The sequence below is a fragment of the Malania oleifera genome, chromosome 10, assembly GCF_029873635.1.
Source record: "Malania oleifera isolate guangnan ecotype guangnan chromosome 10, ASM2987363v1, whole genome shotgun sequence".
Lineage (NCBI taxonomy): Eukaryota > Viridiplantae > Streptophyta > Magnoliopsida > Santalales > Ximeniaceae > Malania > Malania oleifera.
In genome coordinates this window covers 4253633-4324409 of record NC_080426.1, presented here as the reverse complement: position 1 = coordinate 4324409, position 70777 = coordinate 4253633, and the positions used below count along the sequence as shown (strand labels likewise).

Genomic DNA, 70777 nt, shown 5'->3' with positions numbered 1-70777 from the left:
CATTGGGGTTTTCCCCAAGTTATTATTTGTGAGCAAGATTTAATGTTCACTGACAACTTCTTAACAGAGTTTTTCAGGATATTCAGGTCACACCTTGACATCTCTTCTAGTTATCTTCGACAGACAAACGAACAGATGAAGAGATTCAGAGAGCTACTAGATAAGTACTTGCGCCATTGTGTCAATAACAACCAGAAGAATGGCGTGCAACTATTTGATGTGGCTCCATTCTGTGGCAAAGCCCAAAGGTGCTCAACTACCAACAAGAGCTCTATTGAGCTTGTTACAGACCAGCTGCCGCTGTTACCTCACACGGTGGGCGAGCCGTACAGACGAAAGAGTCGCAGGGCGTACATCTTCACCAGCGAATGGAGACAGAATGCAAAGTTTGCCCAAGCCTATCTGGAGAAAGCTTTTGAGCAGATGAAGAAGTGGGCAGATCAAGAGAGAAGACCGCAGTCTCATGTCAACTGCCTCAAGCCATTCAACGCCAACACCAACAACCTGAGCAGAAGTCAGTCAAACAGCGCAGAGTTCAAGACAGTGCAACCTGACAGACAGAATGTTAAAGAGATCCTTGCAGACAGAAAGCTCATATCCTCAAGGAAGAAGCGGCAGAAGTTCCTAGTGAAGTGGAAGTGCCTTGATGACAAAGAAATCAGCTGGATTTCTGCGGAAGATTTGAAGCCATTCGTGGACAAAGTTGAAGTGTACCTATCGCCAAAAGTCCACGAGGACGTCGACCGCATAAGTGGGGGAGAATGTCACGGGCTAAGCTTGTTCAGGGCATTATGCTTGCCTATGACCGCTTATCTCGTGTGTTTGGGATGAGTTTCCATCATGTAAATACTAGTGTAGGGTTATTTTCTAGTATTTATTTCATTGTAAGCCAAATAAGGCAGTATGACTCCTCGGTCACTTTGATGTTTCCTAGTGCTAGAGTGAGAATGGCCTAGAAAGCTCTTTAGGGGAGGGTGAGTGTTCATCAATCATTGTAAAACTCACTAGCAATTGTCAACGTGCTTAGCCTACTTGCCTCCCTCGCTAAGTACAACATGTCAACGGAGGATTTGTTAATGAATTACGTTTGCTTCAATATTTACTGCTTGGTTGCCACGGCTTTCATGAATTGATTATTATTTCCGCTGCTATCTGATTGAATGTTAATAAAAGTGCTTCGTGGATGAATGTTAGTAAACAATAGGCTGGCTAGTTAAGCAAGAGTGCTTTAGCTAGCGCCGCACGGCCCTTCACAACGGTGTGAAAAAGGCGGACCGTGAGACCCGTGGACGTACCTCAACATTTGAGGGAACCACGTTAAATTTCTTGTGTCTCAATTTTTTTATTGTTTACATTACTCCATTGATTTACTTGTGGGAATTAGTTCATATATAATATTTTCCCAACAAGTGGTATCAGAGCCGTGTTATTTGTACACATTAAATTTGTGTAAATCATGGATGGTAATGTTGGCCGTATGATTAGCTTCAATGGAAGCAATTGGGTAACTTGGAAAGCAAAAATGCAAGATCTTTTATTTTGCAAAGATTTGGATGGGCATATTGAGGGTGATAACCAAAAGCCTAAAGACATGAGTGATGATGAGTGGAATAGGCTTAATAGGAAAACCGTTGGTGTTATCCGACAATGGATTGATGATAGTGTTTTTCATCACGTTTCTACCGAAACTTCGGCACATGAATTGTGGAAAAAACTAGAGGATCTTTATGATAGAAAGTCGGCTACAAATAAAGCCTTTCTTTTCCGAAAATTGGTGAATTTGAAATATAAAGATGGTGGTCTTATTACTGAGCATTTGATAGAGATGAAAAATATTATCAATCAGCTTGCTACTATGAAAATAGTTTTTGATGATGAATTGCAGGCCTTAATGCTTCTTAACTCTTTGCCGGAAAGTTGGGAGACTTTGGTTGTGACTGTTAGTAATTCGGCTCCCGATGGAATTGTTACTATGAACCAAGTAACTAGCAACTTGTTGAATGAAGAAATTAGAAGAAAATTAGTTGACTCTTCTCATTCAGAGGCACTTGTGACAGAAAATCGGGGGAGAGGTAGAAGTAAAAGCAGATATTCTCGCCGCAATGATAAATCAAGAGGTCAGTCCAGCTCAGTTTTGAAAAAAAATATTGAGTGCCACTATTGTCATAAAAAGGGACTTATGAAGCAGGAATGTAAAAAATTGAAATTCAAGAAGCAAAACAAAGAGAAAATTTTTGAGAAAAAGTATGAAGACACAACTTCAGTTGCATCTGATGGTGATCTCATGGTTGTTTGTGATGAAAGCTGCACTAATTTGACAAGAGACTGATTAGGTTATTGATTTCGGTGCGTCATTCCATGTCACTTCTCGGGGAGATTTCTTCACTTCTTATTCCAAAGGAAATTATGGAGTTGTTCAGACGGGAAATGAAGGTCTATCAAAAATTGTTGGCATTAGAAATATTTGTTTGGAAAATTTGGGATGCAAGTTGGTGCTCAAAGATGTGAGACATGTACCTGATATTTGACTAAATTTGATATCTACCGGAAAGCTTAATGATGAAAGGTTTGACAACCATGATGGAAAATGGAAGCTCACAAAGGGTAATTTGGTGGTGGCTAAAGGCAAGAAAACTGGTACACTTTATATGATGCAAAGTAAAATTGGTAATAGTGTTGTGAATGCAATTGAAAGTCACTTTTCCACTGATTTGTGGCATAAGCGGCTTGGGCACATGAGTGAAAAAGGAATGCAGTTTTTGTTCAAAAAGAAGCTCCTAACCGGGATGAAAGGTACCTCTCTTAAAGCTTGTGTTCATTGTTTGGCCGGTAAGCAACATAGAGCTCCTTTTCATGCAAAGTTTGTTACTAAAAATTCTAATATTTTAGATTTGATACATTCAGATGTATATGGTCCTTTGAAAGTTAAATCTCATGGTGGTGTGCTTTATTTTGTTACCTTTATTGATGATTGTTCAAGAAAAGTTTGGGCTTACACTTTGAAGACTAAAGATCAAGTCTTAGATGTGTTTAAGCATTTTCAGGTTAAAGTTGAAAAGGAGACTGGAAAGAAAGTAAAATGTGTGCGCTTGGATAATGGTGGAGAGTACATTGGCCCATTTGATGCATATTGTTTGCTGAAAGGATGAACCGCACTATACTGGAGAGAATGAGATGTATGGTCTCTCATGCGAAGTTGCTAAAATCATTTTGGGGTGAAGCAATGAGGACGGCGGTGGACTTGATTAATTTGTCCCCTTTAACTCCTTTACTTGGTGAAGTTCCTGAAAAAATTGGAAAGATAAGGATGTTACTTATGATCGCTTGAAAGTGTTTGGTTGTCGTGCATTTGTTCACATTCCAAAAGATAAAAGATCCAAACTTGATGACAAGACAATGCAATGTATTTTTCTTGGCTATGGACATGATGAATTTGGATACAGATTGTGGGATCCGGTTGACAAGCAAATTGTTAGAAGCCGAGATGTTGTATTTTTTGAAGATCAAACAAATGAAGATTTTGACACGGCTGAGCAACCACAATCTAATGGGAATGATTTTGTTGAATTAGACTTACCTTCTCCACCTTTGGCACATGATGAAAATATGGAAGATGTTCTTCCACCTCTTGAAGATGTTGGAAATGATGAAATTCCTAATGATGTTGAAGATGAAAATGAGGGGAAGCAACAAGTTCAAGAGCAAGCTCAATTGAGAAGGTCTTCAAGAGAGCCAAGACCTTCATCTAAATATCCATCAAGTGACTATGTTACTCTAACGGATCAAGGGGAACCTGAAAGCTATCAAGAAGTCATGAATCATGAAAATAAAGTTAAATGGATGGAGGCTATGCAAGACGAAATGAATTCCATAGTTGACAATCACACTTATGATTTGGTTAAACTTCCTCCTGGAAAGAAAGTTTTGAAAAATAAATGGGTGTTTAGGCTGAAAAATGATGGAAAGAATCTTCGGTACAAGTCTAGGCTTGTGGTAAAAGGCTTTGGTCAGAAAAAGGAATTGACTTTAACGAAATATTCTCATCGGTTGTAAAGATGTCATCTATTCGGGTTGTTCTTGGCATGGCAGCATACTTGAATTTAGAAGTTGAGTAACTAGATGTGAAAACCGCTTTCTTACATGGTGACTTGCAAAATGAACTTTACATGGAACAACCGGAAGGCTTCAAACAAAAGGGGAAAGAGAATTTAGTGTGCAAATTAAAGAAAAGTTTGTATGGGTTGAAGCAAGCGCCACGAAGATGGTACAAGAAATTTGATTCTTTCATGATTGATCATGGTTACTCAAAAACCTCTTCGGATGATTGTGTGTTTGTGAAAAAAAATTTGGATGGTACTTGTATTATTCTCTTACTCTATGTTGATGATATGCTCATTGTAGGATAGGACTTCTCCAAGATTGACAAATTGAAGTTGGAGTTGAGCAAGTCTTTTGCTATGAAAGACTTGGGACCAGCAAAACAAATTCTTGGCATGAGAATTGTTCGTGATCGTGAAAAAGGGCAAATTTGGTTGTCTCAAGAAAGCTACATTGGAAAAGTGCTTGAGAAGTTCAATATGGATAAAGCAAAACCCGTTGGTTGCCCACTTGCTAATCACTTCAAGTTTAGTTCAAAACAAAGTCCTATAAGTGAGAAAGATAAGGAAGAGATGAAGAAAATTCCTTATGCTTCGGCCGTTGGTTCCTTAATGTATGTAATGGTTTGCACAAGACCGGATTTAACTTATGCTATTGGAGTTGTTAGTCGGTTTCTCTCTAATCCAGGAAAGGAGCATTGGTTAGCTGTAAAATGGATTCTCCGATACCTTAGAGACACTTCAAAGGCGTCCTTGTGCTTTGGAAATGGTAAATCTACGCTCCATGGATTCACGGATGCTGACATGGCCGATGATCTTGATTCTAGAAAATCGACTTCGGGTTATTTGATGACTTTTGCAGGGGGAGCTGTCATGGCAATCTAAATTACAGAAATATGTTGCTTTATCTACTATGGAAGCGGAGTTTATTGCCATTACGGAAGCTTGCAAAGAATTGCTTTTGTTGAAGAGATTCTTGAAAGAGTTGGGATGGAACAGGAAAGGTATGTTCTTTATTGTGATAGCCAAAGTGCAATTCATTTGAATAAGAATTCTATCTTCCATTCAAAGTCAAAACATATTGATGTTAGATATCATTGGATTCGGGATGTGTTGGATAAGAAATTGTTGCAGCTTGACAAAATTCACACTGATGATAATGGTTCGGATATGATGACAAAAGCATTGTCTAGAGACAAGCATGTGAAGTGTCGAGTTTTGGCCGGATTGGTGGAGTCGCCCCCATAAGTCGAGAGGGGGAGATTTGTTGGGTTTCCATCCTTGTAGGGCCCAAAAATTGGAAAGAGTTATTTTTTAATGGTTGTTGGCTTCTCAAGGAAGCAGTTCTCACCTTCAGCAAAAGGTCTCACGCGTAGTTACAACAGCCCCTTTATCTCCTTTTTACTTTTTGGCTCCATTTTTCCAGCAAGCTGCTGTCTCTCCCATTTTTCATTCATTATGTTTCCACTCACAAAAAACCTTACCCAGCTCCCAGCACTTTCAGCCACCAGCGCCCGCAGCCAACACCTGCAGCACGCCCACACACCAGCGCTGGTCATCTTCTTCATTGCAACAAGCTACTGCTGCTTCTTCTTCGTGTGTCTCCAGCTGCATATTATTTACAGCATATTGGGATTTCTTTTATTGTGGTCTTTTGGTTGGTTCTTTGGAGGTTTGTTCAGAATATTTGGTGAGGCATTTCCATCTTACCACATTTATTTATACACTTGTGTATTTGTAAGGCTTATGCCTTTTGTATCCACTTTGTACAACATATTTGGTGATAGTGGATTTGAACCACCGTGCCCCGTGGACGTACCTCAACATTTGAGGGAACCACGTTAAATTTCTTGTGTCTTAATTTTTTTATTGTTTGCATAACTCTGTTGATTTACTTGTGGGAATTAGTTCATATATAATATTTTTCCAACACTTGACACAATTACAATCACAATTACAATAATTCTCCTTCGATCTCTCTGCCCATTTCATCATCTTGCATGATGGATAACCCTTTTGCTGGCTCCGCCGGCAAGTCTCCATCCGGCCAAGACCCCAACCAACAGCCTGAGAACACCAGCGGCAGAGACGGCGAATCCCCTTCAAATGTTAACGTTGGAACTGGTGGTGGAGGGTCGTCGGGACAGTGAAAGAGGCTGCCACTCGTGGATCAACAGGAGCAGTCCACGAGGAGGAAGAGGGGCCGTACAAACTCGGAGGCTGTGGCCAGAGGGCCCAACAGTTTGTCGACGAAGCCAAAGTTCGATGTGTCAAACGTGGCGAGCCCCTGCAGCGTGTGCGGGAAGCGGTTCGCGTCGTGGAAGGCGCTGTTCGGGCACATGCAAAGCCACCCAGATCGGAAATGGAGGGGGGTGCACCCGCCGCCCACTTTCAATCAAGAAGGGTCGCCGGAGAATGTTGGGCAGGCGGCACCACACAGCGATCAAGAGGTGGCGGGTTATCTATTGAAGTTGGCGACACAAGTGAAGGGCACAATGGAGAAACAACAACATATGTCTGAGTCTGGTGGTGCAGGGCCGTCAAGCGCAGCTGCTGCTCCGAGGAGTGGCTTGGACTTTGATTTGAACCTGCAGCCTCATGATGACTATTTGGGCCAACGCCTCCCTTCCGATGATCCTGCTTCTTCTTCTGTGGCGCTGCTTTTGCCATTGATCTTAACATGCCTGCGCCTCCAAACAGCGATGAGGATGGTGACGATGAGTGATTCACATGCATGGATGGATGGATGGATGGATGCAGGCATGCATGCATGACTCCGTGGATTGTTCTTGGTTTAACTGCCTTCATCGTCTGTTTTTAATTTTTTTTTTTCCTAATCAGTAGATCAAATTTCTGGAAGTACAGTACATAAGTGGACGTGCATGGTGGGGGGAAGTATTGTGATATATATATACATATTTTGAAATCCCTTGGTGAGCATACTCACCCGAAGTACTTGGATTATATTGCAGCAGTCTTTAATGTCAACCAAACATTGACATCAACATTTTACATACATGATTACAAATGAAATTATATAATTTCATATTTGTAGAGATGTAGAATTTAGAGATATACTAGATTTGAATACGATGATGTATAAAATTATATTAAAATTTATCATAACCTACCCAAAATCAAATCTAACATCCAAAATTTATACATCCAAATATTACCTAAAAAAACTTTTAAATTCATTAACCAAACATGTCAAGAATAATTAATGTCGGTACCAAGACACCAAGTATGACTAAATTTGTGGGGTGGAAAATGGGAAATGTTGCGTTTCAGATTAATTAGTCTAAGTCAAGCCCAAAGCACTCAAAATTTCGAAGCACAAATGTAGAAACAAGTGACTACATTTCAAATTACTTCTTGTTAGGACCCATTTCAGTTTCATTATCCATTGCTTTCAAACTTGAGTGAATTTAGTTAGATTTTAACAACTTTTCTAGACAAGCGCTGGTTAATTTTTGGGGCATGCAAAATTTCCATTTGTTGTATTTGCATCATAGTAGTTTGGGGTTGGAGGAGATGATGACTTGAGTTTTCTCAATTCTCAACTCAACTCCAAGCCCTAGAAATATCGTTTATTGAAATATCTTGAGTCATCCCTTATATAATCTTGCTAAATTGATTTTTTTTTAAAATCTATAGTCAATAACCAATTAATCGACACCATTCATGTTGATATTTGTAAGATTCAAAGATTGCAAGTGATGCATCTTTTTATCAACAAACTATCAGGAAAATTTCCATCTTGTCAAAGAAACCTATCATTATTGATTGAGCTTAGTTTAGACGATAACAAATTGCAAGGAGCCAACCCTTTGTCTTAGGAAATGTCAAAATTGCTATTGCTACATGTTTTCCAAAATCACCTCAATGGAACCATGCCCAACCAAATTCTCAAAATTTCCCCGAAGGCCATTTCATCAAATTGGCCTAAAGCTATTTGGATGGATCCATACTTTTGGAGGTTGGAAACCTAAAAAATTTAGCAGGCACTAGATGTATCACATTCCAAATAGCCTTGGTGAATGTACGTACCAGCCTCAAGGACTTGTCAATGGGAGGTAACCTTGTAGAATGATCCATTCTCCCGTCATTGAACTCTTTGAAAGGCATTCAAAACATTGATCTTTCTCAAAACAACTTGGTTGTTCAAATCCACAATTTTTAGGCACTTTGACATTAGAGAATTCGAATTATCTTTCAATGACTTACAGGGTGATGTTCTGACTAAGGGAATTTTTGCAAATATAAGTATGATATCATTTGTTGAAAATAACAAAATCTATGGAGGAATCTATGAATGTAGTTGCACTATAATGAAATTAAACAAGGAAAAGAAAAATCATATACGCTTACTTTGCATGCACACCTGTGGGAGTCATCATACTTTCACATTTATTCCATTTTTTACTGTAAAAAATAAAAAATTACCAATCTTCAACATCGTTTTTTATAAAATTACTTCTAGAAGTAACTTATAAAAGGCTCCACAAAGCAACTAATGGGTTTTCTAGCACAAATTTGACCCAAGGAGAAATGGTCAACCTTCACCCACCTCAGAGCGTATCTCCATGAGTGTAGTCCCTAAAATCCATCCACACCAATGTCAAAACCATCCAACATCCTCTTAGACGATGACTTCCACCCCTACATCTACGATTTCGCCTTCAATTATTTTATCATTTTGATGCCTAAATTAGGAAAATGAAAGGGTGTGTATTAAATAATAAAAACAAAGACTCAAATTATGAAATGATCTTACCTCTTTTCGGAGTGTCACTTTTATACTTGTCCATGCCTTCCCCTTATTAATTCTCCCATTAAGGGGAATTATTAAAGATTTATGGCCTCACTTTTGGTGGAAGAATAACGTGGTTACATGACAAGCATTGAGAGAATACAGATAAAAAAGATATTAAAAGCCTCCCAAAAACAGCACCAACAACCAACCAAAACAGGATTACAAATTCAAACAAAGTTAAATAAGAAATAAATCTAAACAGACCTAGTAAAAATAAAAATAATAAAATAAACTAAAATAAAAAAATCTAAACCAATCAAACAAAAATCGAGAAGATGAACTAATGACGAAGGGAAGTGAAACCCAACATATCCATCTAAAGGATACCTTTCAGAGAGCGTGGTAAAAGATGTTTTTCATAAATGACATTGTTTTCCATTTCTTCTTCTCTAGCGAGAAAATTGTCTTCCCTATGTTGGGGTTTATATATATATAATTTATGAGCCTTTATTGAGGAGTTATAAGAGTTTATTATCCCCTTTCATTATCCTTAATGCTCATTGACCTTATTCGAATTTAGGCCAACATTCTGTACCTTATCAAAAGAAGAATAACTAGGAGTTTGATTTGAAAAATTATAGAAATTTTAATCATGTCAACCTTAAGGTATGATAATAGGAGCTTAATTGGAACAATTTCATATCGTAACATACATGGGATGTATACATTGGAAACAACATGATTTGACTATGTTAACAGTGCAGATTTTCTAAGATGAGGACATCCTTAATTTTCTTGAATGTTAAATTCTAACATGATTTCACTATGTTATACCCCTAACATTACATGCATGGAACTACAAACAAACCCCTAATGCATAAAATAATGCATAGTCCATCCACATGGCCTTCATCAAAATGAAAATTAGAGACAAAATATAGCTCACCATCAATACCTAAAATCATCAATTGGTGAACTAATAATTAATTAATTAATCAAAGTTCATTGATTTAACGAACTCACTTTAATGGGCCAAATATCACCTTACAAACAATGGTATATTTACACCTCAAACCCACAAAATTTTCAAAAACTATTCTCCCAACATCCTACGACCCTAACATATATTAGTCTTTTTTTTTTAGGTTGGTACCAAAAGATGTTGAAATTACAAATTGAAATCAAAACCAAAAAAATGAATTTAGAATTAAAATGGCTTGATATTAGTATGCTTTTGACTTTTCAAGAATATTTGTGCACCTCTAAGAAGGTGCTGTTTAAAAACATGGATTTTGATATTTGAATTTAGATTTTTGTGTTTGGAAAAAACTCAATGTAATCTTATACAACGTTTTATCCAAATTCACATAAATATGAATTTAAAGTTGAAACTTTATGCTCCCAAGTAGGAGATATCAATTTAAAGTTAGTGAACTATTTTCATTGATAAATAATTAACCATTATTAGTCAATTCTTAGACTAATCGACATTCATAAACCGTCACACAAACATAATGCTACATTTCACGTAAAACAGTTGATGTCTTTTAACATCAGTAAAATATGCTCATATTAATCAGAATTTATGTATTGCTGCTCTTTTTTTCTTTTTTATCTTTTAGTTTGTAAAAATTTTGACTAATATTGATTCTTATGTTCATATATACGTGATATTACAATACAATTCTGATCTTAGTTTGATATTAATGACGTAAATGAAAGGGCACCCGTACATTCCATTCCCAATTCAAATTCTTACGTAGAATTATTTGGGAGGTCAAAGTTCCCTTGAAAATAAAGACTTGTATTTGGTTGGTTGTTCTTGTCAACACCAAATAATGTTCTGGAGAGGAGGAGACCTTCAAGGGCACTTTCTCTTGATATATATTTTCTTTGTCGTGATGGTTCTGAAACGATGTTCCATTTGTTTTTACACTGCTCCTTTACTTTGAGTATATAGAATAAAGCTTTTTCTGTCTTTGGGAGAAAGTTGAGTTTGCCCAAAGTGAGCGGAGGATTTGTTGGTCACTTCCTTTGCTGGGTTTGGTAAAAGGAAGGATGCTCATGTTTTGTAGATGCGTACGATTTTTGCAGTTTTGTGGGGTTTGTGGATTGAAAAAAATGCTCATATATTTATTGAAAATTCATTATTTGACCGTGTGCTTCTGCGAGTTGTTTTAGAGGAGTAAGATTTTTGGATGGCTTTATTAGTCGTATCATTTGAGTTTTGTTTTTTTTGTTTTTTTTTTTTTTTTCTGTTTTGGAGGATTTCTTATCAGCATTGCACTCACAAATTAGAATGGAGAGAATCTGCAAAGCATGCATAAGTTGAAACCACCTAGAGCATGCACCAGAAGATTAAAATCTAGAAGATTGCTTTCAAGAGTACATAAAAATGGAATATAATAGAATTAATAATTATAATTCTACATATTTTCTTATCAATTTTAATTGTATTCTACTATCAGTTCATTTCACTGGGTTAGTAGCGTTGCAGGCACTGGGGGACTACTGTTGCTTCTCCAATCCAGCGGAAGGCATTTCGTCCTCTCATGGGACTTGAGGTTTCTTCATTTTTTGGCTGACAAACGTAGTTTGCTCATGCTACCTGCAGCATACTATTGGTTCAAAGTTTTTCATTTTTAAAACCGCACAAATTAAAAGTGTCAAATTTTAAAACTATTCAACAACAATTTGTGATAATCCTGTGAGATTTAATGGTTACCAACCTACATATATATTAAAAAAAAAAAAGAAGTGATTAGTGAGATTTGAGCAAGTGTGACTAAATCAAATCCTGCAGTCCACGAGTTCACACGATGAGTCCAAGCAGGGGCAATGCGTGAAGGTGGGAACGATCTGTTTCTCAAAAGAAAGGGTAATGCGGGAAGGTGTGAACGATGAATCCAAGCAGAGTCATTAATGGCATTTGAGGACGTGGGGCTAAATCAAATCCTGCTGTCCACGAGTTCACACGATGGATCCAAGCAGGGGCAATGCCTGCGTGAAGGTGGGAACGATATGTTTCTCAAAAGAAATGGTACCATTGCCAGTGGATGGAACAACATAAAATAATAATAATAATAATAATAATAATAATAATAATAATAATAATAAAAATATTTTTCTGTTTGCTTTAATTTCCTGCCTTGTGAATGCATGCTTCCTTTTTACACACCCAACAAGAAAACAAATAAGAAAAGCCATTTTGGAAATATTAAAAAAAAAAAACTGCTAAAAATTATTGTTAAAAAAAAGTACTAAATAGTATGCTTTGATATTAGAAGAAAGGCTATTTTGCTATGCCATATTTTCAATAATAAATTTTAATTTTAAATTCTAAGTATATTTTAGAGATTTGGTTGGTAGTAAAAATATATGATGTGGTTGGCGTAACCTAATATTTCTTGTGACATTAATTCTGTTATTTTAATTTAATTATCATCTCATATCAACACCATAAAAATTAAGCTGCCACAAATAAAAAGGGAAAACACATAGGTAAAGGAGTTATACAAATAGGTAAAGGAGTTATACAAAGATGAGATTAGTGACAAACTAATGAATGAAATTTAGCCTTCTAGGTATTTATACATATTTGTAGTCTTGTAGATATATATATATATATTAGGGTAGTTGGAAGTATCTTGGCTATTTGGGAGGTTATGAGTGGGAAATTATTAGATTAGGTGGTTTAACCAAATCAAATTTTAAACAATCAATCAGGTTTAACATGTATTTAAGCCGATTGAGTTGAAATATTCAAACTCAATCAATCTCAAAACTGTTAAACTCAAATTTTCATATTCTCAAAAAATTCAAGCTCAATTAAGTTATAAAACAATATTAAATGAATGTAAAATAATAAATCTATGCATAAAATATCCTATAGAGAAATAGGATAAAGCATTGGTATAGAGAAAGAAATAAAGTGGCAAATGTCTTAACTCGTCAAGGTGTTAGGGGAAGGAATTGGTTATTTACAAATAATAGTCAACTCCCTAGAATTATCAATGGGTTGTTTAAATTAGAGAAGATGAGCACGACTTATATGAGGTATGTTTAGCTGATTTCCTATTGGTTTTGATCTATGTTTTATGTTATTTATCTTTTGTTTGTTTTATTGCTTGATATTTGTCTTGTAGGTCCTTGTTTTGTTTTATTTTAATTGGACTTGTAATCCTGTTTTGACTGGATGTTGGTGTTGTTATTTGGGAGGCCTTTAAAGTTTTGTCTTTTATTTCTCCCTTTGATTATCTTGTAACCAAGGCATTCCTCCACCAAAAGTGAAGGTTTATTAATAAATAAATGGAGATGCCGCCCTTCTTTTAAAAATAAAAAAAATAAAAATAAAATGAATAAAATATCTTATGTCTCTTATAAAATATAGTGATAGTAAAATTTAAAAGGTTCACTTAAACTCTTGAGTAATATTGCAATACTCAATCATAACTTGTCAAGCTACGATATTAATCTTAGACAATGGGAATTTCATCCCCATGCTCCCTTAGAAGTATGATTCATAAAATTCTAAATTTTACCAATATATCAGCTAGTTATTAATGTTCCATGATATAATTAATATTATCATACCCTATCATTATATTTACAATAAATTATTACAGCTAATTCATATAGAGCCATGCCCAACCAGCAACCAATTAATGCTTGCTTTTCCTGTCAAATCGAAAAAACGTAAAATAAAAAGAGAGAAGAAAATAAGAGACTAGAATGAAGAAAAAAAAGGGTACGATGAAACGTTTGCTTTCCTGTCTCATGAATGGATGTTTGCTTTCCACCCAAAGCAGACTACAGAGAGAGAGTACAGTAATAAGCCAGCGGCATTGGCTCCCATATATCACGTTGTAACAACACGATGCTTAAATTCAAGCAAGTACTCATAATTAATTAATGAATGAAATGAGGAGTTCAAATGTTTCATCGATGGCTGCCGCAGTGACGCTCATCTGCTCTCTCTATTTCCAGCCTTCTGCTCTTCTAATTTGCTGCGGGGCAATTCTCAACCCAGTGATCACTAATGCAGTTTCCGCCACCTCTATGGCCACCGCCACCCCCAACAACGGTGAAGCTGATGACAGAGTTGCGCTGTTGGCCTTCAAATCAAAGATTAGTGATGACCCCCAAGGCGCGATGCGCACCTGGAATGATTCCATCCATTTCTGCGAGTGGGAAGGCATCACATGCGGTCGACGGCACAAAAGGAGAGTCACCGCCTTGAACCTTTCCTCTAGTGCCTTGGTTGGTTCAATTTCTCCTCACATCGGAAACCTCAGCTTTCTAAGGTCCATTGATCTCAGAAACAACACTCTACACGGTCATATCCCTCAAGAACTCGGTTGCCTTTTCAGGCTACAGGTACTTCGTTTAACCAACAATTCCTTCGCCGGGGAAATTCCGGCCAACTTGTCCCACTCCAACCTTACGTATTTGCTTTTAGGCGGCAACAAGCTGACGGGAAAAATCCCAGCAGTGCTTGCTTCCTTGTCCTTCCTCAAAGCATTAGACATTTCCTACAACAATCTAGTCGGAGGCATCCCACAATTTTTCAGCAACCTAACTGCACTGCAAGCCATTTCCTTGGCTTACAATGCATTGGGTGGAAGCATTCCAAATTCCTTGGCCCGACTTGAACACTTGAGATTTCTGGGACTCGCTGGGAATAACTTGTCAGGCGAAATCCCCCCATGCTTGTATAATCTTTCCTCAATAACTCACTTCTCCTTGTCTGAGAATCAACTTCATGGACGTGTTTCCCCCAACTTGGGCCTCTCTTTTCCCCTTCTCCAAATCCTTCAACTTAGTGTGAATTTCTTCGTTGGACCTTTTCCAGTCTCATTATCAAATGCTTCCGAGCTTACCAACATTGAGATGGGTTCCAACAAATTCTCTGGACTGCTGTCGGTTAATTTTGGAAGCATGCAAAATCTTAATAAAGTATATTTGGACAACAATATTTTGGGGGGTGGTGGAGCTGGTGACTTGAGTTTTCTTGATTCCTTGGCCAACTGTAGTAATTTGCTTAGATTGGCTATAGGATCTAATCGGTTCAATGGTCACTTGCCAGCTTCAATTGCAAATTTCTCAACTCAAATGGACATCTTAATAATGGCATCAAATAAAATATTTGGTGCCATCCCTCCGGGGATTGGTAACCTTATCAACTTAAATGCGTTATATTTGCATGATAACCAAATAACGGGTGCCGTTCCTGCTGATCTCTGCAAGATCCAAAAGTTACAACTGATGTCTCTTGGGATGAATAGACTTTCGGGCAATATTCCTTCCTGTCTCGGAAACCTTTCTTCTTTGGCTGATCTCTACTTAGAGGATAATAAATTACAAGGAAACATCCCTTCTAGTCTAGGGAAATGTCCAAATTTATTATTTCTAGATCTTTCTCGAAATAACCTAAGTGGAACCATACCCAAACAAATTTTTGGAATTTCATTTATGCTCATTTCACTGAGTTTGGCCCAAAACAAGTTGGTTGGGTCCATGCCCATGGAGGTTGGCAACCTAAAAAAATTGGAAATCTTGGTTGTATCTCAAAACATGCTGCATGGCCAAATTCCAAGTAGCCTTGGTGAATGTACCAGTCTTGAATACCTGTACATGGATGGCAACTTTTTTCAAGGTTCAATACCCTCATCCCTGAGTTCTTCAAGAGGTATTCGAAAACTCGATCTTTCTCTTAACAAATTTTCTGGTACAATTCCACAATTCTTGGGGACTTTGTCATTGGAGTATTTGAATCTATCTTTCAATGGCTTTGAAGGTGAGGTTCCAACTAAGGGGGTTTTTGCAAATGTGAGTGCGATATCAGTTGTTGGAAATAACATGCTTTGTGGGGGAATTGATAAACTACAACTACCCAAATGCCCTGTGATGAATTCAAAGAAGGGGAAGAAGCATCTAGTGTACATAATAACAATAATTCCTATTGCATGCACAATTATAGCAGTTACCATACTCTCATTTTCATTGCTTTATTGGCTAAAAAAGAACAAAAAAGGTCAGCCATCATCAACGCCCTTTCTAATGAAATTAGTGCCTCAAGTTTCGTATAGAAAGCTACACAAGGCAACTGATGGATTCTCCACAGCAAATTTGATTGGCGTTGGTGCTTTCGGTTGTGTATATAAAGGAATCCTTAATCAAGATGAACCATTAGTTGCAGTTAAAGTGCTCAACCTCCAACATCGAGGTGCTTTCAAGAGCTTCATGGCCGAGTGCAAAGTATTAAGAAATGTTCGTCACCGGAATCTTGTGAAAATCATAACTTCTTGCTCAACTGTTGACTTCCAAGGTAACGATTTTAAAGCTCTTGTTTATGAGTTCATGCCCAATGGAAGTCTAGAAAGGTGGTTGCATTCAACTGTGGAAACAAATTATGGTCAAAATAGGATTCAAAAGCTTAATTTACTTCAAAGGGTCAACATTGCAATTGATGTGGCTTGTGCACTTGATTATCTTCACCACTATTACCAAAAGACAATTATTCATTGTGATTTAAAGCCGAGCAATGTTCTCCTTGACAATGACCTAATTGCCCATGTTGGAGATTTTGGATTGGCAAAATTTGAGCCAAATCCGAATCGAAGTAGCTCTGTTGGAGTAAATGGGACCATTGGGTATGCAGCACCAGGTAACGTCACTCCCTATCCTTCTTTCTCTAAAATATTTTGTTCAATTGATTTAATAAAAAAAAAAAAAAACTTAAAGGTGTTATATTTGCACAAAAATAAGTCATGTTGTTAATAGCCACCCTTAACTTATTAAGCAAAAATGTAAAATTAGGGCTTCATCAATTTTAAATTTTTTATTATGTCCCCAACAATATCAATAGAAAGTGGATTTAGCCACAAACTTTAGGGCTTGTTTAGCTACGGAAAATATTTCCCATTTTTTGCTTTAATTTTTTCAAACTAAAAAGTACCTGTTTTTTTTTTCTAATTTTTCAACATTTGTGTAAAAAATTTTAAAAACATTTTTTTCTTACTATTTTCCAATTTTCCTATACAAATGTTGAAAAACAGAAAAAAAAAATTAAGTGATATTTTTATAATTTTTTGACAAAATAAAAAAAAAAATAAACGAAAACTATTCCATAACTATATAGGCCCTTACTATCCATATTTCATTTCCTAAAGCTAATGGTGATATAGGAAAATATTATATATACTACTACAATAACTTCTTATAACAAACACATAAATATCCTTAAAGTAATTCATACCTATTTGACAAAAATGTATATATGATCCTTCTTTATCTTTTAGTTTTTGTTCTCCTTAAAATATCACTATAATTGGTTGTATAGTAAAAAAAAAGATGGTTATATTGTAAAGTACCAATGTATCCATTAAGTCATTAACCGCATACAATGTTTTCACACCTTAATAAATACCTATATATTTTTCTTACTTTTTCATAGTTCATTGGTCTCTCATTGAGTCAAAATCAAGTCATTTTCTTCATTCAATCATAATAGATGTAGTTAACCTAACTCATTCCTGAAGCATCTAATACAAATAGGCTTAATATTTGTTTTTTTAAATGCAAATTCAATCTCCTATTTTAATGCATTTTTTCTTTCTTTTCCTAAAAATAAAAGGCACATATTATTAAGATACCAAAAAATATTCAGTTTCCATAAATAATCATATTTATCCAAACGAAAGATTAGCGTTACTCGATCATATTTGTCCAGCAACATACAATAATTCATATGAGCTAGAAAGTAAATATTAGTGACATAGAAAGGAGATTTAATCAAAATTATAAAAATGGGCAATAATTAATTTGTGCACTAGATGTTGTATTTGTAAAAAATTAAAAGAAGATATGCTACACATGCATTATGCCAGCCCCATGGCTAGCTTGAGAATGAAAATTGAGTGTGTGAGCATTAATTGTTAAATAAACGATAACACATGTTCAATTAATTGTTTAATAAACGATAACATATGTCCAAATTGAACTTTTGAGATTTGGTTAGTTCTTATACATAGAGATGTTATTTTTGACAAACTATACTTACACAAGACTAATGAAATTTTGCAAATGGTAGAATATGGTATGGGAAGTGAGGCGTCACCAAAAGGGGATGTCTACAGCTATGGAATCCTACTGTTGGAGATGATAACAGGTAAGAGACCCGTTGATAACATGTTTGAGGAAGGCCTTAACATTCATAACTTCGCGAGCTCGGCTTTGCCTAGTTGGGTGAAGGAGATCGTTGACCCATTCCTGCTAAATGGGGGCGAAGCAGAAGTAGACATTGACAATGGGAGAACAAGTAGAAGAGGCAGAAATGGTGACACAACAAAGGCTTGCTTAATTTCTATGGTGAAGATTGGAGTGGGGTGCTCCGTGGAGTTGCCGCAAGATCGAATGGACGTGAGAGATGTCATCCACGAACTTCGCATGGTCAGGAATGCCCTTCTAGGTACAAAGGATTGAAGTTAGTAGTACAACTCCCCACTAGTTTACATTTTCGAATATTACGCTATCATTTCCTCCTAGTTTGCCCCTCAGCTCTCATGATATTCATGGGCAGTGAAGTTCACAGCTAGCCCATAGTTGATTAGGTCAATTTAGTTATTTCCTAACATTCTGTCTTCTTTTATTCTTTGTTGAACACAGGGCAGTGATTCATCGAAGTTCAAAGCTTCTTCAAAGTGGTGTTCTACTTTCTTGGTAGTGGACTTTAGTTTACATCATAACATGCGTTTTCCTTCCCGTGTTGTATTGCTGAAAGTCATTCTCTAGATCAGTACATGTGAGAGTATCATAAACAAGAAATTATGGTTAATTTCTATAGCTGTCAGATTGAGTACTGTGATATATATATATTTGAAATCCCTTGGTGGCCATACTCACCCATCCACAAAAAGTACTTCGTATTGTGCAGTCTTTAATGTCAACCAAATAATGACATCAACATTTTACATACATGAGTACAAATGAAATTATATAATTTCTTGTTTGTAGAGATGTTGGATTTAGAGTTATATTATATATGGATAAAATGATGTATAAAATTGTATTAAAATTTTTCATAACTCATCCAAATCCAAATTTGAGGTTCGAAATTCATACATCCAAACATTACCTAAAAATACTTTTAAATTCATTAACCAAACATGCCTAGAATAATTGATGTCGGTACCAAGACACCTCTGGAGTAGGACTAAATTTGTAGGGTGCAAAATGGGAAATGTGACGCCTCAGATAAATTAGTCCAGTCAAGCCCAAAGCATTAAAAATTTCAGAGCACAACTGTAGAAACAAGTGACTATGTTCCAAATTACTTCTTGTTGGGACCCATTTCGGTTTCATTATCCATTGCTTTCAAGCTTAAGCGAATTGTGTTAGATTTTAACAATTTTTCTAGATAGGTTCTTGTTAATTTTTGGGGCATGCAAAATCTCCATTTATTGTATTTGCATCACAGTAGTTTGGGGATTGGGGGAGATAATGACTTGAGTTTTCTCGATTCTCCATCCAGTTGTTGTAACATGCTTCGATTATCTATTGGCTTCAATTAATTCAAAGGACGATTGCCCGTTTTAATTGCTAATTTCTCAACTCAACTCCAAGCCCTAGAAATATCGTTTATTGAAATATCTTGAGCCATCCCTTATATAATCTCATTAAATTGATTTTTTTTTTAAAAATCTATAGTCAATAACCTATTAATCGGCACCATTCGTGCAGAAATTCGTAAGATTCAAAGATTGCAAGTGATGCATCTTTTTATCAACAAACTATCAGGAAAATTTCCCTCTTGTCTAAGGAACCTATCATTATCGATTGAGCTCAGTTTAGACGATAGCAAATTGGAAGGAGCCAACCCTTTGTCTTGGAAAATGTCAAAATTGTATAGGTACATCTTTTCCAAAATAACCTCAATGGAACCATGCCCAGCCAAATTCTCAAAATTTCCTCGAAGGCCATTTCATCAAATTGGCCTAAAGCTATTTGGTTGGATCCATACTTATGGAGCTTGGAAACCTAAAAAATTTGGCAGCACTAGATGTATCACATTCCAAATAGCCTTGGTGAATATATCGGCCTTAGAGGACTTGTCAATGGGAGGCAACCTTTTAGAAAGATCCATTCCCCCATCATTGAATTCTTTAAAGGGCATTCGAAACATTGATCATTCTCAAAACAACCTGTTTGTTCCAATTCCTCAACTTTTAGCCACTTTGACATTAGAGAATTTTAATTATCTTTCCATGACTTACAGGGTGAGGTTCTGACTAAGGTAATTTTTGCAAATATAAGTTTGATATCAGTTGTTGGAAATAACAGAATTTATGGAGGAATCTATGAATGCAACTGCACTATGATGAAATTATATAAGGGAAACGAAAATCATGTACACGTACTTTGCATGCACACTTGTGGGAGTCATCATACTTTCACATTTATTCCTTTCTTTACTAAAATAAAATAAAAAACTACCAATCTTCAACATCATTTTTGATAAAATCACTTCCAAAAGTATCTTATAAAAGGCTCCACAAAGCAATGATGAGTTTTCTAGCACAAATTTGAACCAAGGAGAAATGGTGAACCGTCACCAACCTCATAGTGTACCTCCATGAGTGTAGTCCCTAAAGTTCATCCACAGTGATGTCAAAACCATCCAACATCCTCTTAGACCATGACTTCCACTCTTACATCTATGACTTCGCCCTCAATTATTTTATCATTTTGATGCCTAAATTAGGAAAATGAAAGGGTATGTATTAAATAACAACAATACGACTAAAATTATAAGATGATCTTACCTCTATTCGGAGTGTCACTTTCATAGTTGTACATGCCTTCCTCTCATTAATTCTCCCATTAAGGGGAATTAGTAAAGATTTATGGCCTCTATGTTGGGATTTATATATATAAAATTTATGAGCCTTTGTTGAGGAGTTATATGAGTTTATTATCCCCTTTAATTATCATCGATGCTTATTTTGTGGGCTTTTTCAGGTTTCATCCTGTTTTAATGATGACAAATCAAGGTATCTAATTGTGCTACAAAGTGTGTACATAGGTATTAAGGTATTAACCACAATGACAAATGCAAATTGGAAAGTCATGATGCGTACAAGACAATGATATCTAGCTATGAACATGGAGCATATTAAGACCAAGTTTGAAGACTATGAAGATATTCATGGAGCTCATGAAGTCCAAGCTTAAAGAATTTAAGAAACTTATTACATGTATTTTGCAAATAGGACTTATGTAAGTACACTATCATAGATTATGTGAAGAAACTCATAGGTGGCCTTAGTTGGACCCTAAGTACTCTTATATTTCATTAAAAATCATTTTTTAAAATGTGCAAAAATTATTTTAAAGTGTTAAAATCATCTTATAAATGTGCAAAAATTATTTGAAAGTGTTAAAATCATTTTTAGAATGAAAATTTCCAAAACAAGTTTTTCCAAATTCCCTTCATGTTCCTGCAGCCGCATTGATAACAATTTTCTCTATCAAAAAGATCCCATCTTCAAAAAATGTTCAACACGAAAGTTGTGGGATTTTTTGTAAGCTTTCTTTTGATACCAAGATCACCCCATTTGGAGTTCTCTATCCAAAGTTATGCCTAAAAATCTGAAGGGTATTTGCGGACTAGTTGCACAAAAATTTGGGTGACCGGATCATCATGTCGGGTGACCGAAAATCGTAGAAATGGCAATCCGAGCGACCGAATTACCATCCGGTCGACCGAACCTCTTGAGAAAAGCGTAGAAACAGCCATAAAACAACATTGTTTATTTTCAAACCCCAACAGCCATAAAACGACCGGTAAACCTTCTTGCCTATAAATACAAGGCTTTTAACTTATTTTAACAAAACAAGGAAAGACATATGCATCTATAAGAACCCGACCCGAGAAATCTAGATTAAATAAATGAGAAAAGGGAAGGAAAATTAAAAAGGAGAAAACAGCAGGGCTTGTCAACGAGGCTTCTTCTCTCGTCGACGAAGTCTCTTTGGTGGATCGACGATAAAATTTAGAGTCTCGTCGACGAAGAGATACCAAGCAAGTTGTAAAATATTAGAATAGGGTTCATCAACGAAGGTAAAGTTTCATTGACGAAATGCTAAGATGGCTCGTCGACAAAGGTGCCGTCTCGTTGACGAATTGGACTGGATCAAGGGTCTATAAATAGGATATTTTGGTTACTTCATTACTAAGAAAACTCAAATTCTCTCTCTCTCTCTCTCTCTCTCTCTCTCTCTCAGATCTCAGGTCGTCTGTTACCCGAATCAACTATTCAACGTTACTACGTGGATTAGGAGGAGAACCTCTACGATTGTAGCGGATCGGATCTTCATTTTAAGGATTTTTGAGTTTTATCCCGAAATCAAGGTAAGGGTCTAAGTTCGTTTTTGGTTCAATAGATCTGTAGTAAATAGTATTGTATTGAAGTATTGTTCTTTGATTTTTAGGTTTTGGGAACTCGGTTTGCACTTTTGGAGCCGTTTAGTTCGTGTTTTGGTTTTCAGGGAAAGGTAAGGGGATTTTGTTTATATCAATTATTTGTGAAATTTGATTCAGTAAAACTATGGTTTACGATGATGGGAATGTTTTGAATACTTATTTGGGAAAATTTACTAGGTGAAATGACGAGATTTTCAGGCTACAGTTTTTTTGGGAAAATTGGGGTTTCGGGTATATCTCAGTTTCTGTTGGAAAATAACATATATGAATAAATTATAGGTATAGAAATGACCGTACCTTTATTCATGTTAAACTGTTTTCTCGAAGTAAATATGATGTGATTATTTATTTACCCAAATAAGTGTGGCATAAGTTTGTGTATTTAAATGAGTTGAGTTGTGAAATGTTGAAATGAGATATAGGAACAGGAGTTCCAAAATGTTCCAAGTTTTGTGAAAATGCCGAGTCGGAATAATGTCGTAGGCTGAGATATTGAGCCGAGTCGGAATAATACCGTAGGTTGAGATATTGATGCCGATTCGAAATAATACCATAGGCTAAGATATTGAGCCAAGTCAGAATAATACCGTAGGCTGAGATACTGAGCCGAGTCAGAATAATGTCGTAGGCTGAGAGGTCCAGTTTTTGCCGAGGGTGTGAAATACCACCTACTATTCTGGTTTATCACCGAAAGGTGTGAATCACCATATTTGCGCTAGTTCAATGCTGTGGAGGCTTATGCTATGCCAGGTTACCGGGGGTGCCATATCATGCGGCCTACTTAGGCCGAAAAGTGCCATGACACTAGATAGATTGATTGATTTGGGCTGTGAATATACTAGAACTGTATTGTGAAAATACTGAAATTGTGAAATGTTATGTTTTATTACTGAAATAACACTCATGTGCCCACACACAGATATAACTTATTCTCCTTTACTGAAAAGTGTCTCACCCCAATCATACAAATGTGTTTCAAGTCCTTCGAGTAGCCAAAACTAGCGTTCTAGAGAGTTTGGAGCGTGGTTATTGGTTAGCATTGTATAAGTACTTGTGTAAGTACTGAATTGTGGCCAAGGAGTCATTTTGGATTACGTAGACACTCGGGGTTATGTTGTGGTTCATTCTAGTATTGTATAGACTCTAATATGGTATGGATTGAATGTAATAGGCTGAATAATTTCGCTGCGTATATTGTGTATGTGATTGTGTATAGAGTATACGTGAACCCTATGGGATCAAACCCTCATTCTGTGTAGTATCATGGATGTTGTATCATACAAAGACAGGTTAGGTTACTAAATCACACCTTGGAGCCCATTTCCGGGTTCGGAGCATGACAGCTTGGTATCAGAGCTAATCAGGTTGTTAGGTCTTGTAGACTTGGTTAGGCTTGATTAGGTGAACATACCAGAGTATAAATATAGGGAATGAGTAGAGTAGGTCGAGGGTTATCTTATAGCTAAACAGGGATTCATTGACGGTATTCTGTATTTTTCTTGGAATGACGATTTCAGTAAAATCACAACAAACCATTGATGGTTTCATGTCTGTGCGATGAGGCGGACCTAGACCAAAGAGTTTAGAAGCTAATATGATTATTCTACAATGATTGTGTTAATTGTGATATGATGTAGGAATACTAATCTATTCCTATCCTATTTTCAAAATGGAGCCCAAGGATAGCAACTTGTATAGTAGTTCGGAGGGGACTTCGAGTGATGGGTCACCTCCCGTGTCCCGGGGTCTGACCAGGCAAATAATGTGAGAGATTGGGGGAAGTGTTGGGGGACGGGAACATCCGCCTAGGGCTGCGGGTTGTACCATTGAAAAGTTCACCCGCATGCATCCTCTAACGTTCAATGATGGATCCGACCCGATTGTGATGGAGAACTGGGCGTAGAAGACAGAAAAGATACTGAAAGTTCTGCACTGCACCGACGAGCAGAAAGTTCTCTATGTCGTTTCAGTTAGCAGGAGAAGCTGAGAAATGGTGGACGGCTATTAATCTGTTGGAGGAGCAAAGGGCCGACCCATCAAGGATGACGTGGGGCCGTTTTAAGGAAGTATTCTTCGAGAGATACTTCCTGACTTCCGCCCGTGTGTCGGTGGCGCCGTGTTATGCGGGTTGGCTACGGGCCAACGCCGTATGTCACGGACCAACTCTGGGCCGAAGGGTGTGACGACACCGGGATTACTAATCATGTGTGTGTGTGCTTGTATGCACTGTGTAAAATTAGTACTGGGACTGCATTTAACTGCGTGTATATTGCATCATGATAACACTCAAATGCCACACACCGATATAACATGTGTTCTTCCTTACTGAGAGGTGTCTCACCTCTACTGTACGTACATTTTTACAGGTCCTTCGAGTAACCGGAACTAGCGTCCTAGTGTAGGGAGCATAGTGGCCGGTGTACTGTACGGTTAGCGCTTGGGTAAGTGCTAGAACTTTGTTTTGATGGGTTGCCATTTTGGGAAGTGTTGGGCACCCAGTTGTACGTTGTATGGAAGAGTCTGTTTCTGCTCTTATATAGACTCTGGTATGATACTGTATGTATATAGTAAGACCTTTTCCGCTGCATACATTCTGTTATATTTGGATGTGTATAGGGTGTCTGGGAACCCCACAAGGTGAGACCCTCATCCTTTGTCCTGTATCTTGAATGTTTTGTATGGTACAGGGACTGGTTGGTTTGCATTTTCACCCCTGGATCCCATTTCCGGGTTCGAGGCGTGACATTTATGATGTACCAAATAATTTCTCCCATCTCAGTATTTTTTTTTTTTCCCCTTTTGGTCCCCTAACACATTTATTTTTGGCTCTTTAATTAATTCTATATCCGTATAAATGATTAGGTATGTTTCTACCTAACCTAATCGTTTCTCATAATTAGATAATAATTATAAAATATGAGAAATGGAAAAATCTAGTATAATAATGATAAATTAAACAATCTCTTTCATTATTATTAAGGTTTGGAACACCATATCAATCCTTAGACTTGATTTCTAGCATGTGTTTGTGGGAATTTATTTATAATTCATAAAAAACTTTTAAAAGTTACAATGTTGTCATCTAAATTCAACTATGAGAATTAGAATTAAAGTTGTGCTTGATATTCTCTTGAATAGTGGACCAAGAGGCTCACGTTAAATCTAGGCTACACATTTAAATGTAATCCATACACAATTATAACCATTCCATATCCCATTTTACCTACTTCAAGATTTGAGTATAAGACCTCCAATATATATACACAAACTTTAACGATTAGAATATGTGTCTTTTACGAGCATGTTCATTGGAAACTTTAATAAATAAATAAATAAATTTATATATAAATAAATGTTTGGCCTTGAGAAATAAATTTACGCCTCTTAATAATAATAATAATAATAATAATAATAATAATAAGGAACTATGCCTTGAAGCCAAAAAGTTTATGTATTAAGGATATAAATGTGAAAAAAGTGCCTAACAAACCACGTCTATTAATCCCTACAAAATCAAGAAGAATTGTTTTTCTTCTAGTTTCCTGTACCTCTACAAGAATGATTCTCTCCTCTTTATATTTTCCCTTGCCTCTTATTTTTCTTCCTTTTTTTCTTTTAATTAATTCTCTAAATAAAACATAATTTTCATTTATTGTCGACATTCTCTAGGGCTTACTTTATTCTAGCCGCAATTGAGAAACAAGCAAGGAACTTGAAACTTCTAGGAAATGAAAGCGACAAGAGGCTAGCCTGAAGTCCAAGAATGTGGAATGAAGCTCAAGAAAAGAGAGTACAACGATCAACCCCCACCCCCCCCCCCCCAAAAAAAAAAAAAAAACTAATAAGATGTACAAGAACTACTCCCAATTTAACGAACACAAATTTTATTTGTCTTAACTCCACTGATACAAGTTTGAAAGGTATTTGTGGACACTAGTGACACATTTGAGCATTTCACCCTAAAGATTTTCCCATTTCTCTCTAAAGTTCCAGCCGCCATTAGTATGTTTTCCATGCTCAATTCTTCTTCTCATTTTAATTCTTTACACTCATATGCATTATTATGTGGTCTATTTAGTAAAAATTGCAGTTGAAGGAATAATTTGAGATAGATAGTTATAGGAATATATTTGATATTTTTTATTTAAAAAAAAAAAGTTGGACGAATTGTTCCCCAAGATTTTTTTTTTTTTTTTTCTCCTTTCTAAAAGCCAAAGTCAAGTTTTAAGTACATTTATGATAAAATATTTTTTTTGTTTATATTATTTTTAATGTAGTTGGAAGTTGTTTTAGTATAATTTCTATTTTTTTATATTCTAGTTTTCAAATTTGTTCTGTTATAATAAAGAAACTAGCGCAACAATGTGTTCATTTGCATTATTAATTTTTTATTTTTGTAATTATTGCTTTTCAACCATTGTAACAATAAATTTTAACTAAAATTGATGAGTTGCATATCCAAATATTCACTAAAATTTTCAAAACTGTTCCATTTAGTGATTTGAGAAATCTGTTACATAATGAATTATAATTTTTTCCCATTTATCCATGCTTGACTAGTGGCAAGTTGATCGATTAACGTGTGTTAGTGTTTGTAGGGGTATTATTGTCATGGAGTTGGGGCAACCCGTAAGAAGGCTGTTAATGACATACATGGGATGTATACATTGGAAACAACATGATTTCACTATGTTGACAGTGCAGATTTTCTAAAATAAGGTCTAGCTAAAGAATTATTTGGATAGCTAGTTTGATGTCTAAAAATAAAAGCATCTCAGGAAAATGAAAATAATTCACATTCAACAAGAGCTGTCTACAGCATAACATTCACACGGCCTCTAGAACATAAAATTACACATATACCCCTAACATTACATGGAACTACAAACAAACCCCTTATGTATTGCATAAAATAATCCAAATGGCCTTCATCAAAATAGTTGATGTCCTTTAACATCAGTAAAATATGCTCAATTTGATATTAATCAAAATTTATGTATTGCTACTCTTTTTTCCTTTTTGTCTTTTAGTTTGAATTTTTTTTTACTAATATTGATTCTTATGTCTATATATGTGTGATATTACAATACAACTCTGATCTTAGTTTCATATTAATGTCTAAATGAAAGGGCAATCTTACTTTCCATTCCCAATTCAAATTCTTTATAATTTCCTAATCTAGTCTAGTATCAAATCATTTTTCTCTAATATATTTTTTTTCTCCACTTGACTAGCATCATAAAATAGTATCATATTTTTTACTGTGATTTATTGTCACATTATCTAAGTTTTAATATACAAGTCATTTTTTTATTAAATAATTAAAATATCTTGTGTATATTAATTGCAAAATGTGACTATAACTAAAAAGAATAAGTATAAAATATTTTATAGTTGTTTTCCTGTCCTTTAAAAAAATTATAAAATATTATAGTAGTCATTGTGTTCAAACTGTGTCCTTTCTCCTTAAAGTCTTTAACCCCCGAGTCCTCCTATCGAAAATTAACAAATAACCAAAATGACAAAAGAATCATTTCAAAATTGATTAAGTACTGAATTCATAAAATAAAGCAGATGCTCCAGAGGAAAATCAATAAGACAAAATCATTTCAAAATTAAGCCCAGAGCTTGGCCGTCTCTTCCGGCTGCAGGTACTTCGCTTGACCAATAACTCCTTTGTCAGGGGAATTCCCTCCAACCCGTTGTTCCAACCTTACATCTCTGCTTTTAGGCGGAAACCAGCTGGTGGGGAAAATAGCTTTGGAGCTTGCCTCCTTGTACAATCTTCAATTTTTAAGCTTGCGCAACAACAATCTAACAGGAGGCATCCCATCTTTTCTCACTAACCTAACCTCTCTCTCCAAGATATTCTTATCTCATAACCCACTGGGGGGAAGTATTCCAGAATCCTTGGGTCGTCTGAAATACTTGACCAAACTCGTGATCTTTGAAAATGATCTTTCCTCACTTACAATCTTATCCTTGGCTCACAACAAACTTCAAGGAAGCCTTACACTCAACTTTGGCCTGTGTTTTCCTCATCTTCAACTCCACAACTATTTCTTGTCCGGACCCATTCCACCCTCATTATCCAATCTTTCCAAGCTTGAGTTTCTTGAATTATTTAAAAACAATTTCTCTGGAAGCCTATCAGTATCCTTGATAAGGTTAGAACATCTATTGAAGTTAAAGTGCTTAACCTTGAACATCAAGGAGCTTCTAAGAGTTTCATGGCTGAGTGCAAAGACTTGAGAAATATCCATCCCCGAAATCTAATCAAATCATAACTTCTTGCTCAACTATTGATCTCCAAGGTAATGATTTTAAAGCCCTTGTTTATGAGTTCATGCCTAATGGAAGTTTAGTGAGGTGGTTGTATTCAACTCTAGAAACAAAATGCATGTGGGATGCGCCTCAAAAGCTTAGTTTTCTTCAAAGAATAAACATTGCAATTGATGTGGGCTACGCACTTGATTACCTTCACAACCGATGTGAAAAGCCAATCATGCATTGTGATCTAAAGCCAAGCAATGTTCTACTCGACAATTCCATGACTGCTCACATTGGAGATTTAGGGCTAGCAAAGTTTGTATCAAAAATCTCAAATTTGAATCAAAGCAGCTCTTTTGAATTAAGGGGAACCATTGGATATCTTGCTCCAGGTAATAAGTATTATTTATTATTCAGTTTACAATAATGGCCTTGGCAAATTTTTTATTTTTGAAACAAAAACATGCAATTATATAGATTGCAGCCATTCGGAACCTTGTCAATAACCAACCTGAAGTTGGTTTCTAGCTAGGTCCAAATGTTATTACTGTTTGGCTATGCCTAATTGTTCTTGTAAAACTTAAAATTTGACAAAAATTAACATTATACAACACGATAGTCTATTAGAAATATTTAACTGTCAAAATTGTTGTACTTGATCTTGAGAAAAAATAGTCTTCTACTTGTCATTATTGTTTTTCGTACACATTTCTTGATGATATTTTGAAAAATTCCACTTGATTTACTTGTAAGGTTAAGTTTTATTAATGAAGAATATGGTTTGTGAAGTAAGCTCTCACCAAAATGGGATGTGTACAGTTTTGGGATCATACTGTTAGAGATGATCACAGGTAAGAGACCCACAGACAGCATGTTTGAGGGAGACCTTAACTTCCACAAGTTCGTAAGTTTGGCCTTGCCTGACCAGTTGAAGGAGACTGTAGATCCATCACTTCTCAATAATGATGAAGAAGTAGTGGTATCCATGGAGTGCTTAATTTCCATGCTAAAGATCGGACTGGGTTGTTCCACGGAGTCACCGCAGGATCGCATGGATATAAAAAATGTGATCCATGAGTTGCACTTGGTCAAGGAAGTTGTTCTAAATAATTCTATTTAAATTGGCATTTGTAGGAATATAAAAGGATTTGTACTCGTACCTTTTTATATTTGAGACATTTATTTACATCCCCAGTCAAATCTAACTTGCAAGGTATTTTGAAATTCAAAATCCAAATCAAACTCCAGATTGTAATGGAAATGGAAACCATTTTCATTATATAAAAATTAGAATGCATCATTCAATGGATGCCTTTGGAAGGCATTCAAATTTAGGTCGCTTTCCATTCTATTTCCAATTGAAATTATTTGGTAGATTTTTTTCATTGAAATTACAAAAATTTTCATTTTTTTAAAAAGAAAAAATTAAGAATAATTGATTTTAATGTGCTATAAACAAAGAATCACATAGAACAAAATCATTACAATTGATAGTAAGTAGTTTGTGTGAATAATAAAATAATTGTTTAGTTTAATTATAATATTATTTCATTTTCCATGTTAAAAATATAATGTATTCAAATATTGTAGTGTATTAACTTCAAATATTATCACAATTATATTATCGTAAGTATTTGATTTGAAGCTATTCTAACATGTACAATTGTTCACTTCTAAAAATGAATATATTACCATCATTCCATTATGAACACTCCAGATGATTATTTTTTATAAAGATACGAAAGAATTGAGGACAACAAGTAATTCAATTTTGCATATTTTAAAGAACAAAAGGAACAAATTAATTACATTCTCAAATTAACATATATAAAACAGTTTTTAAATACATTGCTTTGAAGTGCCCCCCCCCCCCCCCAACCTCATTGTTAACAAAAAACAACAACAACAATTTCTACTCTTTAGTATCAATCCCTTAAAAGAACATATCATTTATTATAAAAATATCCATGTGAATATTTTACACTGGAATGGGACAAATAGATAAATTCGCTAGTGATTGAGATAGAAAAATTTTTCTTGTGTAAGGAGATTCATTGAAAGCATTCCTATTGCTGAAGATGTTTTTACTTCATCCAAAGTGTTTGATTCCCAACTATGCAATGCATTAGAAATTAGAATAAAGATTGAACTATTTAGAAAACTATTGTTAAACCCACATGAATACCATACCACCAAAATTCTAAAAACCACCAACATTTTTAAAACTTTTCTTATTTACTTCATCAAATCTCAACATACCTATTAATTAATGTGCTTACAAACTAAAGAAGCTTAATCAAAAAAAAAAAACACAAAAAAAACAAAAAAAAAAATCCTGGGGCACATATAGTTGTAGAAAACAATTTTTAATTTTTCAAAAACCACAAAAAAAGTCAACTAATTTTTTAATCTCACAACATTTATATACAAAAACTGAAAAAAACAATAAAAAGTTTTGATAGTAATCACTTATGAAAATAGTTGAATTTTTCATATCTAATTTATCAAATAATTATAAATAATGCGACCTCATTTCTACCTCCTTTTCTAGTTTTTAAGTTTATACTTTATACAGGAAGTTGGAAGATCTTATTTGTTTTCTAGATTTCTAATTTATTACGCTGCATTTAGGATCATAAAATTTAGGCTTGGATTTGAATTTGTGTGGATTTAAACAAAATATAGAATAAAATTATATTGACTTTCTTCCAAATCTAAATTCATATTACCAAGTAGTACCATATGTAATTTTTGAAAAATTAAAAAATAAAACTTTAAAGTTATTTTGAAACTTAGAAATAAATAATAAAAATTATTTTGCACAACAAAATAAATCCTTTATTTTCTATATTTTTCTTAATATTTTTTTAGAAAATTAAAAATAGAAAATAAAAAACTGTTTTCCACAATCAAATAAGCCCTAATTTTTTATAAAAAAAATTGAGGGGAAAGAGAACACCTTTATAGGAAGCACACAAATCATCTTCAACACATTCCAATTAAATCAAAAACACTAAAATGAAACCCTAACCTTTTTTAGGATTCCATAGAATTCAAAGAAGAAAATAATTATGAGAAGAGATATTACAGTTATAGATAATAATCATTGTTCTAGTGTCATGCCTTTTGGCAGGGATGAAAATAGAGAGTATAATCGTACATCAAAGAAAGTAAGGTTGAATGAGAAAAGAAAATGAGATTTTTGTGGTTGATGTCAGTACCATCATTCATGAATTGAGGGCCACAGTGAAGACTAGCATGCTCCAAGCAGCCACAGTATTGAATTTGAAGGCAATGAAGGACATGCAACGACAATCAAAAGGGCCTCACCCGTCTCAAAAGTCAATAGTTTCATTAAAAGGCAATACCATGTGAAGTCATTAGATTTAGAAGAACCACCACGAACTTGAGTTTTTTTTTTTATTTATCACATCATATCTTAATATAGCATAAACAATTTTCTTTTGTAAACTAGAATAAACTCCACAATACTAATAAGGACATTGCATTTCTTTTTACAAAACTATTGCATTCATTATTCCAATTTCACATCATTTTTATTATATTTTCCATTATAGGGGGCAATGAATTAGTTGATTGATTTATGAGTATTACATTTTAGATTACATTTTGGTTCTCAAAATAGTTATTTCTTCAAATAAGATAGAATATAGTTTTAAAAGAACGAAAAAAGAACTTGTGAGAAATGGCACCTTCATGTAGGATTTGGACTTGGCGCCCATCATGGTTATCAAAATCCTGATTCAGATCATGCGACTCTATGATCTTACGGTCCATACTTGCCTAATCGATCCAGGTCTTAAGTAGAATCTTAATAAAGTAGGATCCTAGTAGGATGTTATCTGGATCTTTAGGATCTTAGGATCGCGATCCTACTTGCGATCCTATTGATCCTACTTTTGCAGTGGAATACGGATTTTTCCTATTTAGGATTTTCAAGAAGTATATTTTTTATTGGCCCAAACACTTTAGTTTTGCAAGACACAAAACTTGGTCTAGTTTGCTTGCATTAAAAAAATTAGAGCAAAATAATGAGCATGTTCTAGGATTTATTCGATCCAAGTCAATAGGGCAATTGAGCATCTCTTGAAAGCTCTCTTCTTTCAAAATGGAAAGCTCTATGAGAACTTAGAGTTCTTGATAGGCAGATCCTAGGTTGTCTATTAGACTGTTCCTTCTTCCAACAATAGTAGAGGCCAGCTAAGAATTAGAGATCAGCTGAGAGCTTCAACAAATAGGGAGTTGCACAATCAGGTCAAGAGCTAAAGTAGCAAGCTTGTAACAATTACGCATTATCTTTGTAGTTTTTTTCTTTTACTTTCTTCCTCATCTTTTTTCTCTTATTATCGACGAGCTAGAGACATATCTTTTTTTCCCAAAGCAGAGAGCATATAGCTTTCTTTTTCCTCTTCTTTTCTTTGCAACTAACAAAACATTATTCCTCTTCCTTCCTTTTTTCCTGCTTTTCCCCTTCTTCTTCTTATGGTCTAATGACAAAATCACAAAAATTGAGAAATTTACATCGATTCATTGAATTAAGATTAGTAATTTCTTCTTCCTTCTTCTCTTCATTCTTTTTTCTTTTCTTTTTAATTATAATTATTAAATAAATAAGCTAGAAACAGGCTACCCTTCGCAGAGCATTTTGCGTTTCAGGCTATTTAGATGTTTTTTAGGGTCAATTGTTGAAGAAAAAACTTGCTAGGTGCTAACTAGCAAGCTACCTACATTCCTAAAATTTATTTTAATTTATTAAACTTACTACCAAACTTTTAGGATTATTTTATTGAGAGTTGTCATAAATTGTCAAATACTTAAATTTTAAATTTAATTTACATTGTAAGTAGAATCTTACGATCCCATTCTGTGGACCCTCCTAACAATCCTATGTAGGATCCCAATTCTAACAACCTTGGAGCCCACCAACTGTAAATGTTATGTTAGCACTTGAATCATACAAGTGAGGAGTAGTGTCGCCCAATGATATGGAATAGATATTCTATAATGAAATTTGACAATATTTATTCTTTATCCACTCCTTGTGGATTCATAAAAAATCTTACACTATAACCACATTTTTTTATAACTGTAACTAATCTATTTTAAAAATAGGCATTCTGCAACTCAAACCTAAGCTCATATTGGGTTTCATCTCTACCGTATTAGAACTGATAGTTTACATGTCCAAAGGGCTAGACACAGTCACACAGATGCAAAGCAAGTAAAAACTTGGGTTCAAAAGCAACTTACTAGTGACAAGGGCAGCACCTTGAATAGCTTCTTGAGCTCAAACATTGTGCACTGTTCATTTCCTGCGAAAATATTTGAAAAAGGAAAGAAATTAGAATATTAAAATTTGGGGCTCATCTTCTGAAACTCAAACTTCGCAACTCAGCAAACCCTGTTGCAGGCAAAACATGTTCACATCTTGTGAATCCTTCTGTCCAAAAGAACACATGGGAAAAAATAATGAACCTTACAAAAGATTAAAGGAATACCCACCTAAAAAATACGAAAACGTTCCAAATTTCTTGACTTATCGTGATACGAAAAAAGCGCAACTCATAATTCCATATAAAACTTAAGCAATACATGATAGAAAAAATAAATAAGAATGATCTATTCTGTTTAACCCTATAATTTGGGATTTTTTAGCCTCACAGAAATTAAAAATACTGAAAACTAATGAAATTTAATCATTGACCTACCTAAACTTGAGGACGGTGCCGGCGAATACGAACGTGAAGGCGACGGCGCAGGCCCGCCGGCAGCAACATAGGTGCGGCAGCGCCAAACTTGAGGCACGAACCTACATCAGAGAGAGAGATAGAATAGAGAAAGCAATGACGGTGCCGGCGAAGGTGAAGGCGAAGGCAACGAGGTAGGAACAATGGGAGATTTTAAGGAAATAGTTATATTTTTTATTTTTGATATTTTCAAAAAATTGCAAAAACATATCACCTAATTTTAAATTTTAAAATTTATATAAAAAATATCTTTTGGCTATTTTCCAAAGTTTATAAAATTTGAATTATTATATAAAATTTCTTTTAAATCCACACAAATTTAAATTTAAGTTTTAAATTTTATAATTTTAAAAATCATCTTATATAAATTTTAAAAAATTTAAAAATAAATTATTATTTTAATGTTTATTTTAAAATATAAAAAAAAAAATAAAAAATTATATTATACATTAAAACAAACTCTTTATGTTCTACTTACTAATTTTAAAAAATTTAAAATAATTTATAATTTATGAATGAGTATAAAATTTGAATTATTGTATAAAATTTTTTTAAAATCCACACAAATTTAAATTCAAGTTTTAAATTTTATAATTTTATATATCGTCTTATATAAATTTTGAAAAAATTTAAAAATAAATTATCATTTTAATGATTATTTTAAAATATAAAAATAAAGATAAAAAATTATGTTATACATTCAAACAAACTCTTTATGTTCTAGTTACTAACTTTTAAAAATTAAAAATAATATATAATTTATGATTATTTAGAAAACTATAAATTAAAAAAAAAATTCACAATATTTATAAATCATTACTAATAATCCCATTCACATATGTCAGTTATTATTTGCCACAATTACAGAACTATTGCTATAAGCTATTGAAATTTGGAACAGCCCTTTTATAATCTAATTAAATTAATTTTTTAGCTTCCTTGGCATTTAAACTGTAAGTCTCTATATCATCCAATATATTTTACAAAATGTAAAATGATTGAAAAATTTAGTCTATAATATATATATATATATATATATATTTCGCTTTGAATATAAAATTTATGATATGGATTAAAATGATTTTAATGTGCGTCTTCCGTAAAATCCTTTGTTACACCCTCATTTCAAGTTATTTTAGATCTTTTCTTACCTTTTTTAACACCATTTTAACTAGTTCGCTCCTTTTCATTAGTACATTAGTTTTTCTTTTAAATGTCAAAATCTTCTAAGTCATTCCTCTTTTATTTTAGTTGCCTAACATTTTAATTCATATATGATTTGGTCTTATAGTTTGACCTATAAAATTTTCCTTTTAATATTAACGACCCTACAATTATACACCATACTCAAAACACTCATTCATTTTATCCCAACCTGCTTCAACTTGCATAACAGATTTAAGATATTAAAACCTACTAAAGTTGTTGATTCCTTAATTATCAAGTTTGATCTTATCTTCAATATTTTTCGAACTAAAATTACAGTTTATATATTTAATCTTAACCTCTAAACTCTAAGGTTGTCATACAAAGTTTTAACTTAGATTTTACTCTACCCATATTTTCATCAATCAAAACAATATCACTGCAACCAACAATCACTCACGGAGTTAGCAGTACATGTGGATGGTGAGAGTTTACTCTGTGAGCCAGCGGAGACCGTGGATGGTGAGAGTTTACTCTGTGAGCCAACGGGGACCGTGGATGGTGAGAGTTTACTCTGTAAGCCAGCGGGGACCGTGGATGGTGAGAGTTCACTCTATGAGCCAGCGGGGACCGTGGATGTCGAAAGTTCTTTGTGAGCAGACGGGGATCATGGATGGTAATGAAGATATGTCCTAGGGGTCAAGTTAGCCGAACGTCCAACTGATGCACAAAAATCGTGTCTGCATTCGGATTTTACCCTGATCAGCTAGACCTAGGGGCGAAGGACGCTGATCCGTAGGTTTGGTGCCACACTAGGGGATCCAAAGGGCTCGTTGGTGGCTGAAAATCCTATGTAATAAAAAAAAAAAAAAAAAAAAAGATAAGGGCTCAGATATTAATATTATTTTTAAATTGATGTAATATATATTATACTATATTAATATAAATTATCATATTATTATAAGTACTGTGTTTTTAGGATTCAGAATTTGATTTTGGAGTAAGAGGGTGAAATCAAAATGTAAGCAAAAGAGGGAATTTCTTTCCTATATGGAACAGAAATCGAAATGAGATTATCGTAGAACAAATGTTATGAACGGGAATCAACCATTGTGATTCCAATTCCTAGAGTTGATTCACAATTACTAAACGCGACTTGAGTTCAATTTCAGATTATATATGAATTCTATTTTCATTTACATTCCATGTATGTATAGTTGGACATGTGCATTACAAGTGCCCATCCTATTAGTATCGTTTAGATGTTTACCTCGTCATTTAAATGCTTCGACATATAAGAGGCTGTTTGATATTACTATAAAAAATTAGAGTAACGAAAACCAAAAATTAGAAATAAAAATCAAAAACAAGAAACTAGCAACTTGTTTAGTTAACATTTATAAAACTATACACATTAAAAATTTAATTAAAAAATATTCATTTTCATATTTAAATCAAATAATACTATAATAATATAATTGAAATAATAAAATTACAAAGAATACACATTAAAAAATTTATTAAAACAAAAATAAAATTTATTATAATTATTTTACTTTACAATAAGAATTTTGTTGGGCATGACAATTGAAAAATAGTGAAAGTATTTTCTAATTGGCTTTATTATTATTTTTAAAAAATTATTTATATTTATATTTATATTTATATTTAATCCAAAAAACTATTTTTGGATATTAAAATTTTTTAATAATAGATTGTCAAAACAACTTTAAATTATAATTTAGTTTTTAGTTTTTTTGACAAACAATTAAAGACTAGCAATAGAAACAAAAAAACTAACAACATAAAAAAAAAAAAAAACATTTTTGTGATCTATTTATTCAATATAAAAAAATAAAAAACAACCACGATACCTAACATACCCTAAGCTAATCATCATATTTTGTAAATTAAAACATATTTTGCGTGACAATAATGTTGGATGGCGTATAATTATATAAACAGATGCTACTTATATATATTGTAGTGATTAAAAAAAATTAAATTGAATTAATTTTAGTTTTAATTTTGAATAATTATTATTATTAATTAAATAATATATATTATATAGATAAGGTAAGCAATTCAATTTGAAATCTCAGGATTTAAATCCGAAGAAGGTGCGCACTTCCAGAAGCTCTCAGCGTCTCTCTTAGTCTCTCTCACTTCTCGTTGTCTCCCTCGCCTCCTCTCTCCCATTCTCCTCAATTTCTTTTCCAATATTCGGCCGATCGGAAAACGGAAAATACTGTTGGGTTCCTATCTTCGCCACCAACATCCTACTGGGGCGGATATATCGTGGGAGCGATGTAGGCATATCTCCTGGGGTAAGGTCGATTCTCACTCTAACCTCAATTTTTCTCAAATCTTAAGTCCAATTAACAAATAAAAACTGTCAGGAGATTTGTGGGAAGATTCTTTACAATCTAACCTAAATGGTTTTTCGAGTGGAGCTTTGGGGCACCAACCCTAAATCAGGGTAAGTTTAATAATTTATACTTTTATAGACTATTTAGTGTATTCATAATCTATGGGGATTTTAGTGAAAGTTACTTTAGAGATTGTGATGAATAATATGGTAAAGTTTGAATTTCAAAGTTTTAGAGGCTTTGAACGTCGTGGCGTGGGCCTAGGGGTGACATGGTGGCCAACTCGACCGCTAATTAGGCAATGACGCGGCTATTGACTGGGCTGCTTACTCGGCGCCACGTGGTGCTGAAGTTGCTGACTCGGCGCGCTAACCCAATGCTAACGTGGACAGGTGATGTGGCGCTGACGTCACATGTCTTCAACCTTCCACTACTTCACTGGGCTTTCTTCGATGCGTGGGTGCGCTTGGGATGACCTGCTAACTGTCTACCAGCGCGTGGGAGCACGTGGACACGTCGTTTGGACGTTGGTGGCGCATGCAAGCGCATACGGTGTCGTATGGGCTCCTTTTGAGCTCCGGTTTGCACCGTTGCCTTCATCTCGACAAGAGGAACACAGTGGTGCTCTCAAAATGCAATTTCGAGATACTAGACAAGGCTTTGTTTTTCGGTGAATTTCTCTAATCTGACGTTTCTGCTCCGAACCAAGCTCTGATACCACTTGTTAAGAATCTACGAGCAATAAACAAACGCCAGGAAAATAAGAGACACCATAAATTATGTGGTTCGGTCTAAATTGACCTACGTTCATGGAGCACACCACAATGCACTATGAAATCGAGAGAAAATACAAACTCTGTTCTCAGCTCTCTCTGCACTCTTCCTCACGCTCTTTTCTACACTTTTCACTTGCACACACTTCTCTATTTATAGATGGTTAGAGAAATTACAGTAAATGACATATTAAATTGTACTCAATTTCGACTTGAATCAATAGCCGCAGACAGCTATGGATTACAACTCAACACGGCTCAACAACTCACACGCGGCACCAGCTTCAACTACTCAACACTTAAAATATGTAAACAATAATATTAATGTAAGTCTTCAATTTGATACACTACCATTATTGCACATTAAGCATTGTTTATAACCATTCCCATTATTGTAAATTTATAATATTACTAAATTTTTTTACTCACTCACCTTTGAAAATTTAGGTTTAGAACTTAAAAAGAAGTCCTTATTTTACCAATACTACATTTAGTTTGTAAATTTATATATATATATATATATATATATATATATATATATATACACATATATATATATATATATAATAAATTAATAGAATCAGCTGTTTTTAAAAGTGCTTAAGGCTCCATTTGAAACTCGAAAAATATTATGAGAAAAAATTTATATATACCAAATTTAAAGGCAATTTTTTTTATTTTTCATACCATTAATATTTAGTTTTTTTTTTTTCATTTTTAATACTATTTGACAATGAAGAAGAATATAAGAAAAAATAAATTTTCTTCTCATTTCCTTTTCCTTTTTAAAATTTTTTTTTAAAACAAATTCTTTGATACAAACAAATCCTATGAATAAAATTACAATCAATTGTCAAAATTTTTGTCTCAATTCTTCATCACTTCATTGCCTTTGAAGGGGCATTTTGCACCCATTCACCTAGAATTGCCATTACTTGACCTCAATATACAATTTCACACACAAATTCATAGTTTTTTTTTCTTCATGCCTTAATCATAAACATATGAGGAGAAGAAGAAGAAGAGCTATACAATTAACTTCAATGACAGAAGAGATGACAGTAGTGAAACCATGCACAAACAAACACTACATAATGGCGAATATTATAATTCAAACACAACCTCCCAATAGCTTGCTAATGTCTCTGTACAGCATCTACGGTGGTCGCTCCCTACCTCTACCTACATCTTCTATTCGTATATTAAATTAAATTAAATTAATCACTCTCTCTATAACTCTCTCCATCTCCACTGGCAGCCTCCTTTGGACGAAACCTGTTGCGTCACATTAAAATAATGCTCAAGTTAATTTTCTAAAGATGCAATATTAGTTTAGTAGGCAATCGGAAAACTACGAGTTACAGTTGAAGAACGGAAAACAGAGCCCTATTACTCCGACAAGAACAAAAAGCAAATTGGGAAACATGAATTTACCTGGAAAAAAGTGAAAAACCGAATCCGATGAATGGGAGCAGTAAAAAATAAAGAACATGCCGAAGGAATCCTAATCCTTCCTTCCTTCTTTTTTGGTTCTTAATAATTATTTACTTCCCTTTCCTTTCATGTGCTGTTGTTGAAGAATCATCTTTTGATACCTCTGAGGAATGGGAAACCCATTCTTCCCACCAGAAACCTGCACCCATGTCAACAAATTTCATTATATAGCTATTAATGGATTTAAATGAATTTAATTAATCTCGAGTTATTTAAGTAAAATTTTTTAAATTATATATAAATATTAAAAACTCCATCCATTGGTTTAAATCTACAACATGAATTTTGAATTTTAAATTTTAAATTTAAATTTAAATAAATTTTTATATAATTTTATATTATGTTTTAATACAAAATTAAATTTAAAATCACATAAAAAACATATTTAATTCTTCAAGAATATCTAAAGTGATTATGACATAAAGGTGGCCATAACAAATATAAATTTTATGTTATAATAAATTAAAACAATTCACACTCTTCTAAGAAATAACAAATAAAATGATAAAATAAAAGTTAATTATTTTATAAAAATAAATAAAAGATAAAAGAAATAATATCAAATATTGGCCAAATGGCAATGCAGGTTTCTGGAGGCATCTAGATGAATTGAATTGAATTTTTCAACCACTTGGGGAATAATAAATGAGGGACCCTTCGTTGACTATGGAGAATTTATAAATAAAATAAAATAAACACCGATAAAATTTTACCATTACTTTTCTTAGGTTCAAAATAAATTCTCCACTTTACTTAGATAAGTTTTCATTTTCAAAAAGATTGTGCTAAAAGTTTTAAATTAATTTTGAAAATTTTTAGCACAATCTTTAAAATATTTGAAAAAACTTAAAATTTAAATTTTATTTATATTTCATTAAAATTAAAAAATTAAAAAATTTTCAACTTTTATTTCTAAAATGGCAAAAGGTTTTTATTTTGGAAAACGCTCATAAGAACTAAATAGGAAAAATTTTCATGCTACATCTCTAATATACCTCCTAATGATTTTACAGAATATATAAAAACTTAGCAGCAATATCTTTAATGTAAATTTATTTAATTTCTTAAAAAAAATTAATACTTTAAAAATTATAACTCAAAATTAATTCTATTAAATTAAATTATAATTTAAAAAATAATGTGAATATCTCTTAAATTTTAAAAAATTTATAACTTTTTTTAAGTTTTGGAAAAACCCAACATCACTTGAAGTTTAAGTAAATGGTGAAATACAAGTATTCAAAAATTAGATGTAAAAAATATATATATTTTGGGGGTCAGGAAAGCCGGTATATTTCTTTTAAAAAAAATTCTTTTTAAATAAACTATAAATCAAGGCTTTCCCAAAAAGTCATCCTACTTTTTTCAGAGTGACAAATGACAATTCAATAATTCAATTCCAGAGAGAGAGAGAGAGAGAGAATGGCTGGTTTGTTGAGGAAGATTCTAAATTCTTACAGCTTCGATGTCAATTTTGTAAACCAGCAGCTTCCGTCGCTCTCTGCAACTGGTCCTATACGCCACCACCACATGAGCCACCGCCAGCAGCAGCGAGCATCCGAACAGACCCACTTCCATGGCTCCACCGTGCCCATCCGCCGCCCGATCCGCCCTCGGAACGCCGAACACAAACGCCGCCTTCACTGAAACAAAACCCAGCGACAAAACAGAGCACGCCGTCGTTATCCACATGTACGGCCCTCTCGACAGCGTCGGTCCGTCGCAGAGGCTGTAAACGCCTGAAACCATCAATTAACCAACCAACACTCAATCAATTAATCAAACGCCATCGATTCCGGAAATAATTCTCAGAATTGGGCAGCTCAATCTGAACTAATTAATTAATGAATTGATACTTACAGATGATGACGGCGGATCTGAGAATGGAGATGAGAGGGATGTCGATGAGGGAGTACCGGAAGTCGTAGGTGCTGAAGTGGGAGGAGAGGGTTTCGAGAGAAAGAGAGGAGGGGGGGAGGGAGGCGGAGAGGAGGGCGGAGGGGAGAAGGGTGTCGGCGACGGCGAGGAGAACAGGGGCGGAGACGAGAAGGAGCGAGAGGAGCATGTAGATTAGGAAGAAGAGGGTCTTCACTGCTCTCAGAAGCAGACGCCTCGATTTGTCTTCTTTTGAAAAACCCATCGCTGGTTGATCGATCGGTGGATCAATCTCTGTGTAAGATTTCTCGCCGGGAATTTGTGGGATTTGGAATTATTTACAGACGGGAAAAGGAGGAAGAAACAGAGTTTATATACAAAAAGAAGAAGAAGAGAGGAGAATTCTTAATGGAGAAGTGGGGGAAGGAAGACATGGGAAGGTGCAGAGCAAGGCTACATGTTTTGACCGGACTCGTCAGGACGAGTGCTGACAAATGCCGCGAACTTTACACGCCAATCGGGGGACGACTCATCCTCTCTCTCTCTCTCTCTCTAAATAATAAATTTGTAAGAGAAAATGTTTTTTTTAATCTTTAAAGAATGGATTAACATTAATCTATAATATTTTGGTATAAAATGGGAGTGTTTAGTAATTAAGACCCTCATAAGAAAATATATATTTGAGGTGGGTGAATTTACACCACAATTATATCTTAAAATTTAATGATAAAAATATGGGCAAATATTGTGTAACTTGTGTCTACATATTATATAAAGTTAGTTAATTCATGGTATTTATAAGGGTCTTATAAAGATTTTATAGAAAAACTATTTAATTTTTTAAATTTTTAGAAAACATAAAGATTGTGTAAATAGTTTAAGAATGCTAAAATATTTATGTTATTAGATAGTAATTCATAAATTTATAGGATACTTTTTAAGTATGGAGATTAAAATATGATTGACAATAATTAAGATTTTTTTTTTCTTGTCGTTGTAAGTTGTGACCTCATTAGTACAAATAAGTGTACATCGATAGAGATTCGAGAAGGAAATGGAAAATTATAAATTTAAAATTTTTAAATAAAATTATTTTATTATTTTTGTTAAATATAGATAAGTAGATAACTTGTAAATTGAATAATTATAATATAAGTTGTCAAATTAGGGATATTTTTTAAATAGAAATATCATTGAATCATAAGTAAAAATATGAGTTGAATATTGATTCCTCTTCTTTTGCTTAATTGTATAAGTAAGAGATATTTGTTCTTTTTGTATAAACATATTTCAGTAACTATTTTTCATTGAGTGGTTTTATAATTTGAACCTTATTTATGATGATGTGTGAACTATTATTAATATTAATGTTTTTCTTTTCTTATAATTTAAGAGGTTAAATTTATTATTAAGGCAAATATATTATATATCATTATTAAAATTAATGTATGCAAAATATATGTGTCATTATTTTACAAAGCTTTCTTTTTATTATAATTTATGAGGTTAACTTTTTTATCAAGACAAATATATTATACTACCATTAAAAATTAATAAATGCAAAATATGCGTGTCACTATATTATTTCAAACACTATGGGAAGTTAAATTTTATTTTTCAAGATCGGAAAATATATATATTTCCTTTTTTTTGACAGATTGATTTATTTAAAATAAATGGACATAAAATATACTATAATTAACGGTAACGGCAATACCAGAAATGTATTAGGTTAGATGTTTTGCGAGGTGTGCTCACTCGGACGTCAGATGTTAACGGGCTCTTTCCGGAGGATGTTGACGCGTGTCCTAGGCCTGATGATCTGGACCATTGAGACGGAGGCACGCAATGTTTGACATGATTAATGTTGTTATTAATATTAATCGAGGTATAATTAATATTTAATTTATTAAAATAATGATTAAAAAAGAAAACGTGCAAAGGTGGAATATTCAGGGGAAATCAGGCGGATACGGTGGAACCGACCCCAGGGGATTATCATGTGCTCACATGGCCAACCTTGATCAGTGCCTTTCTTCTTAATTAAAATATATTTTTTGTTTTATATAAATATTTTTTGCTTTACCCAATCATTTGACAGTTAAGAAGAATAAATTAAGAGCACCATTAGAGGGAGCTCACAATCCCCTCTAAGCCTTTTACTTAAAAAAAATGAAACCAACTCATGACTTATTAAGTTTACATTTGAAAGAATAAATTTTGAATATGAGAGATTGAGTTTAAATTTAAATTTAAATTTTTACATTTTTTTAATAAAATTAAAAATTATTTTATGCTCACTCACTCTCTTTCTCTTTATTGAATTCCGTAATATTCAAATCTGTTATTTGTAATTTAAGCTGTCAAATAACATTATAAGTTACACTTGAAATGTCATATTTTTAGCACTGGAGATGAATTTATTTGTGTTCATATTTTTCAACCACTCGGTGGCTAATGGGCAAGCAAATCCACATTACCACGTCAAGTATGCTAAAAATTTTCACCCTTAATAGTGGTTTAGGTTTGCATTTTCGAGTCATTGAATTCAAAGATTTAACCCTAAAACTAGCTCTCTTGAAACAATAATTAGTGGGGGGATAGGATTGAACAGAAATTTCTTAGTAGCTAAGTAAACAAAAGATAAGTAAGCATTACAATTATTTATGAACTTAAGTTAGTAAAAAGATTACACGTATAAGTTTATAAGACTAGTTAGTTCCATGAGGCAACTGACTATTTCAATTTATAATATTTTTTGTTTTGTTCAGTATTAGTAGAGGGACGAAAGAAAAATAAGGGGTAAGAAAATAGAAGAGACATAAAATGATACATTTTCAATATCCTTTCCTCGTTAAGGTAAAAAAAATTAAAATAATTATTACTCAAATGGCTTGTTTGGAACTTAAAAAATGTTAAGGAAATGAAAGAAAAATAAGAAGTATTCCACTTTTCATGTATGATTATTAAGGAAAGTGATAAATAAAATAAAAAATATACCAAATTAATGAACAAAATTTTAATTTTATACAACCTTAATATTTAATTTTTTAAAATTTTTTTAATTTTACTAGAATAAATTTTTATTTTAAATGGTATTTTATATAAAGAGAAAAATATAGTTAAAATTGAATTTCCTTCTTATTTTCCTTTCTTTTACTTTTTCTAAACAAAATTCTTGATCCAAAGTGACCATAAGAGATTATGTCCACAGAGTAATTGTTTGTTTTTTAAATATTTTACCCACTTTTGAAAATATTAGGTTTAGTAATATTAGGAAAATGAAAGATTTTTTTTTTTGGCTTTTCATATTTGGTTATTAAGAAAATAAAAAAAAATAAAAATATAACAAATTAAAGAAAAAAACTAAATTTACACATTTTTTAATTTTAATTTTATTTTTTAAAAATTTTAATCATATTAGAACATTTTTTATAGCATAAATTTGTGGAAAATGATTCATATAACTAATCCCACCTAGTAGGACTTAAGGTTTGATTTTGTTATGTTGTTGTTGTTGTAATCATATTAGAACGTTTTTCATTTTTAATGACATTTGATTATAGAAAGAAAATATAGTGGAAAATAAATTCCTTCTTATTTTTTTCCCTTTCATTTTCTCAAACAAAATCCTTAATTCAAATTGACCCAAGAGTATTAATTATATTAGATTATGTTCTTTACCATATATTTTTATAACTACAAAACTATAAATTATATATCTATTTCTAGCATTGTGCATCTAGTTGAAAATGGCAAAAAATAAAATAAAATTGAGTAATGCAAAAGTGTGTGTCTACATGTGCGTGTGTAAAGTAATTAAAGTTTTCTTAAGCTAACAAATACTCATGAGGCCTACTTGCTACCTAACCCATTGGATTTGAAAATTAATTGATATTATATTTCTTTATTTAATTTAAACATCATTTGATGATTCATAAAATGTAATTAGTGAAAAGTTAAAATATTTTTTAAGTTTATCAAAATTTTTTATTCAAGAAAAAATCTATAACTTTGACTACCTTCTACCTATGATCGATGAGTTCCCGATTTAACAAGTAAGCATGATATAAGTTGAATTTTCTATTTAACGGTAGATATTTTAATCTAAATATTTGCAGCTCACTTGAAAATTCTTAATATTTAGGAAAAATTGTTACATACACCCATTATGTAATTTTAAGAAACAATATATTAATTCACTAACTCGACACAAATAATATTATTTTGTTTTCAAAATAAAATAAAATTACCCGAAGTATAAGTTTCCCATATCATGATTTTTCAAAATTTGAATAAAATACGGACGCAAGTTCAAATTTAATTTTTTTAATTCATATTTTTAAATACTATCTAATAAATAAAATAAAGTAAAATATTTTTTAATTTCAATTATGATACATTGTACGAATTGGGTTAATATTGTTATTTGTTTTTGCTGTTTTTTAACCTTGGGTGAAATTTTTATTTATCAAACAAAAAATTATTAATTGGTCGTACCAAAAAAATTATAAAATATGACAATTTAAATATACCTTTTCAGTTTAGTTCATTAATTGTTTTTATCTGTCCCGAAAAGAAAAAAAAAAAAAAACAATAATAAGAAGACTAGGGAACTGACCCTACACCTCGATCTAACTGCTAAACAGTAACCACACGTGGTCAGTTGAACATTGCTGTGGTCAAGAAGCCATCTACCCCTAAATAAATAAACAGTATAATTAATTAATTAGTTAAAAACAGAGCAACTCTGAAGGGCCTGAACCGAACCTAGCAGCTTTTGGGTAGCGTTCCATCACATGCTACGCCCACCCACCTTGTTTGGTTTAGTTATGGTTATTTGTGGGTCCAATAGGCATGTGCCACCGTTTATATATTTTCTTATGAATAACAATATATATATATATATATATATATATACACATATACGTGTGTGTATATATAAATAAAATTTGATTTTACGTATTATTAATATTTATTTTTTTAATTTTTGGTCATATTGAAATAAACTTTCATTTTTTATAGTATTTATTAGAAAATAAAAATATAAGGAAAAATAAGTTTCTTCCCTATTTTCGTTTTTCTTTTATTTTTCACATAAAATCCTTAATTCAAACAGACTCTAAATGATCGACATAAAAGATTGAAAGAGAAATCAAGTATTTTTAAGAGTTTTTACATAACCACCTTATCCAACATTCATATGTGTGTGTTAGGGGTGAACATTTGATCGGTTCGATTAATTCAGTTAATCAAGATCTTTCGGTTGCAAAAATCTCTTTAATCGAACTCAAAATCGATTGAAAAGAATTTCGGTTAAATTGGTTAACCAATTTTAACCGATTTAATATTTTAATATATAAAAGTGTAGTTTTTAAATATATAAAAAATATAAAATTTTAATATATAATATATGTATATATAATTATTTATTATTAATTAATACTATTCAGTTGATATAATTAACCGAACCAAAAATTGAAAATCAAAATTTTAAAAAATGAAAATCGAATCAAGCTGAATAAATTTTTAGGCGAACCAAACCAATCGAATTTACTCGATTGATTCAGCTTTAGCCGAAATATACTCACCTCCAACGAGTATGATGCTCTTTAACACATCAAATAAGGAAAAAGTGTGAGATCTAACATTGGTGTGGGAGTATGATTTTCTTAAAACATAAAATAATTTCTATTACGTAAATGAGTACACATCTTGTTTGTACACCACAAACTCAATTATATATAATAGTATATAAAATCATTCATTCTATTATTTTTTAAAACTAGCAATTATATAAAATTTCCAACCAAATGAAGGCAGCGCAGCCGTATTTTAATTTTGGTCAAATATATATATATTGAGGTGAGAGGAAATCATGGGGGGAAATGGCATTGGTAGACACTTGGCAATTTCAACGGGGAGCAGCCGCCGATCGACGAGTCAATGGCTAAGAACGGTGCCCATTTTTTGACCCGCACCCTTCACATGCACGGCCCTTCCCAGTGGCCTAATTTCACCTCAACCTTTTTATTATTATTATTATTATTATCGTGGTCAATTTTTAACACTTAATTAAATAATGTGTATTTTTTAAAAATTTTGTTTCACTTAGATACTGAAATTTAATTTCAATTAAAAAGTTATAATATTAAAAATTGTTCAGACTTTTGTCTAATTAGATTATTTTACATGATAGTAATAATGGTGATGGGTGGCGACGATGACGATAATAATGATAATAGAGATTTAACACTTACAGTAAAAATGAATGTATTAATTAACGTCATTTATTTTGCTATCTCTTATAAATAATCAATACTCATTTTCATATACAGATAAAATGAATTTATGATTTTTAGATAATTCTTTAAATGATTCCTTAATCTATAACTTTCATAATTGGCTCAAACGATCCCAAAATCTAGAAGTTATCTGTATTCACCAAAACTTTATTTAGAAATGATTTCCGTGTACTTCTATTTAATTAAAAGTAATTTTTAATGGTTCCTTAACCTATATTCATCACAAAATCAGAATTGATTCATCGTTATTTGTTGTCCATGTCACAACCATTGAAATTTTAAATCGATAGCTAACTTGTAAGCAACTCATTAAATTATACAACTAAATATAAACATAAACTAAAAGTCATGGATATAATAAATGTTTACACATGATTTGTTTTCTATTGCAATATATAGTTTTTTTATTTTTAAAAATAAGCTTAGAAAAAATAATTAAATATACATAGGTCATGCATGAGAGTCGCAACTAATTAAATGCGATGAATTCACCATTATGCATATTTCTTTTAAAAAAAAGATTATACTTAATTTGATCTCATATAATTTTTTAAAAAAAATAAATTATGATAAATAGTTAATTAATATTATTATAAAAATTATTTAGTCACTTGCAAAAAATAAATTATTAAAAATACTAATGATAAAATAAAATTCAAAAAAGAAATCATCAAACATGTCTACTCAATTTTTATTTTTAAAAGTAAAAAAATATATATGAAAAACTAGCTCGCTCTCAAAGATGAAGCAAAGATTGCCAATAAATTTTTAAAAAGGAAAAATAAATAATTTAATACATTTGGATAAGCACGAAATGGTTGGTGGTCAAGAAAGGGACGGTGTGCGCGTTCATACGCGGTGCAACGGGCAGCCAAGAAATATAGCGGGCCCCGCAATTGATATGCCTAGAAGGTTCTAGAAACACGCGACCCCATTAATATTAATGTTTCTACTTTCTAACTTCTAAGCACAGGTCTAGCTTTTTTTTTTAACATATACATATTTTCAAATAAATTTTAAATTTATATTTATATTTATGTGAATTCAAAAAAAATATAATATAAAATTATATTTACTTTTTAAAAATTTAAAGTTTCTTATATGACAGCAGAGGTTATGAATTGTAAGCACTTAACTTACAATTCAGGCATAGAGGTCCGAATCAAGTGGGGTGAATTCCGACTTATCAAATTTAGTTACAAGTATATCCCTTTTTTATATAATATCCAAATGTTGATCATTTTGCTATCAAATTATTTTTAATTATAGTATATGCATATATGTTCAAACATTGTAATATACTAGCTCAATTCTTGTATAATTATTATTTTATAGGGTTTGCAACTGTCAAAATATTACGACGATGCCACACACTACAATCGGATCAGATGCGCGTGTAACTTTTCACTTTTCCTATATTTCTTTTTATATGAGCATAATTAACTTCTATATTTTAATTTGAATTTGTATTTGGATGTGTTTGATTTTTGAAAAATTGTATTTGAAATTTTAATAATTTATGAATGTTTTAGTAATTCTGATTTAATTTTATGTATGCTGAAATGTGATTACAGGTTCTTACAGGAATTTACAAAAAAAAAAAATCTAGTTTTTTCAAAGTATTAGTGACGGTTTGAATAACCGTCACTAATAATAGCTGGGCGCAATATTAGTGACAGGTTCTAAACCATCACTAAAGGCTAGAACCGTCATTACAGAATCAACATTTTCTGGGTTCAAATTGGTCACTAAAGATATAGTTTTAGTAATTATTTTATAATCATTACTAATAATATATTATTAGTGACGGTTTTAATAACCGTCACTAAAAGCGTAACATTAGTGACGGTTTATTGACCATCACTAATAGTGTCATATTAGTGATGATTATTAAAACCATCATTAGTACTTAGGTTTTAGTTACAAATTTGAGCAGATAATATGTATGATTTATAGTGATGGTCTTACGATATCAGTGACGGTTGTATTCCATCACTAATACTTCACTATTAGTGACGATTTGAACTGTTCGTCACTAATAATTATTAGTAGTCATGGATATAGTGACAAAGTCAGAGCTGGCTCTTCACAATATGGGTGAAACGATATGCTAATAAAATAAAATAAGTGTCAAACCAACCCATAATATACAATTATCATTGTTTTCCCGAAACTACCCTTACTGATATCAAGGGTTTACAAAAACATGTTATCCAAAAATACTCACTCTCAAAAAGGGCAATACCATAACCCCTCTGCCTGCGAGCTTGTTCCGCTCGCCTAACTGATTCACCTGAAAAACAATTCAACACTGGGATGAGCCAACGCTCAGAAAGACGAAACATGCTATTACTAGTGTGTGGCTATTGAGCTATAGTTTGGTAAAAATAATCTGATTTAAGAATAATATGAATAATTGAATCAAAAAGTGCTGGTATTACATAACGTATAATAAAACCATTAACTACATATCTGAACATGTCAATTTGTATAAAATTATTTTTCATATTAATACTACTATTTCTGAAAGTCTGATAGTACTCATAATATCTGAGAAATTTCCCTGGATGGCTGTATGTCATGATTTAACCCCTCATGATAGGATTGTGCGGCCCGAAGGCGGGACCTATCCTGGTTGGCCGACCAGGGTAAGTCAACCGAACTCCGATAGTTTAATCAGCCCCCTTAATCCATATTTGATGGAGAGCATGTCCTGACGTGGGTACGATCGACCTCATACCACTTACTGTTTGAGTAAAGTGGTTGCACTCTGAACTGAATATCTGTAGTTACGGTATCGTGCTCCACTGTCTGATCCATCATGGTATGATACTATATAGGTAACTAATATCTATAATATACTGTTTTTACTGTGGTTTCTAAAACATCCATAACCCCATAAAATTTATTTGAAATTCTCAATAACTGACTGAAAATCTGATTTCAGTATAACTGAACTGCTGTCTAAATATCTGTATATCGAGGCATAATGGTACTGATAAACATGTTATTCTAAGATTACTGAAAATACATATTTCTGAGTATACTGTACACTGAAAAATTCATCATTCTATAACATGCAAATAATATGGTATTTCTGCTAATAACTATTGTGACAACCCGAATGAAAATGGAATTTAAATAATAAAGAGGAAGGGAAATGAAAAACAGTAACAGAAGGAGGAAGTCGATTGCGTTCGTCGACGACATTGCATTTTGAAAGGAATAACCGAATGAATCATCAGGGCTTCATCAACGAATACAAGGGATTCGTCAACGAGGGTATTAGAGAATTCGTCGACGAATATAGGGGATTCTTCGACGAGGGTATTAGAGAATTCGTTGACGAATACAGGGGATTCGTCGATGAGGGTATAAGAGAATTCGTCGACGAATACAAGGGATTCATCGACGAGGAAATACTGAGAGAGGTTCGAGCCGACTGAATTTTTTCGACGAGGATTGAATTTTATTGACGAAATTACTGCAGGATTCGTCGACAAATGGCGTGGCTCGTCGACGAATTCCCTACTCTATAAATATCAAAATCCGGATTTTATCTTCATTATTAAGTTAACTCTCTTCTCTCTTTCTCCCCTTCAGTTTTCTCTCTCTCTCTCTCTCTCTCTCTTTCTTCGATTTCGAGCTAAATTTACGCCGGATCAACAGTTTGAAGCCACCACGATGCCCCTTGGGAAGTTCTCTCCAAATCTGCCAGAGCGGATTGTTGGTAAAAGCAGGTTGGAAATCATCCCTAAGTTGAGGTAAGACTTTTTAAGCCAAATTTGGTCTTGTGATAGTTATAGGAAATGATACACATGTGGAAATACTGAAGTTTAATACTGGAAGTTTTCATTTTCAGGGTATTGGCCAGGAAATCCTATGGGTGTTAGATTAGATTATTTTGGGGGCTTTCTCAGTAGTCAGGTAAGGGGATAAAATAAACTAGTATTTGATGAAAAATATGTATACTGTTATAGCATTTGGTTTTAGGAAAATAAATATATATTTTTATATGATTTCTATTTAGGAAAATACTGTTAAAATGCTCGTATATTGAATATGTGAAAAATCTGTTAGTGTGGCATGAGTATAAAATGTTATGAAATACTGTTTTATGGAAATGTGATTACGGTACGAATTTTTATAATGGAAAACCGGCGTACGGGCTGAGATTTTTTTATATATATTTGCCGACGTACGGGCCGTGCCATGTGTATGATTTGCTAGCGTACGGGATGTGCTATGGATATATTTTGCCGGCGTACGGACCGAGCTATGGATGTGATTTGCCAACGTACGGGCTGTGCTATGAATATATTTTGCAAGCGTACGGGTCGAGCTATGATAAAATGTGAAATACCGGCATACGGGCAGATGATTTTCATGATATACGTATATATGCAAAATGACATAATGGATTGGATAATTAATGATATGAAATATCTATGTATCACAGTTTTAATATATCTTATATGGTATCAGAACCTGGTTGGCTTGGTCTAGGCTAACACTTGCACGGTACCGTTGCTATGTGTCCATAGTCTTCGTGATCATGATATTTGTGTTAACGCCGCTGTACGGAATGGTGTGAGATTGGATGGTCGATGTGGTTTTTAAGAAATGTGTGATCGTCCCTGGTGTACGGACTAGGTCAGGCAGATCCATCAGACTTACAGACTGTACTTTTGACTTGGTAGTGATCGGCCAACCATTGCTAGGTCCCGTCTTCGGGCCACACAACCCAGTTATGTGGGGTAATACATGACAACAGCCAGCTAACCTACCAGGAATGTTTTTGTGTTATTATTATTATTATATGAGATGAGATATGTTTATGAAAATGAAGTATGTTCTGCCATGTTTTGATATATATATGTTTTCCCATATTTGACAAACAGTTACTAGATATGTTATGTATAGTATATGTATTGTAATAATCCCAAAAAGGGATATAGAAGATTAGTGAAGTGATTCTCAAAAAAATTAAATTAAATTAAATTTTAAAAAATAAAATAATTAATTAATTAATTAATTAGAAATTAAAATTTTAATTAAATTAAATTTTAAAAAAATAATGATTAAATTTTATTTTTATTTTTATTAATTAAATGAATTATTATTATTAATTAAATAATAACATTATAATATACATTAGATATATATATGTGTGTGTGTGTGTGTGTGTAAAAGTTATAATAATAGTAATATATATATATATATATATATGTATATAAAAAAAAAAACATTTAAAGCTTCCAGAAGCTTAAGCTTCAGGAAACATCTTCACATTCCCCCCCCCCCCCACCTTTCTTCTTCTTCTTTATCTTATTTTTCTTTTCTTTTCTTTTCTTTTACGCCTCTGTGCAGCCTCTGAACTCTCATTCTCTCTCCTCATGTTCTCTCTCCCTCTCTCCTCGATTTCGTGACGGATTTTTACCCGATCGAAAATTTGAAGATACCACTAGACTCCATTCGCCACTGCCATCATTTCTACCGGAGCGGATCGGTGGTAGGAGCGGCATAGGCGTATTCCCTGGGGTAAGCAATTTTTCCATTTTTCGTTAATTTCTTGCAAATTATAAGCCAAATTGATGAACGAACACCACTACGAGAATCTAGAGATGATTCTTTACAAGTCTAGAGGGACGAAATTCTCGTGGGGGTGTCGGGCCAAAATCCCAAATTTGGGTTATGGGGGTTATTAAGGGGTTTATTTTTAATTAATTAACATTAATTTAGAAATGCTAAAATATTGAGCATTTGGAGCTGAAGTAGGATTTCTGCAATTTAGGGACCGGGTGAGCGTCGCGGGTGTAATTTTGGGACCCGTAGGCAAAATTTAGAAAATTAAGTGGGGCTATTAAATATTAGTTTAAATATTAATTTGAGGTATATGGAGCCTAGGGAAGGTTAGATGGGTATTATTTTGGAGAAATAGATTAATTAATCTAGAGAAAATGTAAATTGCAGGAGTTAAATTTTAGGCGCCAAGGGCATAGGATTGGGTCCTAACGAGTCTCTCAGTAAGCCAGGTAAGGGGAATAAATTATAGCAGTGTTTTTAGAATTACTATTTGATTAATAAGTGAAAATGAGCATATGATATTTTGTCTGAAAATTATTATGATATAAATATAAGATGAATTGTGTGGCATTTGAGTAATTTTAAATTGTGTTATTTTGGAATGTGAAATTAATATTTTATGAATAATAGATGAAAATTGTGTGGCATACGAGGTATGTTGAAAAATGTGAAATATAATAATGTGTTTTTTTTGAGAAAATAGTGAATGAGAATGATTGATGTGATATTTATACGTGAGTAGAAAGTATTTGCATGAAAAATGAGTTTGTGCAAATTACTGACATGAGCATTTAGAGAAATGTGGAAATACGTGAAATATGTTATATATTATTATGAGATAATGAAAGTGCACAAAAAATGAGAAGAATATTTGTAATGAACTGAATTAAGATATACTGAAACATGATTGATGATATTCCAATACAGCACAATAATTGCGGATGGGTGATATTTATTTCCTACTGATGTCGTTGGGGAGGTATGCTCAGTATGGAAATTGTGTGTGATACTGATGCCGTTAGGGAGGTATGCTTAGTATTGAAATTGTGTTTGAAGTCCCCACTGATGCCGTTGGGGAGGTATGCTCAGTATGGAGACTGTGTGTGGATGTGAAGTTCCTACTGATGCCGTTGGGGAGGTATGCTCAATATGGAGACTATGTGTGTATGAGAAGTCCCTACTGATACCGTTGGGGAGGTATGCTCAGTATGAAAACTATGTGTGTATGTGAAGTTCCTACTGATGCCGTTGGGGAGGTATGCTCAGTATGGAGACTATGTGTATATGTGAAGTCCCTACTGACGCCGTTGGGGAGGTATGCTCAGTATGGAGACTGTGTGTGTGTGTGTGTGTGTGTGAGATTCATACTAATGCCATTGGGGAGGTATGCTCAGTATGAAAATTGTGTGTGAAGTTCCTACTGATGCCGTTGGGGAGGTATGCTCAGTATGGAAATTGTGTGTAAAGTCCCTACTGATGTCGTTGGGGAGGTATGCTCAGTATGGAGACTATGTGTGTATGTGAAGTCCCTACTGATGTCGTTGGGGAGGTATGCTCAGTATGGAGACTATGTGTGCATGTGAAGTCCCTACTGATGCCGTTGGGGAGGTATGCTCAGTATGAATACTGTGTGTGTATGTGTGTGTGTGTGAGATTCCTACTGATGCCGTTGGGGGGGTATGCTCAGTAAGGAAATCGGGAATATGTTGAAAATGGGAACTATGTGATCTAATGTATTATGTAAAGTACATAAATGTGAACTTATGTATACATAAATATGTAATGAGCTAAAATGAGAAATGATTGTGAGAAATGAAAGAGTGTGTGTTTTATAAAATAAATAATTGAGGCGAAGTGAAACTCTCCGCCTAAGGGTTTACTGAGTAAGGTGAGTGCCCTGATAGGTGTCAGATGTGGTCATACCCCGCTGCATAACGTGTTAGGGCAAAGGGAAGCTACCTGTATGGGCGGGTAATCTTCCCTATTCTCAGGAACTTCGCGGTAAATATATGTTGGAAATCATTAAATTTGATAAATGATTTTAAAGCTTATAAAAGCTCGTGTTGTATATCTATATGATTATAAGTATGTGAATATCAATGTATTTTCTCAGATGAAATGATGATTTGAAAAGTAAAGTGTATTATAATAGTACTCATATAGTCACACACTGTAAATAATTTATTCCTTCTTACTGAGATGTGTTTCACCCAATTTATCTAAATTTTTCAGGGAACAGAGACCGACCGGGTGATAGAGCTCCGTGATAGTAGGGAGCTGAGACCCTGATACACAGGGTGAGTTTTTGGACTAGGGGAGATGTAATTCCCCTAGAGTTGTGTAGTTATTTTTAGTGTGGGAAGGTAGTGTGAATATTTTTATGTACGTTGATACTCTGGGTATTGTATTCTGATTGATATGTATATATCGTCTTCCGCTGTTAGGGTGTATAATAAAATAACTTTTTACCCAGTACCCAATGCGGGTCGGATCGTATGAATGATAGTAGAATTGTTGACGTGACCGATTTGTGGGTATTGCGGATGACATGTAATTATTTATTATTATTGAAAAAAAAATTGTACGAAAATTGGGACGTCACATGTATAACACAAAATACTCATGTTGCCATATACTGGTATTAGTTTATTTCCCTTACTGAGAGGTGTTTCACCCCAAAATTTTATAAACTTCTCAGGAGCCCCTGATAGGAGAACGGGAAAAGTCTCGCTGATCTAGAGTTGTTGTCTGCCCTTTTGAAGGGTAAGTTTTTGTAGGGACAGCTGGATTTTTTTTGTTTCTTTTGGGATGTATATACTAAAATACAGTGGATGTAGTGACTCTGGTATTTATAGTAATGTGATGGATGTTTTGTATTTATTATATTGTGATTATATGTTTCTTGCTGCTTAAGCTTCCGTTATGTGTTCTAATGCATATCTGGTACCCACGAGTCCAAGTGGATTATGATCTGCTGAGTTGGGATTTATGATATTGATTTTATAAAATTAAAAAAATGGAAATTAAGCAGGTCGTGGTATTCACAAATTCTATAAATATAGTATTGTTATGTTATCAGTTCAAGCCACACAAATAAATATTAATATTATCAGGTTTTGGAAACATATATATATATATATATATATATATATATAATCTGAATAATAATTTGATAACAACCTATATTTTGTACTGAAATTATAATGAAGTTTTCTAACATAGCATGTTCCCCTTACCTGACTACTGGAAAGCCCTTATGGTATACTGGTCCAACACCCGCAAGTCTTTCTACTCAACACCTTGAAAACAACATTTTTCAGAACATAATATTATTATTTCTTTGTCTACTTCATTTCCTACAACTGTCAGAAGGTCAAAAACTGACTAAAAGACCTTACCCTGATTCTGGGAAGAAATTTAACTCGATTCTACCGACGATCGGCTCCTGTAAACTTGGAGAACTTCGTCAGGAGCGTCGTGGTGGTCTCAGATCGTCAATCCGACGACTGACGGGACGAAATCGAAGAGAGATAGAGAAAGAGCCATAGGAGAGAGAGAGAGAGAGGATGATTTTCGCTAAAGATTCTGCGATTAAACTCAATTTAGGGCTATTTATACTGCAGGATTTATTGACAAGCCACATCACTTCGTTGACGAGTCCTGTAGAAAGTTCGTCGACGAACCTGCACCCTCGTCTACGAATTTCAGACTTTCTAATAATCCTCTCTCGGTATTTTCTCGTCGACGAGGTCCTGAAGAACCCTCGTCGATGAAACCCCTGTGTTCATCGACGAGGCTTGGAAAAATTTCTTGGGTTATTACATCCCAAAGTGCAACATTGTCGACGAAGTTGGCTGCCTCCTTCTGTTACTATTCCCATTTACCCTTTTATTTATTATTTAAATACTATTATTCGTTAGGTCGTTACAATGGGGCCCTAGGCGAATGATTTAATCAGGGACCCTTAATATTTTGTTTAATTTTTATTTTTATTTAAAATTAATTTTTCTAACTTTTTGAGATGCAAAATCACTAATTAAAGTTTTATATTCAAGATTTTCAAATATTTCTTTTTCTATTGATAACATAGACAATCCATTTAATCTTTCTAGTGACATAGTTGAGCGTAAATAATTTTTTATAAGTTTAAGTTTTGAAAAACTTTTTTCTCAGAAGCTACTGTCACAGGTATCGTTAATAAAATTTTATAAGCAATAAATGCATTTGGAAAACAATCTATTTTTTTTATAAAGTTCAATGTTTCAATTGATGTACTCGTTTCTTCTAAACTTTCTTTTAAAATTCTCAATTCTGAAAATAAATTAAAACCATTAATATCTGAATGTGTTCCACATTTTAAAATATTCTCAAGTGTCAAACATTTTTGTTTCAAATTATTCTCATCTAATGATTTTAATATGTTTAAATCATATAAAAAACCAAAAATATTCTTATATGTTTGAAATTGTTCAAATCTACTCTCAAGTGAAATAATAGTTTGATCATTATGTATAAGAAAAAATTAATCCTAAAAGATTTTTCAACTGAGTATGTTGTATCATCATTAACATTCTCATGAAATTATTTTTTCCTAATAATTACATGTTTTTTTTACTAAATATAGGTTCAATATTCATTTCAAGTACAATCTCTTTTACTAAAATCATAAAAAATATAAATTCATTTCCTTATAATTTTTTAGAAAAATAATAAGACCTTTTAATTGATTAATGGCGACATCAATACGCATATATTTTGATTGTAATTTTTTACTAACTCAATTAACAACAAATAGTATGTCATACCAAATAATCATTCCTAGTAAGAATTCAAAATTTTCCATTTCATAAGTTACTATACAATAAGATTCACTCTTTGTTTTTGGATTATCACTAGTTTTTTCTAATTGAAGTAAAACATCTATAATTTGAGAAGCTTGAAACCTTATTGCCTTAACACTCTCTATTCGATTTTCCCAACGTATTTGTGATAATGATTTTATAGTTAAATTTGGTACACATTCAGTTAAAATTTTCCATCGTTTCTTAGAAGAAAAAAATAATGTATATATTCGTTGTACTACTCCAAAAAAAGTTATAACTTTAGAACAACAATTAGTCATATTATTGGCCTAAAATTGAACAAGGTCAAATGAGCATTAAGGATAATTAAATGGGATAATAAACTCTAATAATTCCTCAATAAAAGCTCATAAATTTTATATATATATATATATATATATATATATATATATATAAATCCCGACATAGAGGCCTTTAATCTTTAATAATTCCCCTTAATGGGAGAATTAATAAGAGGAAGGCATGTACGACTATAAAAGTGACACTCCGATAAGAAGTAAGATCATCTCATAATTTCAGTCGTTATTGTTATTATTTAATGCATACCTTTTCATTTTCCTAATTTAGGCATCAAAATTATAAAATAATTGAAGGTGAAGTCGTAGATGTAGAGGTGGAAGTCATCGTCTAAGAGGATGTTGGATGGTTTCTACATCGCTGTGGATGAACTTTAGGGACTACACTCATGGAGGTACGAGGTTGGTGAAGGTTGACCATTTCTCCTTGGTTCAAATTTGCGCTAGAAAACCCATTAGTTGCTTTGTGCAGCCTTTTATAAGTTGAAGTAATTTCATAAAAAATGATGTTGAAGATTGGTAATTTTTTATTTATTTTTAGTAAAAAATGGAAAAAATGTAAAAGTATGATGACTCCCACAGGTGTGCATGCAAAGTAAGCGTACATGATTTTTCTTTCCCTTGTTTAATTTCATTATAGTGCAGCTGCATTCATAGATTCCTCCATAGATTCCGCTCTTTTCAACAACTCATATCATACTTATATTTGCAAAAATTCCGAGTCAAAACCTCACCCTGTAAATCATTGAAAGATAATTCAAATTCTTTAATGTCTATGTGCCTAAAAATTGTGGAATTGGAACAACCAAGTTGTTTTGAGAAAGATCAATGTTTCGAATGCCTTACAAAGAGTTCAATGATGGGAGAATGGATCCTTCTACAAGGTTACCTCCCATTAACAAGTTCTCAAGGTCGGTACATTCACCAAGGCTATATGGAATGTGATACATCTAGTGCCTACTAAATTTTTTAGGTTTCCAACCTCCAAAAGTATGGATCCATCAAATAGCTTTAGGCCAATTTGATGAAATGGCGTTCGGGGAAATTTTGAGAATTTGGTTGGGCATGGCGTTCGGGCCTGTATCCATCCATCCATCCATGCATGGAATTGTAAAGACTCGAAAAATTAAAATGATTAAAATAATTAAATAATAATAATAATAATAATAATAATAAATAAAATAATAAATGAACATATAAAAGAAATAGTATAAAAATAATAATAATAAAAATATATATGAAATAAAATGAAATTAAACTAATTATTAATTAGTTAATTAATTGAATATTATTTAATTGAATTAATAAATTAATTAAACGTTATTTAAATAAATAAATTAAGTAAATTATATATGGGTATATATCTATATGATATCTCTATCTATCTCTCTATCTATATATCTCTCTATCTATATCTATAATCTTTAAGATAGAATTAAGTGAATTGGATTTCAAATTGAAATCCAATTCAATGTCCTGATCCACGGCCCCCCCCCCCCTTCTCTGCAATTGACATGGTTTCTGCCTCCTGCGCAGCACGCTCACCTCCATCTTTCGTCTCTCTTCTTCTCTCAATTTCTCAGTGAATTTATAGCGGATCGGGAAACGGAAGGTGTCGTTAGATTCCTAGTTCCGCTACCGACATTTCTACTGGAGTAGATTAGTCGTGAGAACGACTTAGGCACTGTTCCTGGGGAAAGGTAATTTTTTCCTATTTTCTGAATTTTGCTTTAAATCTATTGTTAAATCGGCGAACGGGTACCACCACGTGGTCCTAATCATCGTCGTCGTCATTTTGACATAGGTAATTTTTCAATTGGGATTTTCTAGGCCCTAGTCCAAAGCGAGAGTGAGATTTGGGAAATTTGGAAAATTAGTTAAATTTTCGGATATAATTATAAATTAAAAAATTATGACCCTAGAAAATATTTAAATAGTATATTATTTAGGAATAATTTAAGTGAAATTAGGGTTTTTGATTCAGGATCCGGGTGAGCGCCGCAGGTATTTTTTCGGAGTCCCTGTCGATGTAGTTCAAGAAATAAGGTAAAAGAAAAAATATATATTAAATCAGAAGTTTTATGAATTAAATGAAAAATAAATTATGTTATATGTGCGTGTAATTTTTCAGTATGGGTAAAATGCCAGCCATTTTAATTATATTTTTTTTTTAGTTTATGGCTGTTTATTATATATGTATATGTGAAAATGAACTGATGAAAGTGGAAACATATTTTCAGAGTATTTATGTAAGAAATAAAAGGTATTTTTAGTATATAAACATTAAATATTGGTTGACTTATTTTACAGGCAGTGTATGAGTTTTATTGTTAAATTGTGTGACATGAGTAAAATAGAATTTTGTATGGAATTATGTTATATATACGAAGTGCAAGATATACAGAATATGAAATGAGCATGAAAATGATATATGAAATATGCTGCATGTGAGTGTTAATACAATCATGGAAACAACCACGGCTGAAAAGATGCCGACCACGGCTGAAAGGACTGAAAGGATGCCGAAGCTAACCAATTATAGCTGAAAAGATGCTGATCACGGCTGAAAGGATGCCGAAACTAACCAATCACGGCTAAAAAGATGCCGACCACAGCTGAAAGGATGCCAAAGCTAAACAACCACGGCTGGAAAGATGCCAAGTATTTATGAATTAAAATAAAAATAAGTATGAAATGAAAATGAAATGAAAAGGGAAATGAATGGAATGGAAATGTGAAATGTGAACAGATGTGTATGATTGAATAATGATAAAAAGAATGATGTATTATGATATTAGAAGTATTTATGTATGTAGAACATGTTACGTTTGGGCGGGGCGCACTCTTCGACTGAGGGCTTGCTGAGTAAGGCGAGTGCACTAGTAGCTTCAGATGTGGCAATAATTACATAACGCACTAGGGCAGAGGGAACCTACTTGTATGGGCGGGTTGGATTCCCTATCCTTAGGGCCTTTGCTGGTAAACTATTGTTGAACTGTGTGCGTACGAGATTAATCTACCACTTGAGGGCTTACTGAGTAAGGTAAGTGCTCTAATATGTTTTAATTGTGACCTTAGGGTTACCTAAGTATCAGAGCAGAGGGGTGCTACTTGTATGGGCGGGTAATCACCCCTATCCTTAGGTAATCTCGTGGGTTAAATATTTGCATGTGATTGTTTAGGTTCAGAAAATGATTTCAATGTTATATGATGATTTGCAAATAAAATAAAAATGATATCTATTTATCTCATGTTGGTCACACGCTATTTTAATATGTATTGTTTCTTCCCTTATTGAGATGTATCTCACCCGAATATGAACTAATCTTTTTCAGGACTTCCACGAGATCGAGCTTAGAGAGCTCGAGCTGTTATAGCACCTTTGAGGAAAAGGGTATAATTTTGATGTTTTGGGAATATAAATATTTTATGTATTATGTTTGAGTCTTCTGAGTGATAGATGGTTGTGAAACATACTGAAATTTGGGGATTTTGTTTTGGAGATATGTATTTATGTGAATACAGGTGGATATATGTTGTATGTTAGAACGTAGATGGATGTAGAAAACTCTGGTGTTGTATATGTTGAAATATTTTAGTTATGTTTTCCGCTGCATAAATGATATTAGAATGTGTATTATTAGGAAAATGAATTGATTAGTAGCACTCCGGGCCCACTCAGGGGGTCGGGGCGTTACAGGAATCCTGCATGAATGCATGTGTGAATCACTCATCGTCACCATCATCATTGCTGTTCGAAGGCATAGGCTTGTTAAGATCAATGGCAAAAGCAGCCACAGAAGAAGAAGTAGGATCATCATAAGAGAGGCCTTGGTCCAAATAGTCATCATGAGGTTGCAGATTCAAATCAAAGTCCAAGCCCCTCCTCGGATCAGCAACTATGCTTGACGGCCCTGCACTACCAGACTCAGCTATATGTTGTTGTTTCACCATTATGCTCTTCACTTGCATCGCCAACTTCAATAGATAACCCGCCACCTCTTGATCGTTGCTCGGTGCCTCCTGCCCAACATTATCTGGCGCCCTTCTCGGTTGAAAGTGGGTGGCGGGTGCACCCCTTGCCACTGTCGGTTGGGGTGGCTTCCCATGTGCCTGAACAACGCCTTCCATGACGCGAATCACTTCCTGCACACGCTGTAGGGTCTTGCCACGTTCGGCGCATCAAACTTTAGCTTCACCAACGAACCCCTGGGTCCTCTAGCTGCAGCCTCTGAGTCCGTATGGCCCCTTTTCCTCTTCGTGGACTGCTCCAGTTGATCCACGAGTGGTAGCCTCTCTTGCTGTCCCGGCAATCCTCCACCACTAGTTCCGACATTTGAAAGGGATCCGTCGTCGTTGCCGTTTGTGTTGTCGGGCTGTTAGTTGGGGTCTTGGTCGTAGGGAGACTTGCCGAGGGAGCCTATTGCAAAACCTTAGTTAGTTTGTTCTATTCTGTTTTTTTGTTTATCCTTCTGTTTCTTCTTCCTTTCTTCTTCTTCTTCTTCTTCTTTTGTTTTTCTTCTTGATCTTTCTTCTTTATCCGGTTATAAATACAGCATGTATAGCATTGTATTCGAGTATGGAATAAAAAGAAGAATTTTCATTTTCTTGCTTAAGTCTCATTTTTTTTCCAGCACTCTGTTTCATGGCATCAGAGCAAGAAAACTGAAAAGAGCCACTGCCATGTCCACTTCTTCTATTTCAATGAATACTACAATTTAAGAAAATAATTCGTACCACTTGTAGAGTGGTGATTCGCCAAGTACAATGTTAGTTTCAAATGTCCTTACTGGGGAGAATTATCATACATGGAGCAGATCTGTAGAGACCCAAACCTTCATAAAATGGGTTCGTCAACGAAGGATCACATTCGTCGATGAAGTCCTTAATAAACTCGTTGATGAAATTCAGAGCCTCGTCGACGAGGAAATGCTGAGAGGTTTTGAGGGTTCTCGGGAAATCTTCGTCGACAAAATTTAGGGCCTCGTCGATGAATTTGGTGGTGGATTCGTAGACGAAAACGCTGCCTCGTCGACGAATTGGACCAGGTCAAAGGCCCTATACATATCCCATTTGAGTTGCTTAAGGGCTAAGTTTCATCCAAAAGCTCTCTCTCTCTCTCTCTCTCTCTCTCTCTCTCTTTCTCTCTAAGCTGCGAATCTCTCTCTCTCTCTCTCTAGGATTCTTCGTCGTTTGTCGTCCGTTTCCAAAAACGGAGGGTACTGCGTGGATCAGAAGAGGAAACTCTACACTTTCAGTGGAGCAGATCGTCTTTTCGGAGAGCTTCGGGTTTTCTCAAAAATCGACGTAGGAATTTAATCCTAGTTTTGATTAGATATTTGGATAGCAGAAGAAAAGATAATAAGATTATGTTCTGTGGTTTTAGGTTTTCGGGATCTCGGGTTGTCGATTTGGATCGTTTCCGAACGTAGTTTTGTTTCGAGCTTAAGGTAAGGGGAACTTGATTACAACAATAATTTTGGAAAAAAACTAAACCACTAAAAAGCTAGTTTACGTTATTATGTATGATTTAACTGCTTATTTGTGAAATTCTACCAAGTAGAAAAACCGGTTTGATGATTTTACGATTTTTGGTAAAAACGAAGATTTCGACGTGTAATCTCCAAATTTTACAAATATCGTTTATTTGTGTTTATACTATAGTAGGAGAGGCTCGAATCCTTTATTTATTCAGTTAAACTATATATATTGAATTTCTATCATTTAGCGGGTTTTTGTATCAAACTTGTGTAATATATGTTGATATGGGAATGAATGGATTTTCTATACTACTAATATAGAATATGGGAACGAAGTTCCAAATTTGTTATACTGAGAATGTGATAAATAGAGGCTGGTGATACATCGAGCCGCATCGGTAAACAAAGAGGGGTAAACTGAGTGGAAAGACGCCGATTTGAACCCAATGCTATTATGTGAATTTGTGAAAAATACTGGAATTGCGCAGGTTATCATATTTGTATAAATTGAATTTATGATACACGGAACCACAGCTTGAGATTCCTGGGAGGGTTGAAAAATACTTTCTTTGCAGGGTGAAATGAAACCACTGTTATATGATACGGCGCGATATCGTAGTTAGATGTACACGTACAACCACACGTATTAAACAATGTGGGTACCAAGATGGTCGGCTAGCAGGGTGAAACCATTGACTGATATTGGGCCAATGGAGGCAGTCAGATCGTATGTAGGTACTCGACAGTGTCTGCACGAACAGGGCATTGGACGAGTATCAGTGCACAACCCGAGCCACGGGGTAAAACTGGTTATAGGGATATTTTGCTTTTGGTCATCTGATAAATCATTAAATGGTCGAAAGACACATGTGGGAATTTTGTAATACGAATAATGATATACCTAATGCATTACTGTATTGAAAATATTTGATTTATATTTTAGATGTTGAATTAAAATATGCATGTATCACACACTGTTGTAACTCCTTCTTCCTTATTGAGAGGTGTCTCACCCTATCATATAACCTTTGTTTTCAGGTCCATCAGTACATCGGTCCTAGTAGCTCAAGGGACTGGGGAGATTATTTTAGTTAGCTTATGTAAGCATCGGAAATCTTGTATTAAACTTAGATGGAAGTCCTTTTTGTAATAATGAGAATTGTTCTAAGTCCTAATTATGTAAGTTATGGATGTACTAGTGAACTTTGGTATAAGACTAGTAGAAATCCCAATGGATGTTTATGTTTTTCCACGACATTTACATCATGATTATGTATGTTTTACACCCGTATGTCCCTGTTAAGGGCGGGTTGTTTCCATATTTGAATAGGTATAGGTATTATGTATGAATGAGTGACACTTGGGTCCGTATAAAGGGTCGGGTTGTTACAAGATCCATGATGATGGCCTTGAAGGCAAATAATAAAATTGGGTTTGTTAATGGTACAATAACTCAACCATCAACAACAGATGCTTCGATTGCTTTATGGGAAAGATGCAATAATATGGTGTCTGCTTGGATCATCAGTTCAGTGTCAAGAGAAATTGGAGCCAGCATCATTTGCTCCAGAACAGCCAAAGATATGTGGCAAGATCTCAAGAACAGATTTACACAGGGAAATAGGCCAAGAATTTTCCAACTTGAGAAAGATTTATCAATACTGACTCAAGAAGATATGTCGGTAAGAGATTACTATACAAAATTCAAGTCTTTATAGGATGAATTGGCTGATTATAATCAAATTCCCACTTGTTCTTGTGGTGTTTTAAGAACCTGTACTTGTGATGCTATTCGGGAGTTTTTGAAGTATCAAGATAAACAACATGTTATTTAATTCTTGATGGGATTGAATGAAGATTTTTCTCATGTTAGAGGGCAGATTTTGATGATGAAACCTTTACTAATAATAGACAAAGTTTTTTCCTTAATGGTTCAAGAAGAGAAACAAAGAGAAATTAGAAAAACTGGAGCAATAGACAATGTTGCTTTCATGAGTAAAATGCAAGAAGCAAATTTATCAGGTCACAAATTTGTTCCTGGAAATCAGTAGAGCAAAATTATTTTGCACTCATTGTTGATTGAACAACCATACAATTGATAAGTGTTACAAAATACACGTCTATCATCCAGGTTTTAAATTCACTTCTCGGCAGAAAGGAAAGTCTCCATCAATTAACCAAGTTATAAGCCAACCTACTGATACAACCTCTGAATCTCATAATAAGTTGTCTTTCTCTCAAGAGGATTGTCAAAAATTGTTAACCTTAATCCACTCACAATTTAATGAAACCATCCAGCATCAAGTAGCCAATGTTGTTTCTAATATTCCTTCACAAAACAACACCCAAGGTATGGTTCTTTCAAGTATTTCTTCAAGTTGTTAAGAATCTTCATCAATACCTCAGAATCATTGGATTGTAGACACTGGTGCTACAGATCACATTGTTCATTCCATTGATATTTTTACTTCCATAACAAAATCTTTAAATACCACTGTTATACTTCCAAATGGAAATACTATACCAGTCACTCATCTTGGTACAGTCAAATTATCTGAAAATTTAATCCTCAAAGATGTACTTTGTGTACCATCTTTCTCATATAATTTGCTTTTGGTTAGCAAGCTTGTTTCATCTCAGAAATGCACTGTTATTTTCTTACTTGATGTATGTTTTATTCAGGAATTTATCCCATGGAAGATGATTGGGATTGCTAGGAAATCAGCTGGGTTATACATATTACAGCAATCAAGTGTTCATGCTATTGAATTTTCACCGAAATCAAAAATTGTGAATTCTGTCACAAATTCTAAAATCTGGCATAGTAGATTAGGACATCCTTCTATGTCTCGATTGTTTTTTCTTTCAAGAAATGTATCAGATATTAGTTTTTCAGACAAACTTGATGATCATTGTACAGTTTGTCCTCTAGCCAAACAGAAAAGGCTTCCTTTTGAGATTCATTCATATAATAAAAGTTTTTCTTTCAATTTTGTGCATGTTGATATATTGGGACCTTTTTTTGTTCCAACTCATAATGGTTCTAGATATTTTCTTACCTTAGTGGATGATCATTCTAGATTTACCTGGATCTACTTAATTAAAACAAAATCTAAAGTCCAAAATATTTTTATTGCTTTCTACAATTAAGTTGAAACACAATTTCAGACAAAAATTAGATGTGTAAGATTTGAAAATGGTTTAGAATTCAAAATGACAGTTTTTTTAAATCAAAAGGGATTTTGCATCAAGTATCATGTGTAGAAACTCCCCAACAAAATTCTATAGTTGGGAGAAAACATCAGCATATATTAAATGTAGCAAGAGCATTAAAATTTCAATCAAACATACCTTTAATTTTCTGAGGAGAATGTGTACTTACTGCAACTTATCTTATTAATAGAATTCCATCTTTCATTTTGAATAATAAATCTCCACATGAAATTTTATACAACTCAGTTCCAGCATATAACCATTTAAAAGTTTTTGGGTGTTTATGTTATGCATCAACACTTAACCAAAAACAGATCAAAATTTTCTCCAAGGGCAAGAAGATGTATGTTTATAGGATATCCATTTGGCATAAAGGGCTACAAACTTTATGATTTGAAACAGCAAACATTCTTTGTTTCGAGAGATGTCATTTTTCATGAATCAATATTTCCTTTTGTATTTGGTTTCAATAAGTTTTTTGGACATGACATTTCTTCTCAGTCAAATACCACTTCAGAAAGTTCTTTAGTTCTTCCAAAACTAGTTTCAAATTATAGTGAGAATATAATTCATCCTGAACCATTGCATTCAGTAATTTCTTCTCTTATTCCAGTTGTTCAACTTAATATAGATTTACCTTTACAAGATGAAAATCAATTTCCACCCTTGAGAAAATCAACTCGACAGCACAGAATGCCTGGTTATCTATCCTATCATTGTAACCTAGCTACTTCTACTTCTCAATCTTCTACCAGGGATCCTACTCCTGTTTCAAGTAATAAACATAGTATATCTGATGTCCTTTCCTACTCAAAATTATCTGACTCTTATAGAGTTTTTTCTATTGCTATTTCTTCTGATTTTGAACCTTCATTTTATCACCAAGCTGTTCAACATGCTCATTGGAGAGTTGCAATGTCTATAGAATTATCTGCTTTATAAATGAATAACACTTGGGTTCTTACTACACTGCCACCTAATAAAACTCCTATAGGTTGTAAGTGGGTATATAAAACTAAATATAACTCTGATAGTTCAATAGAGAGACACAAGGCAAGACTTGTTGCCAAAGGTTATACTCAAATGGAAGGCTTAGATTATTTTGAGACTTTCTCACTTGTTGCAAAGATGGTCACTGTGAGATGTGTTTCATCACTTGCTGCAATATATGAGCATATCTTTCATCTAGATGTTAATAATGCATTCCTATATGGGGATTTAGAAGAGGAAGTTTTTATGAAGCCTCCTCCAGGTTATCTCAGCAAGTGGGACAAAAGAGTATGTAAATTGCAGAGATCTTTATATGGCTTGAAACAAGCTTCAAGACAATGGAACTCAAAATTCACTTCTGTGTTGTTTACAATGGGCTTCTCACAATCAAAGGCTGATTATTCTTTGTTTACTAAGCGAGAAGGAGGTTCTTTTGTTGTCTTGTTGCTTTATGTTGATGATATTCTACTTGCTGGTTGTGATACAGCTGCTCTTGAGAAGGTTAAAAGTTCTCTGAGTGCTGAGTTCAAGTTGAAGGATTTAGGGTCTTTGAAGTTTTTTCTTGGTTTAGAGATAGCTAGATCACAGAAGGGTATTTCTTTATCTCAAAGAAAATATTGCTTGGAGCTTATTTCAGAATCTGGTTTACTTACTGCTAAACTAGTTCTATTTCCTATGGATACTCATACAAAGTTATCTAAAGATGATGGTGAATTAATAGATGATGTTTCTGCTTATAAAAGACTCATTGGCAGATTATTGTATTTGACTCACACCAGACCAGACATTACTATTGCTGTTAATCATCTTAGTCAATTCCTAGATAACCCTCAAATGCCCCATTTACAAGCTGCTATGAGAATTTTGAGATATCTTAAATCAGCTCCTGGACAAGGTTTATTTTTTCCTTCTTCATCAAAGGTTCATATTAAAGCTTTTTCAGATTCAAATTGGGCAAGTTGTCTTGATACTCAAAGATCAATAAGTGGTTATTGCATTTTTATTGGGAATTCTCTTGTATCTTGGAAATCTAAGAAGCAACACACGATCTCATGATCTTCAACAGAGGTTGAACATAGATCCATGGCATTTACAGTCTGCGAAATCATCTGGATCAAAGCTTTACTTGCTGACTTGCATCAACAACATCATCAACCAGCTCTTTTATTCTGTGATAACTAAGCAGCTCTTCATATAGCAGCCAATCTAGTCTACCATGAATGTACGAAACATATTGAAATTGACTGCCATTTGGTTCATGAGAAATTACAAGAGGGTCTTATTACCACTCTACATGTTCCTTCTACTCATCAAGTTGCAGATTTGATGACCAAGCCTGTAGGCTCTAAGAAGTTTGATGTATTTTTATCCAAGATGAATGTGCATAATATCTACACATCATCTTGAGGGGGACTATTGCAAAACCTTAGTTAGTTTTTTAGTTAGTTTGTTATATTATGTTTTTCTTTTTATCCTTCTGTTTCTTCTTCCATTCTTCTTCTGTTTTTCTTCTTGATCTCTTCTTTATCTGGTTATAAATACAGCATGTATAGCATTGTATTCGAGTATGGAATAAGAAGAAGAATTTTCATTTTCTTACTTAAGTCTCATTTTTCTTCCAGCACTCTATTTCAGAGCCAGCAGAAGGGTTATCCATCAGATTCAATTTACACTTATGCATAACTCTTGATTACATAAATCTAAGGGTTAAAGTTATATTCGATTTTACTGTTTGTAAATATTTAAAAATGATACATTTTGGCAATAATAATTGCTTAAAAATTTTACATATATGAGCAGCGAATGACAATTTGCTATGTTCTAATTCTGATTACGTGAACAAATGGTCATTTACTACTCATATATGTAAAATTATTAAGCAATTATTATTGTCAAAATGTACCATTTTTAAATATTTACAAACAGTAAAATTGTTCTTAATAATTTTATATTTTAATTTACTATTTCATATAACACGATCAATTCTACTACAGGTATAAAGGTTGGAAATTGA

General features: G+C 33.5%; 2 protein-coding genes and 1 long non-coding RNA gene across 5 annotated transcripts; 1 reads left to right on the top strand and 2 right to left on the bottom strand.

Moving 5' to 3' along the window:
* Positions 1–13797: 13797 nt before the first annotated feature.
* On the top strand, positions 13798–18336 carry LOC131165956 (probable LRR receptor-like serine/threonine-protein kinase At3g47570). The gene is made up of 2 exons (XM_058124143.1): positions 13798–16519; positions 17945–18336. The coding sequence occupies exons 1-2, from the start codon at positions 13798–13800 to the stop codon at positions 18334–18336; spliced, it is 3114 nt and encodes a 1037-aa protein (XP_057980126.1).
* A 1950-nt stretch (positions 18337–20286) lies between these two features.
* LOC131166241 (uncharacterized) lies at positions 20287–34532 on the bottom strand. 2 transcript variants are annotated; one of them, XR_009139773.1, is made up of 3 exons: positions 34336–34532; positions 33878–33939; positions 20287–20605 (listed from the first exon to the last, which is right to left on the bottom strand). It is a non-coding gene; the product is annotated as an uncharacterized LOC131166241 (long non-coding RNA). The 2 variants fall into 2 exon arrangements; XR_009139774.1 differs by lacking the exon at positions 20287–20605 and having other exon boundaries at positions 33609–33939.
* A 5135-nt stretch (positions 34533–39667) lies between these two features.
* On the bottom strand, positions 39668–42568 carry LOC131165544 (uncharacterized). Of its 2 annotated transcripts, XR_009139595.1 has the most exons (4): positions 42017–42568; positions 41615–41895; positions 40097–40295; positions 39668–39937 (listed from the first exon to the last, which is right to left on the bottom strand). XR_009139595.1 is itself a non-coding variant. In XM_058123445.1 (3 exons), the coding sequence occupies exons 1-3, from the start codon at positions 42294–42296 to the stop codon at positions 40203–40205; spliced, it is 654 nt and encodes a 217-aa protein (XP_057979428.1). In that variant the 5' UTR covers positions 42297–42509; the 3' UTR covers positions 39668–40202. The 2 variants fall into 2 exon arrangements, 1 of the variants encoding a protein (XP_057979428.1); XM_058123445.1 differs by having other exon boundaries at positions 39668–40295; positions 42017–42509.
* Positions 42569–70777: the final 28209 nt, after the last annotated feature.

Coding starts and splice junctions, on each gene's coding strand:
- LOC131165544 (XM_058123445.1), bottom strand. CDS start 42,296: ATGGGTTTTTCAAAAGAAGACAAATCGAGGCGTCTGCTTCTGAGAGCA. Junction 41,896..42,016: donor CAGATCCGCCGTCATCATCT/GTAAGTATCAAT, acceptor TGATGGTTTCAG/GCGTTTACAGCCTCTGCGAC. Junction 40,296..41,614: donor ACAAAATTGACATCGAAGCT/GTAAGAATTTAG, acceptor ACATGGGTGCAG/GTTTCTGGTGGGAAGAATGG.
- LOC131165956 (XM_058124143.1), top strand. CDS start 13,798: ATGGCTGCCGCAGTGACGCTCATCTGCTCTCTCTATTTCCAGCCTTCT. Junction 16,520..17,944: donor CATTGGGTATGCAGCACCAG/GTAACGTCACTC, acceptor TGCAAATGGTAG/AATATGGTATGGGAAGTGAG.